This window comes from Peromyscus leucopus, chromosome 7 (genome assembly GCF_004664715.2).
Source record: "Peromyscus leucopus breed LL Stock chromosome 7, UCI_PerLeu_2.1, whole genome shotgun sequence".
Taxonomy (NCBI): Eukaryota; Metazoa; Chordata; class Mammalia; order Rodentia; family Cricetidae; genus Peromyscus; species Peromyscus leucopus.
In genome coordinates this window covers 112370253-112442341 of record NC_051069.1, presented here as the reverse complement: position 1 = coordinate 112442341, position 72089 = coordinate 112370253, and the positions used below count along the sequence as shown (strand labels likewise).

Below are 72089 nucleotides of genomic sequence, written 5' to 3'. Positions count from 1 at the left end.
CCCAGGCTGGCCTCAAACTCACAGAGATCCACCTGCCTCTGCCTCCCAAGTACTTGGATTAAAGGCATGCACCACCACTGCTCAGCTTAACTTTTATACTTTAAAAATTACTAATTATGAGACTAAGCAAAAAAAAAAAAAAAGCTTTGGAAATCCTTTATAATATATATGGTATCTGTGTATGTGTGTTTATTGATGTGGGGGGGGGGATATACATACCCTTGCAAGTGTGTGGGGGGGGTGAGAGAGTGTGTGTGGGGGGGATGTACATCACAGATCAATGTAGAGTGTCTTCTACCAATTCTTTATTTTTTGAGGCACAGGCCTTTAATCCCAGGAAGTAACAGCAGGGCAGAGAAAGGTATATAAGGTGTGAGGAAACAGGAACTAAAGCAGTTCAGCTGAGACCCTTTCAGGTAAGGACTCAAAGGATTTCAGTCAGAGGATTTGTGAAATTGGTGAGGTAATAGATGGTGGCTGTGGTTTGCTCTGCTTCTCTGATCTTTCAGCTTTCACCTCAATATCTGGCTCTGGGTTTTTCATTATAAGAACATTTAACATTCAAACAACACTATTTATAGGAATGCCAAGAGGTGGAGTAAAAACCTCCCCCTAGCTCAGCCAAGTGTAGACCCTTCCAGTCACCTAGTAACCATGCACATGGTCAAGAAGTCCTCTAATGCAGCCCTGCTGGGTAAAGCAAACTCAGATTTCACTAGAAAACCTTTGTGGGCCTCCACAGCTTACAACAAACTATAACTTCCAATTCCAGGAGATCTGATGCTCACTTCTGGCCTCCACAGGTACGTGTGTACATGGTGCACATATATACTCATAAATTAAGAAATGCAGTAAATTTGAGGGGTTTCTTGTTTTGTTCTGTTTTTGTTTTTGTTTTTCAAGACAGGGTTTCTCTGTGTAGCCCTGGCTGTCCTGGTACTCGCTCTGTAACCTAGGCTGACTTCGAACTCAGAGATCCACCTGCCTCTGCCTCCCAAGTTCTGGGATTAAAGGTGTGTGCCACCACCGCCCAGCATGGAATTTTTTTATGTGTATTTATTCTCTGTGTATGTGTGTGGGGTGTGAATGCCACAGCGTTTATGTTATTTGCCCCCCCCACCCCCCGGAGCTGAGGACCATGCCCAGGGTCTTGTGCTTGCTAGGCAAGCACTCTACCATTTAGCTAAATTCCCAACCCCCACCACAGTATTTATGTGGAAGTCAGAGTTGGTTCTCTCCCCTGTGGGAGTTGGTTCTCTCCCCATGATTCCAGGGATCTAACTCAGGTCATCAAACTTGGCAGCTGAATGAAAAAAGGAAAGACATGACTGGCCTGGGTTATCGCTACCAGATGAATGAAATGGGTGCCCTAAAGAAACCAAAATAACTGCTCCATGGGTTTTTTAAAAGGGAAAAATTTATTCCAAACCACCAAGGCTGTCTCTTGGAAAAGTGGGGTGGGGGTGGGGGGGCGGGCAGGGCTGGAGGATTAATGGATGGGATTTACAGGGTTTTAAGGGAACAGGTACCCGGAAGGAGGAGAACCTGTAAACTGAGGTGGAAGACTTTAAAGTTTATAACAGGTACTTGTGAGTAGGGATTGAAGGAACCTAGGAGATAGCACAGACCTTGATAGCTAATAGGTACCACAGTTAATGGAAGAGCCAGGGTCCCATTTGCCAGAGATAAGGAGAATGCTTCCTTTTATCAGATAGGGACTATTTTTCTCAAGTCCCTGAGGGGATGTTGGCTTTGTCTAAATGCCAGACTTTGGATAAAGGGATTTCTTGCAACTAAACAGCAGTAAGCACCTTTATCTGCTGAACCATCTCCCTGGCCCCTTGTGATGTTTAAGGTAAAAGACATATTACATCAGGATTGAGCAAAGCACGTGACAAAGATCCCACAATAACCTTATTGAGGAAAGCCTTAAGGGTCTGGGTGCAGGTGGCTTATTTAGGGATTCCTTCAGGAGGCAGGAATTGAGATAGGTTAAATTACCACACAAGCAACCAAGACTGCCCTGCTGGAACCTGAGACACTTATAGAAACAACTCAGAATACTTCTACTGAAGTGTGACAAATCTGAGATACTAATTCCTTGCTGTGTCTAGCCTGCTCTAAATGAGGATCAGTTCTCCCTCTAGTCAGGTTACCCGCAGGCAGTCTGGAAGCCACATGTTGGGACTGACTATAAGCAAATCTAAGAGATGGGGTGACTCTAAATGGATTTGTTTTTTAGTTTAGGTGTTTGGGAATTAGTAGTAGTGGTTATACAATGTTGTATATATACTAAAATCCACTGAGTCAAACATTTCAAAGGGGTTGATTTGATATGTAAATTATATCTCAAAGTACATCTGGGTAATATGTTAAAGCAACCAGTAGGCATCTCCTACAGTACACCCCATTCAGCCTTTATCATTATGTGCACCATGTTAGACTCTTCTGTCTGAGGATAGTGGCGGGTAGTCTTTTTTTAAACAATAAAATAGACAAAAATACCAACAACTAGAAGGTTAAAAGGACAAGCTATATTCTTTACTGTTAGAAACTGTACTGAAGCCACAAGGAATTTTTTTTTATCTCCCTCCTTTTCTTTATTCTAGATTTCCCCTTCAACTATCCCTTTTGTTGGTCAGCCCTGCTCACCTTGTCCCACCAAGCATTCCTCTGAATACTTCTTGCCCCTAACATAGCACACTAGTCCCAGCTCTGTGTGATAATTGAGTTGTCACCCTCTTTGGTGTGGCCATTCCTCTCCTGCACTGCTTGTTTAGGTGTTTGACTTGAAGAGTCCAAAGCAAGAAAGCAGCAGCTATTACATTAAGTGGAGTCACAGGGACCCAGGAACACTACTTCCATACTGATTTGGAGGTGGGTAGACACAGGTCTCCAGAACAACCAACAAGCCTTGCTAGGCCTCTTTCAAAAGAAGACATGTTCCAGGTGATGAGAGGTGAAGGGAATGTCAGCTACATCTGTGTGACCCTAGAGTTGAGGGGAATTTGAGAAATGAAGGTTCACCCAGATAGGTCGTTCCTTCCCAACTAGAGCGCTGGATCAGACAAGGACTCCCAGGCATGGTATTTGAGAATTTCGTCTTCATTATAACCTTTACAGTCCATGGACCTGATTCTGAGCACATTTTGTTGCATCTAAATATTTCTGGGACATCTGAGGTAATAGAGGCTAATTAGAATCTGCCTTTTTCTTCATTCTAATTTTTTTTGGGGGGAGGGCAGCAGAGTGGGGTTCAAGACTGGTTTCTTTGTGTAGTCCTGACTGTCCTGGAACTTGCTCTGTTGACCAGGCTGAGCTTGAACTCACAAGAGATTCACCTGCCTCTGCCTCCCAAGTGCTGGGATTAAAGGCGTCTGCTATCATTGGCTGGCTTCATTCCAATTTTGTAATTGTGAATGCTGGTGCCCACAAAGTTCTTTTCTAGGGATATTTCTGGATCAGCTTTGCTATTTGGACTTCCTGCAAATCCTTGAGATTTGGGTTTAAGTAGTCTACTTGGAAGGTGATCCCAGGAAGGCTGAAGGCATAGGGTGAGGGGTGGGAAAGAAGAATGTTACCCCACTGGGAAATACCATTCTTGATCACACTGAGGAGTTAGGATACTGGGAATGTATGAGTATGAGAATTGTCCCTGGATTGCTAAACCTCAACACTAATTGGGCCTGGGCTAAACGAAAACAAACATTCCTGTACCTAGGCTAGCCTGTCTTTGTGATTCAGTGTCAAGCCCATTCATTGTACATGACTTCTTGTTGTTGTTGTTGTTGTTTTATTTACAGGGTTTCTCTGTGTGTCCCCGGCTGCCCTGGACCTCACTTTGTAGACCCAGCTGACCTAGAACTCACAGAGCTCTACCTGCCTCTGCCTCCTGAGTGCTGGGACTAAAGGTGTGCACCACCACCACCCTGCTATACCTTTTCAGTACAGATGTTAATGAAATTGAACTGCTTTCAAAGCAAAAGTGCTGTCTAAAGCCACAAAAACAAACAAACAAACAAACAAAAAACCTCATCTAGGTTATAAAAATCAAATATTTCCTATAATTAATTGCTTAATATTGAATTTCTCCATGTGGCCTGGCCACTAAAACAATAGAACTCATGTCTATAGTCTTGGAGAAGCAAGTCATGCATAATTTTATTCCTTCATAGTTACTAACATAAATGTCAATGACTACCATATACTTCAAGGAGAACTGTTTGACCCTTTAATAAGTTTGTAAGCACAAAAGCAGTTCTCTGAATTGCTGTATCTCCCTTTTATGGTTTACCTATGGCCTGTCCTGTTAAGCTGGGTTCTAACAAAGTGGTTTTACCAAATGTGTAAATCTCTGTTTTAGTTTCTAATGTGGCCTTGGAAAACAGACAAGCTTTTTACATGTACATCAAGAATGGGGGCTTAAGGAACGCTTCCAAAAAGTGAAGTATATAGGGTATTCAGCATCTTGGTAACCTCAAGACTTCCTAAATTGCTTTGCATCATATTGCCAATCCTTCAGGTTATCAGCTTTGTTTTAGATACTTGAAGTATATAGGTAACTGATTCTGGATAAATAGATGCTATATGTGCTCTATTTCTTTCTCTGGATATATCACCTAGGATATATCAACTAGGATTTCTGGTTAACTAGAAATGATTGTAGAAGACATTCATGCTTCATTCACAGTCTCAGGAAATGCTTTAAATATTTTAACAAGAATTATATGCCTAATATTCTGTATCAGCTAAGGAAGTTCTTTCCTAGTTTGCTAAATAACATAAACAGATATTAAATTTTTCAAAATTCCTTTTCTGCATGTACTGAGATGGTAATGCATTTTTTCTCTCTTAATGTTGTAAATTACAATACTTAATGTTTTAAAAGTTTTGTTCATTTTTTACTTATTTATTTGGTTTTTCAAGACAGGGTTTCTTTGTGTAACCTTGGCTGCCTTGGAACTAGCTCTGTAGACCAGGCTGGCCTTCAACTCACAGAGATCTACGTACCTCTGCCTCCTGAGTGCTGGGATTAAAGGTATGTGCCATCACCAACTGGCCAAAAGATAGATAGATAGATAGATAGATAGATAGATAGATAGATAGATAGATAGATAGGCTTTTCGAGACAGGGTTTCTTTCTTTTTATTTTCATTTTTCTTTATTAATAAATTTTCTGCTCACTCTACATACCACCCACAGGTCCCACCTCCTCCCTCTTCCCACCCCCAGCCCTCCCTCCCAAGCCACCCCACATCCCCACATCCCCCAAATCAAGGTCTCCCATGGGGAGTCAGCAGGGCCCGGCACACTGAGCCTAGGCAGGTCCAAGCCCCTTCCCACTGCACCAAGGCACTGCACCATAGACACCGGACTCCCAAAAGCCTGCCCATGTACCAGGGATGGATCCTGATCCCCCTGCCTGGGTTCCCCCAAACAGTTTGAGCCAAGAGACAGGGTTTCTCTGTGTAGCTTTGCACCATTCCTGGAACTCACTCTGTAGCCCAGGCAGGCCTCAAACTCACAGAGATCCACCTCCCTCTGCCTCCCGAGTGCTGGGATTAAAGGCGTGCCCCACCACCGCCCGGCATGTTTTATTTATTTTTTAAAGACAAGGTCTTACTATATAGCCCAGGCTGACCTTGAAATCTTGATCTTAATGCCTTCATTTCCCGGGTGCTTTTTGTTTTTTTGTTTCTTGGGTTTTTTTTTTTTTTTTTTTTTTTTTAATGTTAAACTACCCTCAGTTGTTAATAGTAAGTACTTCCCTTAGCCATGGCAATGGGTGGGTGCTGTAGGAGAGTGGCTCTTACAGGCAAATGTTAACTGTTGCTAATCTTAGAATGCCTTCTTATTCTCCAGATCATAAGAGTATGGGAAGCCATCTGAAGCCGTCTCCCACTCACACCCTTCTCCCTTGGGAGGCTTCCAGTGAGCTCAGAATAGATTGACATGTAGAATACAAAAACACTTACTAGGGGGTCTAGTCTTGACTTCCCAATAATAGTTATCTCACAACTCTTGTTGCTGTTATCCTGCCTGTTTTGATGAGCTGTTGTCCTTCTTGGTGTGTGGGAAGAAGACCCAAGAAGCTGGCACCTTTGGCTTACTCTCTTTTTTTATTGATGTAAGTAATAAACTGCCTGAATCTAAAAAACAGCGCATCATGCATCTGTCTTAGTCTGAGCTTGATCTCACTTTGGCTGCGGCTGTGTGCCTAGGAACCTCCCAGGAATCAAGGACGACAACAGCAACTGCCGCGAAAGCGGCTGTGCTGCTGAAGAAATGCCTCCCCAAGTTTATGCTCCCTTCAGGAGGCAAGGAGAGGGAGACTGAACCCAACAGCAGTCATCTGAAATACAAAAATGTTGCTCTCGGGCTCAGTGTGCCTCGTCTTCCAAGAGTCTATAGTCATTCTGTTGCACTGAGGGTCCTGCCGATTCCCTTCCCTTCGCCCTCGGGCTACTCCATAGGTGATGCCACCGAATCTTTTTCTCAGCCTGCCTCCCCTGGGTTATGACTTCAGTTATGACATGTTCTTCTTTTATGTATTGCCGGGTCTTGTCAGCTGACACAGTATTGAACAGTTTTACAATATTCACATCAAAACTAGTCTGGAATTTTCCTTCCTTGGTAAACATCTGTTACTTGAAAGCTGCCAACAATGTTTCTGAGTCCATAAATGATTAACTTTGTTTTAAAAAAGTTTGATCTCTGATCATATTCAGCAAAACCCTTGAAACACTTCAACCAGTGTTTTTAAGTGCAAACTGTGATCTGAAGTAAGCCCATTTTGAAGAAAAGGACAATAGAGAGGAAAGAGTAGGAGTGAGGTAGTGGGAATAATAAAAACTATCTTTATCTCTCAGGATAGCTCCCATCAACCCAGCAGAGGTCTTGCATGACTGAGCTTTCTGCTTTTTGTGCTGGGTCTCTGTACAGCAATGGAGGAGTGTCTTCAAGGTCTACAGTATGGATTCAGTTATCTGTGTTGTCTTGTGGGTAAAGTTCCTTATAGTCAGCAACTATCTGCTATTGTTTTGGTTTTATATCTTTGTTTTCCTTGTGCTGGATGTTCTTACCACATGTTTTTGGACCTCAAAATAACATTTTAGGCTTTAGATGATTATACATTATCCTAAGTTTTTAATTGCTTTATTTTATCAGATCTTTTAAGTAATGTGTATCCATTTTAAGGGAATATCTGATGAGTTCTGGCAAATGTGAATCCCCACATGACAACTACCACAATTGGGAGACAGCATATTTATCCTTCTCAGCCCCTCATCACTCTCCCTGATCCTGGTACCTTAGCAACCACTGATCTGCTTTTTCTCCTGATAGCTTAATGTGCCTTTTTTTTATAATTCATATGATAGAATCATAAGTTAATTGCTAAATGTAGCTTCTTTAACAATATAACAAGTTTATTTAATATTTAAGATCTGTGTGGATTCTGTGTGGATACCCTTTCACTGTTTAGAAGTATCCCAGTGTGTGGTCTATCATAGTTTATTCAACCAAATCTCAAGAGTATTTTTACTAACATTTATAAAACTTCATGCATAAAATCAATTTTACTTTTTGCTTGAGTACCTGTTGTGTGTCATTTGAGAGGCAGCATGAAAAAAATAATATGTGCCTTCATGGAGCTTAAAGAGGATCTAAAAAACAAATAGTAGTAACTAAATTATATGATTATGTGCATTAGTTCCTATGGCTGCTCTAACAAATTGCACAGTTGGTGGCTTAAGATAGCAGAAATGTGTTCTTAATTACAGAAGCCAAAATCCTAAGTCAAGATTTGGTAAGTTAGTTCATGCTGTATGCTGTGAGAGCACCCCATGGGCCTTTGCTGGGTCTTCTGGTGGTTGCTGAGTACCTATCTGTCCAGTGACTTATAAACATATCACTTCAAGCTTTGCCCTACCCTCATATCACCTTCTTTTTCTGTGTTTTCTTTTCTAAGGACACTTGTAATTGAATTTAGTGTCCATACTAATCCAATATGGTCTCATCTTGAGACCCTTAATTACATCTGGAAAAAAAAAACCTTTAGGTTCTAGGTGGACATATGTTTTTGGGGCTACTACAGAAACTCCCACCAAGTGTCAGTGATAACAGAGAAGTAGAATAATTAGAGGCAGAGTGCTGGAGGAGTATAGATGTAACTTCAGTAATGTGGTCAGGACAAGCCAATAAAGGGGCAGTAAACAAAAGCAAGTGAGACTGTAGCACGAATCTTAAAAGGTTTTATTAATAAAGTCAAACCTGAGGCCAGTTATTGGGGTGAATGCTGGAAGATCAGAGAAGCAGAACAAGCCACAGCCACCTCACCTCGCAATTCCTCGGCTGATCCTGTTTCCTCAGACTGGAAGCCTCTGTGTCCTCATCCAAATGGATCTCAGCTGAACTGCTTCTTGAAAGCCTGAAAGCTTAACCAGGCCAAAAAGCTTCTAGTTTCTGGTTTTCATGCCTTATATACCTTTTTGCTTTCTGCCATCACTTCCTGGGATTAAAGGCATGAGTCACTATGCCTGGCTATTTCTAGTGTGGTTTTGAACTCACAAAAATCCAGGTGGATCTCTGCCTCTGGAATGCTAGGATTAAAGGTATGTGTGCCACGAATTTCTGGCCTCTGTATCTAGTGGCTGTTCTGTTCTCTGACCCCAGATAAGTTTATTAGGGTTCACAATATTTTGGGGGAACACAATACCACCACATGAGACGTCAGCTAGTAAAACTATCTGAAGTCAAGAGAACAGCAAGTCATAAGCACTGCCTGGGAATGACCCTCGTACATTAAAAGGCAGTGAAGAATCATGTGGCTGAAGCCTGCTGGTGGGACTGTTGTAAGAATTCAAGGCTGATTGATTGATTGATTGATTGATCGATTTGGAACAGGGCCTAACTGTGTAGCCCTGGCTGTCTGGGAACCTGCTTTGTCAACGAGGTTGACCTTAAACTCACAGAGATCCATTTGCCTCTGCCTCCCAAGTGCTGAGATTAGAATTTTTAAAGAGTGTTATTTGTTATTTATTTTATATGTGTGAGTGTTTTTGCATGCATTTGTGTGTGTGTGTGTGTGTGTGTGTGTGTGTGTGTGTGTGTTTGTGTGTACCACATGTGTGCCTGGTGCTCTCAGGGGGCCAGAAGAGGGTAATGAATCTTCTGGAACTGAAGTTACAGATAGCTGTGAGCTGCCATGTGGTGCTAGGAATAGAACCCAGGTCCTCTGCAAGAGCAAGTGCTCCTAACTACTGAGCTGTCTCTCCAGCCCCATGAATTCAGGATTTTATGCTTAAGAACATGGAAAGCTTTCACAAGGTTGCTAACCTTAGAATACTAAAAACATGACAATAACATTAAAAGAGTCATCCTGTGATTTCTGAGCCATTTGAGAGCAGGGTAATACAGGTAAGAAGTGGCGAAATAGACTAGAAGTGTTCAGGTGGGAAGAGTGTCTGAGACTCAGCAGACTGCAAAGTACACAGACCATAAGCGTATAGCTCAGAGATCCTGCCACAGGATTCCTCTGGAGCCAAGATGAAGAATCACCTACAGAGCCCCCTGGTCTCTCTCCCACATACTTTCTTTCTCCAAAAGCACTCTCCTGACTTCTAGCACTATGGTTCATCTGACCTATTTTTGTTGTTGTTGTTGTTAACTATATAATGGAATCGTATGCTCTGTAGACTCCACTGTGTCCTGCTCCATCTAACTCTGGGGTGAGATTTCAGAGAATTCATCTCTGCTATTGTATATAGCAATCATTTGCTTGTTCTCATTGCTATATGACATTATCTTATGTGAATAGCCTATCATTTAATCATCTGTCTTACTATTGATGCACATTTGGAGGTTACCAGTTTGGGATAGTACAAAGAATTATATAACAAAGTGTGGTGTCATTCCTGGGTCACAGCACGTGTGAATATTCAGCAGTTGTGGATATTGCTCAAAGTCTTTCTGGGTATGTTTTAGAGGTAAAACAGCATATCAGTCCTGATTCACAGAAGATGAACAAGAGACCTCAAGGGTTGACTCCAGGTGTTTGCAGTTGGCCCACTGCTAGGTAAGGCTCTGTATCAGCTAGATTAGAAGCAGGGATTTAGGGGTGTAGGTGAAAAGAAGAGAAAGACAGGAATTTTGTTTTATATAATCCTGAGATGCCAAATGGGGTATTGACAAAGGGGTAGACATTCGAGTCCCAACCTCAACAGCTTGGTCTAGATTAGAAACAAAGCAATAGGAGTATCCATGGAGGGAGTTTTAAGCCATGACAGAGGCAATTCTACCAAGGACGTAAGTATCGATGAGAACACAGGATGCCCTATCACCATGAAGTCTTAGAGAGGAGAGAATCCACAAGGAAACTAAATAGCAGAAGCCTGTAAAGCCACAGAAAAGCCTCGAGTGTCCTTAGAGACAGACTCAGGAAAGCAAATCAGGAAGGAGAGATCTATCTGGGTCAGACAGCTCCATAAGAAGACTGACAAGGCACCATTTCAATTAGACATTGGGGGCAGGGAATTGCTTGAGATCATACTAGTTTTGCTGTTCATTTTTGCCAGTGAGAATTGGCCTGAGTAACTACAGGAAGTATTATTAAGAGAGATAGGGCTGCCACTTGGGACACAATGAAAATGTGATCTAAGCAAGGACGTGAAGGAAGTAAGGGAGCTCACCATGGGGTGTCTGTGAAGAGGACACAGCAGTGTAGAGATGAAGTATTGATGGAACAGCAGATGGCATGCTGTGCCTGGAACCTTGAACAGGGAAAACAGTGGGAAAGTTGGTCGCGAAAGCAATGAAGGGTCAGGTCACATGGTCCCTCAGAAGTCACTGCAAGTACTTTGTCTTTTGTGCTGAAATGGGGAAGTTACTCAGAGGTTTGGGGTGAAAGAGTGACATAGTTTGTCTTAATTTAAGAAGCTTCAATGTCATGATTAACAGTGATATGTCACATGCTTCCCCTTTAATCTCCAGAACACAGTGAGCTCTGTTATCCCTAAGTCATGTCAATATTGTGCTGGAGGACTAAACCAAAACAGAAGGCTAGAAAACAATATGGCCAGTGTCTATAGATGATATGATTAGGAAATAACTTGATTGTGCGTGTTGAAAACAGCACTCTGCAGGATTATGAAAGGAGAATGTGAGGCTACTGGGGCCTACCATACAATATTGTGAAAGTTTTCATCTGTAAGGAAAATACAACAATTTAATTGTATTGGCCTTTATAGCTTCAAGTTCTGTACAGCAACAGTTGACACAACTGAAAGAAGTCACACAGTCATTGTAGATGATATGATACAGTTCTCTTTGTGACTGACAGATCAAACTAACAAAAGAATCAGTAAGAGTGGAACATAGGAACATCGAGTAAAGTAGCACATTGGACCCAGTAAATACAGCATGCATATTCCTCTTCACACTGCATCCCACCTTCTTCTTAAGGATGGCATTGGTATGTTGTAGAAATCAGCCTTATACCGTTCTGTGTCTTAAAGCCCAATGGGTTGTTCTAAAACAGACTAGTTTTAGAAAATTCCCAAATGTTATATCCAAAGTAATGAAAATGTACAGGTTATAGCTACATACAGAATGTCTAGACAGTAAAGAAAGTAAAACATGAAAAAGATGTCATTATAAATTTCAAAAGCATGTCTTTTTCAGAATATGTGGGAAGGTGTAGTAGTTCCTTGCCTTGTTCCTGTGACCAAATTACCTGACAAAACAAAACAAAAAACAACAACAACAAAAACACTTAAGGGAAAGAGGGTTTATTTGGATATAGTCTGTCAGGAAAGGCAGTGACAGGAGTGTGAAGCCTTCTCATTCCATCTTTGGTCAGGAAGCAAGTGGGGCCAGAGTATAAAACCTCAAAGCCTGACCCTGGTGGTCCTCTTCCTCCAGCAAGGCTCCAACTCCTAAGGGTTCAACAACCTTCCAAAACAGAGTACTGAGGACCAACTGTTCATCACATGAGTCTATGGGGAATAGTTCACATTCAAACCACAACAGAATAATAGAATCATGAAGAAAGGTAATAAATTATAAAATCTATATTTTAAAAAGTTAAATTGTCTAATCTCTGGAGGATGGAAGGAAAATTGAAGCAGTGGACAGAACTGTATTCTTGAACCCTGGAGCTTATTTATTTTATTACTTAGGTGGTAACTATGTGGACACTTGCTTTGTTAAGCTGTTCACCTTCATATGACTTTTTAGATGTTATGACATGCCATAACACAAAAGTACTGCATAAATGAAAACAAAACTGTAGACACCAATAAAAAATATGAAACTGGGTAGGTTATATATAAAGAAATGGAAACAAAAATCAGGAGAAAAAATATGGAAGGATGTCATTCCTTGTAATACTGCAGGAAGTAGATTTAGCAAAACTGTTCCTGGGTAGTTCTTAAGCTATTTCCAGGCAACGTGGCATCTTGTCAAGCAGGGGATATTTAGGGTTCCTTGAATGCATAAGAAGAAATTTGTGTGGCATGTATGGCAAAACTATCTTCAACATACCTGAGAGTGATGATGCACACCTATAATCCTAGCACTCCCAGGAGAAGCAGGATATGTAATCTATCTCTCTCTCTCTCTCTCTCTCTCTCTCTCTCTCTCTCCCTTCCTCTCCCTCCCTCCCTCCTTCCCCCCTTACTTGATCTGAATTTACTTTACAGAAGACATTTTAAAAGTAGAAAGTTCAGAAGTTGACAATAAAATGATGGCAATGATGGTTTGGGGGAGAATAGAAAATGGAGGAGGGATTCAGAAGGGAAATGTTCAATGGTGTGCGTGTATGTGTGTGTGTGTGTGTGTGTGTGTGTGTGTGTGTGTGTGTGTGTGTGTTAATAAAATGAATGATGCCAGGTGGTAGCAACATGCCTTTAATCCCAGCACTCAGGAGGAGAGGCAGGTGGATCTCTGTGAGATGGAGGCCAACCTGATCTACAGAGTGAGTTCCAGACAGCCAAAGCTTATACAGAGAAACCCCATCTCGAAAAAACAAAAGTAAATAAAATAGAATGAGTGGTAAGGAAGTACTGGTAGGACTCTTGCTCCCTGAAAAGGGTAGTATATACCAGTTGCCATTGACACCTTTTAGATGCCAGATACTCAGAGATAACCCTGTCAACTTCATTTCCCCCGCTTGAGACAAGCATCTGTAGATTTGGGATGTTGAGGTTATTGGGTTTTTTTTTTTGTTTTTTTGAGACAAAACTTTGCTGTTTAATCCAATTTGAATATGAACTCTTGATTTTCCTACCTCAGCTTCCTGAATGCTGAGATAGCAGGTGTGTGCCATCACACCTGGTTTGCTTTTATTTTTTTCAAAGTCTTACAAATGATTCTATGTGCAGTCAAGTACAAAATCCAGTATGCCCAGCTATGATGCCTATGAACCACCAAAAAAAAAAAAAAAATGGCTACCATCACACAATCACCTTAAGGGTGCAGAAGCAGCACACACACCTTGGCAGTAACCAAAAGCTCTCTAATTGGACTTAAGACCTGCTCAACAAGAGATAATGCATATCTGGTACTGGAAACCTAGCCAACTACCCAAGCCTAGTGAAGTTGTGGATCTTGGAAGATAACCTACAACCACCACTCTACTAAAATAACATAATCCATAACTGTATTATAAATATTTGTCCATATACTCACATATAAGTATAGTCCTCACTCTCATCAAAGAAACTTCTTTTTGCAATAACAGATACCACTACAGAAAACCACAACTAATCAAAATGCTGAATTGTGGAACCCAGTCCCAATGGATTCATCTACAAAACAATTCCTGAAAGTAGGGCTTTAGGGCACATTGCAGAAGTAGAGTTGGAAAGATTGTAAGAGTCAGGTGCTGAAGCTACACCTATAGAGTCTCATCAACATGACTGCCTAAGCATGAACTGAACAAGGACATCAACAGTAAACATGCTACACTGGATGAGGAAGCTCATAAGGCCTCAACCCTATACAACTCCAGGCAACTAAGGAATTCTGAGAGTGGAAGAAATAGTCTTCCCCAGGGAAGAACACACCAATTGGTTATCCTGAAAACATACTGCGAGTAACATTATACAGACTAAGCAGGCTGTATGTAAGAATATATATGTATGTGTATATTTATTTGTGTGTCTGTGTGTGGTGTGGTGTGTGTGTGTGTGTGTGTGTGTGTGTGTGTGTGTGTGTGTGAATGTAACATTTGATAAAAAAAAAAAGAGGCCATGAATTTGAAAGCTCAAGGAGGGGTCTATGGGAGCGTTTGGAGGGAGGAAAGGGAAGAGGAAAATGATGTAAATATATTGTAATCTCAAAAAATAAAAGTTTTTTTAACCCAGTATGTTTTTAAGATCTCAACATGCCTACAAAACTCCTGGAATTCTTTAAAGTGGGCCTGAGAGTCTGTATGCCTCACAAGTTCTCTCCCAGAATGCGCACATTCTATGACCACATTTAGAGGATCCAGAGGTGAAAGAAATCAAATATACTTTGAACCTTGAGCTTGTGAAACAAAGCATATGTATTTCCTGGCAATGTGGGACTCATAGAGCTTCTGCTGTTGTGAGATGAAAGAACAAACACAAAACAGCCCAGCAGGACACAGTGAGATTCCTTAGGGGTCACTAGTGGAGACAGCATGGCCCCAACCACATTTTGACCCTGGAAAATATTTCCACGGTGTTCCAGCTGTTTTCCCCACCAGATTATGCCTTCTAGTTAGTCTTGATTCTTGTTCCCATCAAAAATATTTGAGGTGAAGGAATAAATTCAGCCAAGACTAACAAAATCTCTGAAGGCTTCACCACTGTTCTCTCAGTCCTCTGTTTCCATAACACGTGGCTGGGTCTTGCTTAACCTACCGTGATCAGCTGAGTGGTCATGGTGAGAAGCCAGAGTGTTTTCTAAATAAGCTGATTTCTGCATCTGTTTGAACTGACCTGAAAAATGTATTTGTTCCATTTGGGACTTTCTGAGCAAACAATGTCCACTTTGTGTTGTGTACACCACCTAATTATTTCAGATTCCACAGCATCAGTTCACAGAAAATGATCCAGGTTTTTTGCACTCTTGGCCCAGTTGTCCTTTGGAGGTGGATATATGCACAAAGGACACACTATGCTGAATTTATCTTAGTTGAAGTCTTAGGAAGCCCTGCATTTTTATCATGTGTTAATAAAAACAGACATTTAATGTAGCATTTTCCTTACGTTGTTTTTAGATTGAGGCCTCTTTGTTTTCAAACCTCACACTTGTTTGATTTTTTCTCATCTTTGTCAGTCTCACAGCAGAAACAGGGCAGGAAACAGCCAGAGCCTGTAGCTTCCATCCCAGATCCAGTTCTCTAATTGTCACCTTGTCTTCAGTTCTGGCCATTTCTTGCTGTCCTGAGGGCTGGCTGTCTCTTGCTAAATTTGTTACATAATTTAAACTGCTTGGAAGTGTTCATTGAAGAGTCAGGACTGTCCCCATTTTTAAAAGTGTAAAATGTAGACTGAGAAAGGTTATATACTTTTCAAAAAGTATGCATTTTCCCCAAAATTCTATCAATAACAAATACAACTATTATATAAACGAATTCTATCTATTCTATCACTGTCTGTGCACATGTGTGTGCCATATAAAGATTAAGTTAAGCAATTCTCTATGAATAACCATAGGAAAATCTAGAAAGAACAATATGATCTCACAATAAAACAATCAGATCCTAGGCTGGCCTCAAATTTGGAATGATCCTTGTTCCTTTGCCTTGATGAGTGCTGGGATTACAGGCATTCCATCACACTCAACCTTTCTTTGTTCTTCATATTGGTGATGAATTTTTTAATAATGTTTTCCTTCACCAGACTATGTAAGAATATGAGCAACTCAATTCTAAGGTAAATATGGGAGTAATGTTATACAAACACATATACATGAATTTATGTTTACCTGTATTCATGATTATTCATATATGTGAATTTTTATAACCACTGCATGGATCATCTGTAAGAGGTCTTGGTATGTTTCATTTCTGCCCATAGAAATACTTGTATTAATATGTATCTACCAGAACATAAGAACCACAAGGTAGATAGAAGCATTTTTCTTTCTTATCTTTTTTTTCCCCTGAGACAGGGTTTCTCTGTGAAGCTTTTTTTTTTTTTTTTAGCCTATCCTGGAACTTGCTCTGTAGATCAGGCTGGCCTCAGACTCACAGATATCTGCTTGCTTCTGCCTCCTGAGTGCTGGTATTAAAGGTGTGTGCCACCATTGCCCAGCTAGCAGCATTTTTCATAACAGCACAAAACTGTAAATTAAAAAAAATTGTAAGCCCAGATATATATCAACAGCAAAGTATATAAATAATTTATAATTGTATAAGTACTGGCAAAAGAAAACACCCTAAAACTATAGCTATAATACCAATGTAAGTGAGGCAGAAGTCAGATGCCAAAGAAAAACCACTGTATTTTCCCATAATATGAACCTTGAACATAGATAAAATTAAGCAGTTTTCAGAGATTTGTGCTTAGTGGATATACAAAAAAGTAAGGAAGGATCTGTAGAGAGGTCTGTTGGGAATATTATTTTAAGGTGTGTTAGTTTTGTTTATGTTTGTTTAACTCTGTGAAGCTGTATTACTCTGCCTGTCTAAAACACCTAATGGTCTAATAAAGAGCTGAACCAATAGCGAGGCAGGAGAAAGGACAGGCAGGGCTGGCAGGCAGAGAGAGAGAACTCTGGGAGGAAGAAGAGATGGAGGAGTGAAAGGAGCGAGCAGGAAGAGAAGGAGGAGGACTCCAGGGTCAGCCACCAGCTACACATCAAGCCACAGAGTCAAAGCAAGATTTACAGAAGTAAGAGAATGGGGAACGCCCAGAGGTAAATGGCAGACGGGATGATTTAAGTAAAGCGGACAAGAAACTAAGCCAAGCTAAGGCCAGGCATTCATAAGTAGGAATAAGCCTCCATGTGTGATTTATTTGGGAGCTGGGTGGTGGACCCCCAAAAAGAGCAGAACCAACAACAGAGGTCATTTTCAACTATAGTTTTAGGGTGTTTTTTTTTCTTTTTCTTTTTTTTTTCCTGTACTTATACAATTATAAATTATGTATATACTTTGCTGTTGATACATATCCAGGTTATTTACAGTTTTGTGCTGTTATGAAAAATGCTACTAGCAGGGCAGTGGTATCACACACCTTTAATCCCAGCACTCAGGAGGCAGAGGCAGGCAGATCTCTGTGAGTTTGAGGCCAGCCTGGCCTAGAGAGCAAGTTCCAGGACAGGCTCAAAAAAAAGCTACGCAGAGAAACCTGTCTGGTTTCTGAAAGATAGAAGACAGGACAGGAAGGGGTGCTGGCAACCCCTTCCTGAGATAAATGAAATCATCATTAGGTTAAATCATCTTGCCTAGTAGTAACAGTGTGGGTATACAAAGAGAAGTTGAGGATACATTGTGGTCCTGGTGTGAGAGGAGGCTTAGCTGGGAAAAAGGGCACTCCTCTACCTTTCCCACGTAACAGAAGGAAAAAAGGATACGCTTTGTTTCTGAGTGTATTTGAGAGTAGATTCATTGTAATTCTGACCTAGGCATGACTGTACTCCTTTGTAAAAGGTAAAGCCATAAATAGAGTGATGAACAAAGGCTACAAATGTAGGCTACAGATTTAGATAAAGAATTGGTGGCTTGTCGACCTGAAAAGTTTTAAAAGATGTTAGTAGACCTTGAGACTATAAGCAGAGGAAGGGAAGGAAAGTGGAGGAAAAGGAGATCTGTAAGTAATGCCATGAAAAAAGAGGTGATGGTTAGGGAGTTCCTGAAGCCCAAGAAAGGAGTGAGAACCCATGCTAAAGATAACTAGAAAGGAAAGTGAATTTCAGATTATGAGAGAATTTCCTCTTAGCTATCTATCTAATTATTAGGACCTTTGTTAAATCATCAGTGAGATAAGAGATGTGGGAAGAAAATTTGAGGCACACAGAGATAATGCGACCCAGAGCCACAGGTCAACACCTCAACCAGAGATGATTGATAAAGGAACAAGGCCCTGCTGACATCTTGCACCTGTGCTTGCCACATAGGCGGCCACAGCCTTGTGAAACATTTCCAGAAGCTCCTAACAGCAGCCCAAGAGTCCAGAACTCTTGGGATTTGTCTTGCACAGGGATAAAAAACAGAAGGAATGGGGAAAATGTGGGTAGGAGCAAGATGTGTAAACTGATCAACCATCTGTGAGGTCCAGGCAGAGAGGGAAACTTTGGAAAAATAGGGAGAGCCAGAGCTGGGGCTTGTGAGACAGAGAGTAGAATCTGGAGTCCATGAGACAGGCAGAACAGGGGTCCGGGTCTGAATGAGGTCACAGGAATTTCCCATCCTGGAGTGAGAGTTACCTCAAGGGATGGAGTCACCTTTGGCACATGTGACCTCCCTGCCATAGGATGAGGAGCTGTAGCTCTGGAGAAGTCTGAGATGGCCTTGGTCAGCACCTGTAGCTAGAGTTTTCCTGCCTGGCCCACAGTCAGGACAAATCTCTGTCACCCACCAGGTCCCACAACCGCTCAAACCCAACCAAGTAAACACAAAGACTTATTTTGCTTACAAACTGTATGGCCTGTGGCAGGCTTCTTGCTAACTGTTCTTATATCTTAAATTAATCCATTTCCACAAATCTATACCTTGCCACGTGGCTTGTGGCTTACCGGCATCTTTACATGCTGCTTGTCCTGGCGATGGCTGGCAGTGACTCCTTCTGCCTTCCTGTTCTTTTGTTTCTCCTCTCTGTTAGTCCTGCCTATACTTCCTGCCTAGCCACGGCCAATCAGGTTTTATTTATTGACCAATCAGAGCAACTTGACATACAGACCATCCCCCAGCACAGCCAAGTGCAGACCATCTCAGACACCTGCACTCAGGCCCATGGTCCTAATCATCCTCTATGCAGACCTGCTGGGTAAAGCCACGAGGAACCCGAGAACGGGATCCCACAGGACATACAGAACATCCCACAGCAAGCACCCAGAGAGGGAGCAGAGGAAAGAAGAAAATCATATCCTCTCCTGAGGAGACAGTGCAGCGAGCAACATATGGCTCTGTCCCACACAGCTGCCTACAGTCTAAGCATAGAGAGGGATGCTGCATAGCAGGTATTATCATTGAACTTTAGGACTGCCTAGTGAAAGTTGTACAATTGTGTTCTTTGTCTTTCCAGTCCCCACACAGAAGCCACCAGTGGCTAAATGATTGCCATATGGACAGCAAATTAAAGGTTCTTTCTTTACAAGAATAGGCTTAGCTGCAAGTTTCTGGTATTGAGGAACCTTAACACTTGGCAAATTAAATTCCACATGGAAATGCAACATACACAGGTTACTATAGTGAGGCTACCCTGGGCATAATATCAAAATCCAGGAGACTCTTAAGGTTATGGGTAGTTTCTGAAAAGGTCATAGTACCTAGTGTGAGTCTGACCCTGGGAATACAGAAGGAAGAGAGCCATTCTAAAATGTTTAATACTTATCTAGAAATACATAAGAAAAACAATAGTTTCATATGCATGGTAGTATCATAAAGTTTCATTTTTACTTTTAAAAAAATATTTATTTATTAAATGTGTATGTGTTTGTTCCTGAGTGGCAGGAGCACTCAGAAGTCAGAAGAGGGTATCAGATCCCCTGTTAAAGGAATTACAGATAATTGTGAACCACCTTGTGGGTACTAGGAATTGAACCTGGGTCCTCTTAATTGCATTTAGCCACTGAGCCAGCTCTTGGTGCCCAAGCCCCACACAGCTGCATTTGTTCAGAAATGCGCATTGTATGTATCCCTTCTGGGCTGTGGCTGATATTATGTCCTATTCATCCTTAGAAGGTAAGTTTTTTCACCTGCAGCAAAATGCTGTGTATTTTTATACTTACAAGTTAAACTCTGTTTTCTAGAACCCAGGTATGCAAGGGTCAAATTCCTCAGGACTCAATTTTTAAAAAAAAAATCCTCAAAGCTTTGCAAACAAAACTAAGGAGTTTGGACTTTATCTTGTGGGGAACTGGAAGCTCTAGATGGTGGTTATGTAACAATGGAAATCACCAAGATGAGCAAATGATTGAAAGCTACATGACTTTGAAAGCTACATAGTTGATTGGGTAAGAATATAGAATCCTGGGACTGGAGAAATGGCTCAGTGGTTAAGAGCACTGACTGCTCTTCCAGAGGCCGTGAGTTCAATTCCCAGCACCCATGTGGCAGCTAACAACTGTCTGTAACTACAGGATCTGATACCCTCACACAGACATGCATACAGGCACAATACCAATGCACATAAAATAAAAATAAAATAATTTTTTTAAAAAAAGAATATAGAATCCTAGGGTGCACTTAGTGGCCTACACCCATGCACTCAAGCCATGCCCCCTCTTCTCCTCTTCAGGAAAGTGGATAGCATGGATTTCAGGCCTTTGTGTCCTGACTGATTTCGATGCACTGAAGGTAAAGTCTGAAGAAGGTGTTCTCCTATAAGCCAGCATAGGCTACTCTGAGCACTAAAGCTGTCTGAAAATTCTGCTTCTGGGACACCAAACACCCCAAAGGGGAACACCTCAAAGAGCTGAGCTTGCTCTACTGCTCAATCCTCTATGGGTGCTGAGTGACCAATTGGGGCATGTACAGGAATTTTGAGAACTTGTTTTATTAAATACAACCATTATTGGGGACTAAGTTATTATATAAGTTATCTAAAGAAGAAGTAATACTTAAAAATCATCATTTCCAATTATTTACTATTCTTTACTATCAGCTAAGCTTTTGAGGCTATCTATGTCACTGTACATGCATGGTGAGAACTCAACATAACACTGTACCACTGAATATCTTCTCCCCAACCCCAGTGATATCATGTTGGAAGCTCAAAATGGCCCAAAGTTGTATGTACACCATAGAAATTAACAAACAGATGAGAGATTTTTCTGCAAAAAGTGGATAAACATTTGTCAATCTACCATCAATATCCACACATTGCATTACTCTCTCCATGTGGATTTCCCTCACCACCACACTCTTTGTGATTGTAGCAGCCCATCACTCAATGGATCTTCTCAGATTAGTTATCAAATGGATTTTTAGAGTGGCATGGTGATCTGACTACTTTATTTGCTTTTACTCAGTCTGGGTGATTTTTTTTTTTTTTTTTTTTTTTGTGCTACACACACACACACCATGGAGAGAACAGAGAGATGGGAACAAAGATTCTCACTTTCTCATGTATTGGCCTGGCTTCCCAAGGTAGCTAAGACCAGATACTGGTCTGTTTCCTGGGGTAAGGTATAAAAGAAGGGATTGCCACCATTGAACCAACAAATTCCATGTTAACTCATGTTTCTAGTGGCTCATAACTGCTCTGGGTATCTTTCTGAGGTGCCCAGTTCCTAAATGTCACTATGTAGCCAAGAATCCTATAGAAAAACTAATTTGGGTTTTTTTTCCCCCTTTTTTTTTATTAAGAGATTTTCTATTCATTTTACATACCAACCACAGATTCCCCTGTCCTCCCTCCTCCCCCCCCCCAGCGTTCCCCCATCCCACCTCCTCCAAGGCAAGGTCTCCCATGGGGAGTCAGCAGAGCCTGGTACATTCAATTGAGGCAGGTCCAAGCCCCTCCTCCCTACACCAAGGCTGTGCAAAGTGTCTCACCATAGGCACTAGGCTTCAAAAAGCTGGCTCATGCACTAGGGACAGGTTCCAATCCCACTGCCTGGGGGCCCCCTAAACAGTTCAAGCTAAACAACTGTCTTGCTTATCCAGAGGGCCTAGTCTAGTACCATGGGGGCTCCTCAGCTATTGGTCCACAGTTCATGTATTTCCACTAGTTTGGTTAGTTTGTCTTTGTACTTTTTCCAGTCATAGTCTCCATATCTCTTGATCATAGAATCCCTCCTCTCTCTCATCGACTGGACTCCTGGAGCTCCGCCTGGGACCTGGGCGTGGATCTCTGCATCTGCTTCCATAACTCACTGGATGAGAGTTCTATGATGACAGTTAGGTTATTCAGCCATCTGATCACCAGAGTAGGTCAGCTCAGGCACCCTCTTGACCATTGCCAGTAGTCTAATGGTGGAGTCATCTTTGTGGATTCCTGGGAACCTCCCTAGCACTCTGCTTCTCCCTATTCCCATGGTGCCTTCACTTATCATGGTATCTCTTTCCTTGTTCTCCCACTCTGTTCCTGGTTCAGCTCAAACCTCCTGCTCCCCTAAGCTCTCATTCCCCCATCCCTTGCCCTCCATTACCCCCTCTATTCCCCCGGTTTGCTCATGTAGATCTCATCCATTTCTCCATCATTGGGCGATCTCTGTGTCTTTCCTGGAGTCCTCCTTACTAGCTAGCCTCCCTGGAGCTGTGGGTTGCAGTCTGGTTATCCTTTGATTTACATCTAGTATCCACTTATGAATGAGTACATACCATGTTTGTCTTTCTGAGTCTGGGTTACCTCACTCAGGGTGATATTTTTCTAGTTCCATCCATTTGCCTGCAAACCTCATGATGTCATTGTTTTTCTCTGAAAGTAGTACTCCGTTGTGTATATGTATCACATTTTCTTTATCCATTCTTCAGTTGAGGGGCATCTAGGTTGTTTCCAGGTTCTATTACAAATAATGCTGCTATGAACATAGTTGAGCATGTGTCCTTATGGTATGATTGAGCATTCCTTGGATATACAACCAAGAGTGCTATAGCTGGGTCTTGAGGAAGATTGATTCCCAATTTTCTGAGAAACCGCCACATCTGACAGAGGGCTGATCTCCAGAATATATAAAGAACTCAAGAAAGACTAGACATCAAAATATTTAACAGTCCAATTAAAAAATGGACTACAGAGCTAAACAGAGAATTCTCGACAGAAGAAGCTCAAACAGCCGAAAGACATTTAAGGAATTGCTCAACACCCTTAGTCATCAGGGAAATGCAAATCAAAATGACTCTGAGATACCATCTTACACCTGTCAGAATGGCTAAGATCAAAAACACTGAAGACAGCTTATGTTGGAGAGGATGTGGAACAAGGGGAACACTCCTCCACTGTTGGTGGGAATGCAAACTTGTACAGCCACTTTGGAAATCAGTATGGCCGTTTCTCAGAAAAACTAATTTGTGATACTCAAAGCATAAGTACATAGCTGGAGGTGGCAACAGGTCTCTTGTCCAAACTATTCACCACCATGCCTATAGGTAGACCCTTTACCAGGACTGCTGGGGCTGAGGAGATGGCTTATTTGGTAAAGGGTCTGCCTATAGGCATGGTGGTGAATAGGCATAAGGATCTGAGTTTCGATCTCTGGCACCCACATAAAAAGCCAGGGACAGTGGCACATGACTATTTCTCCAAATACTGAGGAGAGGGGGAATGTGGAGACAGGAGAATTCCTGGAGTGCATTAAACAGCCATCCTAGCAGAATCATTGAGATCCAGGACAGTTTCAATAGGCAGTAACTTATTCACTGCTGAGATTTGCTTTGCTAAGGGATGGAATGCTCAGGGATATCTTCATGACCTTGGAGTTGGTAAGGAAGAGGTTGGGCTTTTTCTTGTTATTATTGTTTTCAGTTTTTTGGGTTTTTTTTGTTTTTGTTTTTGTTTTTGTTTTTGTTTTTGTTTTTTTTGAGACAAGGTCTCTATGTAGTCCTGCCTATCCTGGACTCACTATGTTAAACCAGGCTGGCCTTGAACTGACAGATCCTCCTGTCTCACAAGTGCTAGGATTAAAGGCATGTTCCATAATCCTGGCAAGAAAAGGTTGTTTAAAGTAAGACACGACCTGGCATGATTCTGGCCTGTGCGTCTGTTCTGAGGAGCAGCAGGCAGTTTCCTCTGTCCAACTTCTCTCACACTAAAGTGAGTGCCTCCACCTCATGGAAGACTCAATGGGCATGGACATAAACCGTCTTAGGCCTCAGAACTACCTTTTTGGTTGTGAACTAAAAGCTGACAAGGATTATCACTTTAAGGTGAATAATGATGAGAATGAGCACCAGTTATCACTAAGAACGGTTAGTTTAGGGGCGGGGCAAAAGACAAATTACACATCATTGCAGAAGCAATGAACTATGAAGGCAGTCCAATTAAAGTAACACTGGCAACTTTGAAAATGTCTGTACAACCAACAGTTTCTCTTGGGGGCTTTGAAATTACACCACCTGTGGTCTTAAGGTTGAAGTGTGGGTCAGGGCCTGTGCACATCAGTGGACAGCACCTGGTAGCTGTAGAGGAAGATGCGGAGTCAGGAGATGAAGATGAGGAGGATGTAAACTCTTGTCTGGAAAACAATCTGCTCCTGGAGGAGGTAACAAGGTTCTGCAGAAAAAAGTAAAGCTTGACGAAGATGGTGAGGATGAGGATGGTGATGATGATGATGATGATTTTGATGATAAGGAAGCTGAAGAAAAAGTTCCAGTGAAGAAATCAGTATGAGATACCCCAGCCAAAAATGCACCAAAATCAAACCAAAATGGAAAAGACTTAAAACCATCAACATCATGATCAAAGGGTCGAGAGTCTTTCAAAAAGAAAAAACTCCTAAAACACCAAAAGGACCTAGTTCTGTAGAAGACATTAAGGCAAAAATGCAAGCAAGTATAGAAAAAGGTGATTCTCTTCCCAAAGTGGAAGCCAAGTTCATTAATTATGTGAAGAATTGCTTCCAGATGACTGACCAGGAGGTTATTCAAGATCTCTGGCAGTGGAGGAAATCTCTTTAAGAAAATGTTTTAAACAGTTTGAAATATTTTGTCTTACTTAATTTCTGTAATAGTTGATATATCTGGCTGTCCTTTTTATAATGCGAAGTGAGAATTTTCCCTACTGTGTTTGATAAATGTTGTCCAGGTTCCATTGCCAAGAATGTGTTGTCTAAAATGCCTGTTTAGTTTTCAAGGATGGAACTTTACCCTTTACTCGGTTTTAAGTATGTATGGAATGTTATGATAGGACATAGTAATAGTGGTGGTCAGATGTGGAAATGGTAGGGAGACAAATATACATGTGAAATAAACTCCATATTTTAATAAAGTAAAATAAATAAATAAATAAATAAATAAATAAATAAATAAATAAAAATAAAGTAAGACACGAGGGAAAAATTACCACAAAGACAACTTTTAAAAAATTGATAATTTTTTCAATATTTATATTTTATGTGTATATGTGTCTTTGTGTATATACATGCAGATGCATGTAGGTGCCCTCAAAAACCAAAAGAAGGTATTGGATCCCCTAGAGCTGGAGTTACAGGTGGTAGTGAGCTAACTTTGTGGGTGCTGGAAACTGAATTCCAATCCTCCAGCCTACTTGCTTATTTTTGAGATAGGGTCTTCTATAACAGGCTAACCTTGAACTTGTTATGTAGCTGAGGATGACCTTGAACTTCTGATCCTCCTGCCTCTACCTCCCAAGTGCTGGGATTACATGTATACACCACCATACATACCCAGTTTATGGAGAGCTGGGAATAGAGTCCAGAGTCTCATGCATGTTAGGCAAGCACTCTACAAACTGAGCCACATACATCTCCAGCCCAAATTGGGCTTTCCTGAAGTTGAGAATTCTCTTCATTAGAAGACACTTATGACAGGCCAGAAAGGCAACAGAGTAAGAAATGAAACTGTTGGCATGTAACGCAGACAGGCCCCATAGCCAGAGTAGGGAAATGAATGCAAATCAGTAGAAAAAGACAACCCAGTAAAAACTAACCAAAGGCTTATGCAGACATTTCAGAAACCCAGGGCTCTTTTGATGGCCTGGTGAGTATATGGAAAGTTGCAGACTTGTCAGTTGTCAGAGAAATCAAAAGGCAAATTGAACCATCAGCACACAGTCATAAGTCTAGACAGATCTTTATAAACCGAATGGCAGGGCTCTGACTCCCACAGATTGTTCTCTTAACTTCATCCGTGCTGTGGCACCTGCCCCCAATAAATGCTTTTTTTTTTTTTTTTTTTAAACAGAATGTCGAGTGATAGGATACAAAGCAGCTGAGGCTAATGAGAATGTGAACTGGCATTTCCTAATGCCACCCATAGTCCCAAAGTTCCCTGCAGTGAGCGCACCCATCAGAGGAGGATGGTAGAATGTTCACACTAGTTCTGTTTATTAAAGCCACAAACTGGAACAACACAAATGTCCATCAACAATAGACTGGAATTAGGCGTGGAAGGAAGCAGGAAAGGGGGAAAAATCTATAATCTGAAGCTGCTTAAGTATCCAGAGTTCCTTCTGCTGTATCGTGACTTTGTTTTCTTCTTTACTGTTTTAAGGTTAAAAGTTCCAAGATAGGTAGTTTAAGCTTGTTGGGCGAGAGGGGGCAGGGGTTTGTTTTTGTTTTGTTTTCTATTACATATGAAACAGGGCCAAAGGTGTTAAATGACTTGCCCAAGCAACAGAGCTTAGTCAGTGGTGGAGTAGAGACACAAACAACAGACCCTATTTGGCATCACTGCACCAAACTTTGTGGAGTCAGGTTCAACTACATTTCCTTGTTGGACTGGCAAAGCATGAGAAATCTTAGGTTTCCACCTAACCTGGGGAATGAGACTCTCTAGCTCCCACTGGCCTCACAGTAGTTGTTCAAAACCTGATTCTGCCACAGTTCAGGTGTAGGGAAGAGTCAGTAGATGGAGAAGCGTAGGTATTCCATGTGTGCTAGAATCAAACTCGGCCTCACAAGTGCACTCTGCCACTGAGCCTCCACACGTACCCTCTCTGTGCAAAAGTCATCTCTCCTCTGAAACGCCCTGGGTCTTGTCTACCTGGATCTAGGGCTTATCCTTTACATTGTCCCTGCATCCCCGATTTATGTGAACTAGGTGGTATGAAATGAGACTGCCTCGGTAGGTCAAAAGAAGTCAAGAACAAATCATCCCGCAGTATTTAAATATTCCCGCCAACTGAATGTCTGCTCTGGAGTAGTGCCTGGCATATTGGCATCGATGAATCAGTAAGAAGTTGAGGAAATGTGATCCTTTCCCCGCGCTCTGAAGTCCACACCCGGTGCCAAGCAGGGGCGCCTTCCCTGCCGTGGCTCTGCTGGGTGGGGCTCGCCTATCTCCGCTTACGGGCCTCGCCCCTCTGGCGCGAGTTAATGAGATTAGCAATTAAAAGGCGGGCAAGCAGCGGCCAGAGACCAAGCCCTGACAGACACCCAGCGCGGGCCATGGAGAAAGCACGGCCTCAGTGGGGCAACCCGCTACAGTTCGTGTTCGCCTGCATCTCCTATGCTGTGGGCTTGGGCAACGTGTGGCGCTTCCCCTACCTGTGCCAGATGTACGGCGGAGGTGAGTGCGGACAGGCAAGTCGCGGCAGGTGCCTGGACGCCGGGTGGCGGTGGCGTTCAACCCTGCGCTCCCCAGCTGGGGGTGGCATTCTGTCCCGAGCGCCCCAGCTCAGGAAAGTCTTACGCGCTTCAAGGGCGAGTGGCTCTTATGACAGCTCAGAACGCGGAGGCGCAGGGCCTTTTGCTCTAAGATACTGAGTCCTGAACCAGAGCTGCAGCTCCAGCAGGTGCGGGGCAGCGGCGGGAACTTGCTGTCCCGGCACAAGTGCGTCACCCCTCTACCGAGGTGCAAAAGTGAGCAGTATTGTTTAACAGGAACTTGTCATACATCTTGCAGATCCGAAATTTAAGTCCCTGACCACAAGTTGAAACACAAATCAAAAGGATCGTGAGTTATTTCTTTAATTTTTCTTAATAAAAAAGATTGGTTTGTGGATGTGGAGACTTGGTTTGGGCTTGGAATCATAGAAGGCAGGAAAAACAAATAATTCCATACCCGGATAATTTGTTTCTTGGTTCTGCTGTTGTTTTGTTTTCTCTGACCCAAGGATGGGAGGGGAGAAACTGAGGGTGAGGTGTGGGACAGACAGCAGCACCCTCACCCTGCATTCCCTTAGGGGAGCAAGGAGTGGGGAACTTCTGGACTGAAATCTGTATGGCATGGAGGAAGTAAGTCTCAGCATATATTTTTAAAAAATCCTCTTCAATTCCATTTTCTAAAACCTTGTCTAAAGGAAAACTCAGCATTCTAACTGAGGCAGAAAATGGCATCGTCACCGTCTTTTAATGAGATCAAAATGTTAGAAACTTTTTAAGCCCTTCAATAAATTGTGGAACACTCGCCTAACAGTGTGCTTGATAGCCATAAAGGTAAAGTTTTAATAAGATTTTCTCTTAATATTTTATCATATGTTAAGTGGAGGGAGAGGAAGTCTGATTCAAAACTAACATTTTTAAGCAGTTGTGCTTAAAACGAGAGAAAAGAAAACTAAGAGAAACATTCCAGTGTTTAGAGTGGTTCTCTGGGGGTTCCTGTTTACCTGACGGCATGTGTGTCTACATGGGGGTCTAATCAGCACTGCTTTTCTCACTATCAGAACAGTTGAAGATGTTAAATTAGCGTATTACAAAATTTAACCTGTTTAAGAAAATCTAGCCCTCCCTCCTCCTGTCACTCTAGCCAGATCAAAATCAACTTAACAAAAGGTTAATCTATAGATTAAAAAGAGTGTATTCTTGATTCTATGGCTCCTTTATTTTAATTTGAAGTATTCAAATAATCCATATGTAGAGGACATATGCCATCACATGCTTCTAATGCTTCATAACTGGCGTTGGAAAGAATTATTTTCACATTTTTAGTACACCTTCCTTAATACCTTTATCTGGCTCCATAGTTCCCAGCCACCAGGCCAGGTAAACCACACTGTCACATGACTGCTTGATTTCTTGTTTATAGTCTTTAGGTGGGTACAAGTGATGCTAAATGGCTCTGAAGTTGAATATGTCTGGGGAGACCTTCAAGATACTGGAAGAAGAGAGCAAAAGAAATTCTAGGCCTGGTACAGTGGATGTTTAGCTGGGACTGAGAATCTGTGTGTAGATGAGTGGATTCATGTGGAGCAGCAGGTGAGAGGGGAAAATTATAGGTTAGACAGATAACAAATGTGTCCAGAATAAAAATTAAATTGTTTGTCCCAGCACAGTAGACATTTGACTATCTCTTGCCTGATAGTTCCACTTTATCCTATGCAATTCATCTTCATCCCAATCCCCAAGCTCTTTCCTGCCTCAACTACCCACAAGTTGGGTATCTAACTTCCCACTATGTAGCTCCTCCCCCTAACTTGGCTGTTCTTTACTTGGAGAACTTCCATGTTACCCTCCCTGCTGGTCTTTCTGACTCTCCTTACCTGTAAAATCAAATGAACACTTGGTCACAAACACTGGGGGCTTTAGAATTTTTCTCTCACCCTGCCCATCCAATCCCCCAGTGCAGTGAGGGTGGAGGGAGTACCCCATAAAAATGTACTGAATGAATAAGCAAGACCTGCAATGAAAAGCTATAAATTCGGGCTGAGAAAATGGCTCAGTGGATTAAAGTACATGTAGTGCAATCATGAGGATCAAAGTTTGGATACCCAGGACCCAGGTAAACATCTGGCAGATGTAGGAGTCTGCACTCAGGAAGCAGAATCAAGATCCTTAGAGCAAGCTGGGTAGCTAGACTAGCCCGTTAGAAAACTCTGAGTTCAATTAAGAGACCTTACCTCAGTAAACAAAATGGAGACTGATGAAGGAAGACACCCACCATCAACTTCAGACTTACACTAAATATGTGCACATGTATACACACACAAAGTCAACAATGAAGAAAGAGCAGTTGTGTGGCTGGAGAAAATATGGATTATGCATTTTCCCTGTCTTAATTATTCTCTAGATGATATTTGAACAAGGAAAAAATTAGAGGGCATCTGACTTTATAGAAGGTCAAGTCATTCTCAGAGTTAATGTTCTATTCCTCTTCAAAGCTCTCATTTCCCTCTGGGATAGGAACTAAGTTCTTTTAGCCCCTTAATTTTGATAACCCAAATTGATCAACATATTGCATCTCAAATGGAACCCCTCTCAGAGACCCATAGAGAGGACAGATCTGACTTTTTTGGGGGTTGGGAGGTTTGAGGCAGGGTTTCTCTGTGTAACAGCCCTGGCTGTCCTGGAACTCACCCTGTAGACCAGGCTGGCCTCAAACTGCCCAGCCAGGATTTGACATTTTTAAACAGGGCCTGTTGAGACTGATACTACTACTAGTTCACAGACAATACCTTGGAAGAAGGGTCAGGGTTGTTCAAATGTCCCCATTCTATCAGCTGCTGGGGGCTTGGCTTGCCATACTGGGTCATAAGTCATAGCATTTGCTTTGCATCCTGGTATAAACATTCCCACTATGGATGGCTTCAGAATGCCACACAGTTCCAGGGTGCAAGACTGAAAAGAGGTGAGGATGGCTAGGTGTGTGAGGTGCTCTGGGAAGGTTTGTATATACCACTGGAGTCAGGTGCTATGGTGAACATAGCTCAAATGAGCATCCAGCCTGGGCATGATGCACATCAAAGTGTCCAGGAATAGACAGGGACTTACCCTACAGTGTTTACTTAGAGTGTATACATGCACATTCAGGCTGTGTCTTGTGCTGTTTCTATAGTTCTGGGTAGAACAGAACCTGAGTGTCAGAGGTCAGACATTAAGACTCTAGCCAAAAGCCAGGTGGTGGTGGCGCATGCCTTTAATCCCAGCACTTAGGAGGCAGAGGCAGGAGATCTCTATGAGTTTGAGGCCCACCTGAACTACAGAGTGGGTTCCAGGAAAGGCACAAAGCTACACAGAGAAACCATGTCTCGAAAAACCAAAAAAAAAAAAAAAAAAAAAAAAAGGAAAGAAAAAGACTCTAGCCAAAACGAACTTCCAGTTATTAGGCCCTAAAGTTGTGGTCTAAGCCATAGAAGATCCCTCTGCTGCCCTTCCCTGGTATTTTCAGCATCAGTCCTAGTGACAATGTACTCCACTGGGCTTCTGGCTTATCAGTCAGTCATGCTGTAGAGCATTTTCTACAGATGTTCAAGTCAGTCTTCACAGCACCCCCAGGGTTGAGCCTGTCTGTTACAGAGGGAAAACATGCCCAGAGGAGCAAAGATGGCCTCAGGAGGAATAATAAGGCTTCCACCATCTGTCTGCAAATGGGACTTTTTCTACAGCACTATGTAGCTTCTGTATTTAATGTGATGAAGGCAGGAGCTCCTCTTGTGGTTCTCTCAGTCAGGGCTTCAGATGGACATTGGAGGGGCCTGGCCAAGAGCTTGGGTGTCCTCTGTGTTCTCCTATAAAGGTCCCATGTACCTTTTGTTCCAGCCTTTTCTCCATTTCTGCCCTTCTCTGCGTACACGTCACAATGCCTGATGTCCTCTGTGCATTTCATCCCTTCACCCTCCCCTGGAAACCTCCTGTAGCTAGAGTTTTCCTGCCTTGCCCATAGTCAGGACAAATCTTTGTCACCCGCCAGTCCCACAGCCGCTCAGACCCAACCAAGTAAACACAGAGACTTATATTGCTTACAAACTGTATGGCCTGTGGCAGGCTTCTTGCTAACTGTTCTTATATCTTAAATTAATCCATTTCCACAAATCTATACCTTGCCACGTGGCTTGTGGCTTACCGGCATCTTTACATGCTGCTTGTCCTGGCGATGGCTGGCAGTGACTCCTTCTACCTTCCTGTTCTTTTATTTCTCCTCTCTGTTAGTCCTGCCTATACTTCCTGCCTAGCCACTGGCCAATCAGTGTTTTATTTATTGACCAATCAGAGCAATTTGACATACAGACCATCCCCCAGCACAGCCAAGTGCAGACCATCTCAGACACCTGCACTCAGGCCCATGGTCCTAATCATCCTCTATGCAGACCTGCTGGGTAAAGCCACGAGGAACCCGAGAACGGGCTCCCACAGGACATACAGAACACCCCACAGCAACCTCCTCCTCCCCAAATCAAAAGTATCCCATGCAGCCCTCCTAGGCACGTAGGCTAAGCCATCTCTCCTCTCTGTGGTAATGTGTCTCACCTCATGGTAGAGAAGAAAGTGACAAGACTCAGTGCCATGTGTTAGAGAAGTCTCCATTCACTTGCATGATAGAATTACCAATAATTGTAAAAAAAAAATTACATATGTATGCTTTCCCAGTGCCCCACCCCTAGAAGTCCTGAGGTGGTCTAGGTATGAACCTAGAGAGTTTTAAAACCTCCCTATGGGATTCTTTGCAGTCTGTAATCACTGTCTTATAGTTTGTTCTAAGAAGTAAGGGGCATAAAACAATTAAAAATGAATAATGTAAACCTTCTAGGAACTTAAGTCATTCCATAAATATTTACTGAGTATCAGCTACAAGGCAGGACTTATATTATGGGGGAGCTAGCAGAGATGGATACTACTTTGGGGCAAGAAGGGGCAAATGTATAAACATTCTACGCACAGAGCAGATGGAGCTTTCACAGAAGGCTGTTTACTGAAACAATGGAAGAAGGACTTGATGTATGATGGAGTCTAGAAAGCCTCTAGCAATGGCATCATTAAATGAGTGCACCAGAGAGTTAAGAATACTTAGAATACTCCAAGCAGAGTAAACTGTGCAAAAGGCATAGAGAGCATACATTTGAGGAAAATAGCTAGAAACTCCAGGTGACTGTGATACATGAAGCAGAGATCAAGGCAATGGTTGGAGAGGTGAGAGGAGGTGAAGAGGTAGCCAGTACGTCTTCAAAGGGCCCTGTTCATGGGCTGAAGAAGAACTTCAATTTTTACTCTTGAGGGCAAGGCCAGGTTAAGTGGGAGAGTGGTGTGGTCATGAAGCACAGCAGGATGATGGCCGGAGATAAACTGGGTGGTGGGTGAAGGAAGGATGTTACAAGATAGGTGCAGAGAAAGGACTAGGAGAGAAATCCTTGAAGTTTTAGATCAGGTGGTCAGAGACAATAAGAATGGTTTCAATTTTCCTCACCTGTGCTTCTGCTTTGTTCCTAAAACATGGATCTGAGTCAACCCGCCCCCCCATGGGAACCTATAGAGTAAACTGAAGTGGGAAGGAGGATAAATGAAGAGAATGAAGGAGTCGGATGGAGTCCTGCATTGAGCATAATAGTGGTTCTTTAAGTGGTCCTCATCACAACAGGCTGCAGGGTCATCTAGGATGTTGCTTCTTAAATCAAGAAAGTGCATGCCTCAAGAAGGAAATCAGGTTAATGGATACCTGCTGTGGGTTTTGTAGAGGACAAAGGTATGTAAGTGGAGGGAGACCAAGAGTCAGAAAACATGACATGAGTTGACTTTCTGTAAGTTGCTAACTTTGGGTTTTCTATCTCTTTTTTGAGTCTCAAAGAGGTATAACTCAATGTAAGGGCTTGGCCCTAGGGATACAATGTCACACAGAAAAGAATTTATCTACCAATGAGATCCTTGGGTTCAGCAAACAGGGTACTGCTATGGTAATTATAAAGGTAAGTAATTGCATGCTCCAGAATAACCTATTATTTGAGTAGGAACTCTGGAAAACAGAGAAATATATGAAGAATAAAATACAAAATCAGGGTCTAGAGATGAGGCTTAGTAGTAAGACATTCACCTAGCATGAGTGAGGTCCTAGGTTGAATCCTTAGTACACACACACACACACACACACACACACACACACACACACACACACACAAAATAACTAACAAACAACAAAAAACCCTTGAAATTCCACCACCCAGAGATAATAACTGTTCCTATTATGATAATAGGAAATAAAATGTATTTCCTCCATCAGTATCAAGAATGAAATGTTATCTTTGATATCACCCTGTGGAGTTGAAACTTAACACATATTTTTTGTTTAATAAGTTAGAACTACATTTTACATGTCATTTGATGTTTTGCTCTTAAAATTAACCTAACCTAGTAGGGCCAGCAAAATGGCTCAGTGAGTAAAGGCTCTTGCTTCCAAACCTGATGACTTGAGTTCAAATCCCAGAACTAAATGACAGAGAGAACCAACTCCTGCACATTGTCCTCTGACCTTTGCATTTGACTTCTGTACACATGATTTGACATATGTAAGAAAGCACCTGGCCAGACACGATGACTAATAGCACTCAAGTAACTGAGGCAGAGAGATTTTGGGCTCAAGATCAGTTTATGGTATGTAGTGGGACCCTGCCTCAAAAGAAAGAAAAGAAAGGAAGAGGGAAAGAAAGGAAGAGACAAAAAATGAGGAAAAAAACTTTTGTAATCATTTTCAAAGTCATGTCATATTCTTTAAAAATATAAACTTAAATAGCTCTATAGCATGTCATTTATAGAGGTAACAATACATTTAAACATTTTCCAGTTGTGGAACTTAATCACCTTAAGATTTGACACTTTATTATTGAATTGTCATAACTTTTAGTGAAAGAGTTCAATCCATTTATAATCATTATCAGACTATATTCACTGTTATTATTATCATTATTATTATTGAGACAGGGTTTCTCTTTGTAGCCTTGGCTGTCCTGGAACTCACTCTGTAGACCAGACTGGCCTCAAACTCAGAGACCTGCCTGCCTCTGCCTCCCAAGAGCTGGGATTAAAGGTGTGTGCCACCACCTACTGGCTATTGGCTGTTTTATGCTATCTTGCTGTTTGATTGTTGCATTTTGATCTCTTATAATATAAAATATATTTGCTTTTTTCTCTCAAATGGCTACAAGTTTTATGTTCTGATTTTACCCTACTAATAGTTAATAATTTTGAAAAAAAATGTATTTCCTCCATTAGTATCAAGAATGAAATGTTATCTTTGATATCACCCCATGGAGTTGAAACTTAACACATTGGCATTCCATTTTATGTTGTTATAACTGAATAGCACCAAGTGAGTAATTTAAAGCATAGGCATGTGTTTAGCTCACGAATCTGAAGGCTGAAACAGTCTAAGAGTATGATGCCTGCATAGGCTGCTTTTCTCATTGCTATGACGTGGTACCTGACAACAGTAACTTAAGGAAAGAAGAATTTGGCTCACAGCTTTAGGGTAGCATCCATCCTGGGAAGGAAGTAATGGCAGCAGGAGCTTAAAAGCTGCTGTTTTCCCTGCTGTCACCACTACTCTCACATCTGCTAGCATGTCTATGCATACACACAGGTGTGTGGGTGCATGTTCACATGTTATCTACACACGTGTGTTATGCCAGAGGTCAACATTGTATCTTCTTCAATTGTTCTCCACCTTATTTTTAAAATTTTTAAAACATTTATTTTTATGTTATGTCTATGAGAGTTTTGTCTACATGTATGTCTGTGTACCATGTACAAGCTTGGTGCCCATGAAGGCCAGAAGGGGTGTTGGAGCCCCTGGAACAGGAGTTATGGATAGTTGTTAGCTACCAGGTGAGTGCTGGGAATTGAACCCATGTCATCTGCAAGAGCAGCCAAAGCTCTCAACCACTGAGTCATATCTCCAGCCAGTCCTTGTACTTTATTTTTTGAGACTGAACTCACTGAACCTGGAGTTCTGCTAGGCTGGCTGGTCAGCAAGTCCCAAGGACTTAATGTCTCTGTCTCCTCAGTGCTGGGATGGAAGGCATACTCAATTTTTTCTGTGGATGTTGGGAATCAAAACTCAGGTCTTCATATTTGTAGGACAAGCCTTTTACTGACTGAACAATCTCCCCAACCCCTCTTTGTCCTTTTTATTCAGTCCCGGACCCTAGCCCATTGAACGGTACCACCCATATTTAAGGTAGTTCTTCCCTTTTCAGTTAAATCTTTCTGGAAACATCCTCACTGACACATCCACAGGTGTGTTCCTTCAGTGACTAACTTGACTAAATCTAGTCAAGTTAACAATGAAGACTGCTCACCAGAGCCAGTATTTGCTCTGCATTATGCTGTATTATAACATGACAAAGAATCTCACATGCTGAAACAGAGAAGCTCTGCCTAGAAAAGCTTGCTTTTATTCCAAAGCCACTCCATCTCTATGTTTCATTAATTCATTAATCCATGATCCAATCATCTCTCAAAGGTCCCACCTTCACATATCATTACCATATGAATTAAGGACTTGAGTTTCCAACACATGAAACTTGAGGGACACCTTCAAACCACAGTATACTTCTACTTCTTGCTCCTTTCCTTACACCATTCTATATAGCACATTTTAAAAATATAATCTGGGATTTCATATATGTGACAGTGATTATTTTATTATTAATAATCATGTTTCCCTATTCATAAATTTTTTCTCTTTTATATTATTTTTCCAATGAAATCACCAGTATTATTTTTACACTTCATTTGTTTTGCTTACTTATTTACTGTTGATTACCTATTTTATAACACAACTCCATACTTAAGTTCTTTCTTCTGATCCCACACTGCAGCTCATCAACAATTCTTTCAGGAACAAAAAAATAAAGGACTCAATGTTAAGACTATCTTTCCTTTGTAGCACCATGAATGGGTTGCAATCTCCTTTGCTCAAAATCTATAAATTTTTTTTCTATTGTTTTCAGATGTTTAATTCTGTGATGGAGAATTCTGTAGCTAATTTTATTAATTCTTAGGTACCCTAGGCACTTAAAGTATCATGGAAATATATGTGATGTTCTATATAATGTGTTGTTCACAATCACATGATCAGGAAATTGTCTTACAAATCTCATTACTGCACATGTTCCAACTGTTGTGTCTGTGGTGTTCTCTCCCTCTCAGTTCTAGATAGAGCAAGGGCTTAAGTTTGCTGGCCATGCCTTGTCCACCTCTTGATTCTTTTTCTGTGTTTGTGACTATGCTCTACTTTTTGTTCCCACTGGGCTTTAAATTTAACAATCATATTTTTTCATCTTTAAAAAACCTGTTTTCTTCTGCACTGTTCATCATCATTGCCTGATGATATACAATAAACATAAATCCTCTCTGCTTTCTTCTCTTTCTCACAGCAAGTCTATTTTAGAGAAAGACATTTGTTCTAACACTCAAGGTATTTTTTGTGTTTATCTACAGCGTCTTATCATAAGTTCAAAGAATACTTCTCATTGCCCATCCTTATGGATATACTTTCTCCTGTCTTATCTAATTCACACACTGAAGGGTTTGTGCATGTGTGTGTGTGTGTTTATCTACAGTGTCTTATAAGTTCAAAGAATACTTCTCATTACCCATCCTTATGGATAGACATTCCCCTGTCTTATCTAGTGTACACACAAGTGAAGTCAAAGGAAGTTAAAATAGTTCTATGTGAATTCTTAGGCTGTTGTTTTAAATCTATTTATTTTGTTTGTGTAGTGGTCAGAGGACAACTTTTGAGAGTCAGTTCTCCCCTTCTACCGTGTGTGTCCCAGGAATCAAACTCAGGTCATCAGCCTTGGTGGAAAGCACCTTCACCTGCTAAGCCATCTTACTGGGCCCCATGTGAATTTTTAGGTGCTCTGTTATTAGCAACATGAGTGACTTTCAAGACATTTCCATCACTATCCTCCAGTAATATCTTTATTACCTACCCTCCTATAGAACCACTACTGTAGAACCATTATCACCAACAGTCTGTGGAGGACATGCTCCTTGTCAGACCCTTTGTTAAGAATTAAAGGGTTGGGTGGCAGTGGCACATACTTTTAATCCCAGCACTCAGGAGGCAGAGCCAGGCAGATCTCTGTGAGTTTGAGGCCAGCCTGGTCTACAGAGTGAGATCCAAGACAGGCACCAAAACTACACAGAGAAACCCTGTCTTGAAAAACAAACAAACAAAAAGAATTAAAGGGCAGTGGTGAGCCAGATAGAGTCTTCTTCTGTCCTCAGTGGGTGACTTAAAAGAAGTCTGGGAGTAGCATAGCTGTAAATAGTACAGGGACAATTGTAAATGGAAGTCCTGTCCCAACTACCCAGTCCCAAATAAACGCACAGAGGCTTATATGAATTATAAATGCTCAGTCAATAGCTGAGGCCTATTACTATCTAGCTCTTACATTTTGAGTTAACCCATATTCCATATTTACGGTCTGCCACATGGTGGTACCTTTATTAGCATGGCACATTCATTTCCTACTCCCTCTGGCTGGCGACTCCTGACACCACCCTTCTCCTTCCCATCATTCTTAGTTTGGTTGTCCTGCCTATACTTTCTGCCTGGATACTGGTCAATCAGCGTTTTATTAAACCAATTCGAGTGATAAATCTTTACAATGTGCAAGAGGATTATTCCACAACAGACAATTGCCTCAAAATCAGGAACTATGAGACCAAAGATGAAGACCCTACCTCAGTATTTGAAGAAGTTATTGGAAAAAAATGGTATGCGTAAAAGGTCCAGTAAGACCTGAAAGATACTAACCTGTAGTCACCAAGTACTCCCTGGGCTCCAGCTTTGTCCAGTACCATGCAGAGCTGAGTAAGGACAAAAGCTTCCTCAGTGGTAAGGAGACATACCAGGAGAAAATGGTGGCTTCTTTATTTTCACATAGTTCATTACTCAAAAAGTAAGTCATACAGAGTATAGGGCAGAGAGGGAAGCCTGTAAGGAAGCCAAATATGTGCAGAAAATGGAAAGGGGAAGACAAAAGTGAAGGTGATAAGGCCTCCTAGCCAGGGAACAGTGGCCACAGAGGGAAAGTGTCAATTTTAGCTCAAGTATAAGGAGCAAGAAAAGAGGGTTTAACCAGGAAGAGACAGAGAGGTAAAGTAGACCGAGTACCACAAAACCAGGGAGACACTTATAAACTGGGAGCCAGAAGACCAGCATGGAGATGGAATGGTGCATGACACAATGCTGGTAGAGATATATTGGCAGATTTCAGGGAATTAAGGAATAAGAACCATGTCACTTCCTCCCAGTCATCCAAGCTTACACAGACATACAGGCGGCATGGATGCTAACAAAAAATGCTCATATATGCTGTAGTTATCTGTTGTGCATGACAAACCACTTGAAAGTGATAGAGTATGTTACAGGCAGAGGAATTATAAACACAACTAATGCACTAATCGTTGTTTTAGGTAAGAATTATTAGTTCATGTAAAACGACCACACAAAAGAATGAGAATCAAATTCTCCAAGTCTAATGCAGTGGCCAAACATGCCTATAATGCAGCATTTGGGAGACAAAGGCAGAAAGATTGCCAGCCTAAGCCATACAATGAGACCATGTTCTAAAACAAAAACAAAAAGTATCCCCTCCAAATTACTTTATTGTTTCAAAGGGAAGAGTTAAGTTTCAGCAGAGAAATCTTAAGCCACTTAAGCCACATGAGCAAAGTCAGCATTACCAAGAAGGGGCAAATGGGCATCCTGTACCTCTGAAGGAGGACATCAGGTCACTTTAATGTTTCTGCCAGAACCTCAAATGAGAGACATTCCATAAAATAAACTCTCTGGTAAACTTCTAAAGTGTCAAAAAAAAAAAAAAAAAAAAAAAAAAAAAAAAAAAAAACTGAGGAAACTTTAAGACCAGATCTGAGAATCTGACTGTAAGCTGGATCCTACTCTGGGAAACTGGTAAAATTTCAATAAATCTGTATAGCAAATATTCTGGTTTTGTTAACTGCATTGGGAGTCTGTCAGAGAATTTTGCTTTTAGAAACTTGGTCCCCACTCAATAATGTTTAGAGGTAGCATATTTCAAAAGTGATTAGATCATTAGGGTTTTGGCATTGAGGATAGATTTTTATAATCAGAGAAGTGAAGTTTGCTATAAAAATTTAGTTCACATCTCACTCTTGCCCTCTGCTGCACTTGTCTTCAGTAAGAAAGGACTCAAAGCCAGCACTGTGCTCTGCATGGTGCCTCCTCCAGAACCAAGAGCCAGTGCATTTCCATTCTTTATAACAGACCTGATCTCATGTACTAAGATGCAACGTAAGTGTACTAAGATGTGTTACTTATGGAACATCTTTCAGTTTTGAGATTCCTCTATAAATGCCTCATATAATGCTTTCTCAGGAACGTGTTTTATATGCATTTTTTCCAAGTCTGCAGTTGTTCTTTTTGTTCTGCTAAGTGTTGTTCAAGGGGGAAAATGTAGTGTAGTTCAGTTTATCAACATTTTCTTCTATAGATGGTGCTTTTACTTTTGAATCTAAAACATCTTTGCCTAACCTGAAGTTATAAAGATTTTCCCTGTTGCTTCTTTAAGTTTTAAGCTCTAGGTAGTAAATACAGGCCTATGATCTATTTTCATAGTTTTATATAAAATTTGTAACATGGATTACATTTAGTTTATCTGTACATGCATTTTCAGTTGTTTTAGTGTCTTTGTCAAAAGGGTGGCAGAGCTCATTTGCCTGAACTGTGTAGTTGGGGGTTGGCAGAATGATGCAAATGACTGCTGAGCAGTGCTAAAAATATCCCCATTCCCACTTGGCACCAGGCCTCGGATTTCACCTGACCCCAAACAGCAGTCAAGTAAGTAGGTCCTGTCACAGAGACAAGCTGACCATGGGACTCACTAGGTCTGCTGTGGTTACTGTTTGACACTTTGGGTTTTAAAAAAATGAGATTATTTTATAACCTCTGAGGCTTGGACTACTATTCCATAAAGCTTATGGAAACATAGCCTTTACTAGAAATAGATAAATAGATTTATGTATAGACAAATAGAGGGACAGAAGGAAGAAAAGAAGGGTGGATAGATGGATGAATAAATGAATCAAAGGATGGTCAGATAGATGGGTGGGCTGATGTATGGTGAGAGAAATTGTAGAAGGGAGGGTGTGTGGAAGGTAGAAGGAACAAAGGCAGAAAAGACCTTTCCATTTTGAGTGGAAAGGTCTGAGAGGAGATGGATGGGGAAAAGGACTGGATGGGGAAAGGTAAGGTGATAAAAGCTTAGTTGCACAGAGGTAGGGCAAGGTAAATCCCATCTCTGCACATTGACCTGATGTTCTGCTCTGGCATCCCACAGGGAGTTTCCTGGTCCCCTATGTCATCATGCTCGTTGTAGAGGGGATGCCACTCTTGTACTTGGAGCTGGCTGTGGGACAACGCATGCGTCAGGGCAGCATCGGTGCCTGGAGAACCATCAGCCCCTACCTCAGTGGTGTCGGTATGTGGGATCCTTTTCAGTTCCTCTGACAGAGACTCACGCGTTTCTGGGCATCACAGGGGTGAGGGTTGCTGTCCATAAGCAAGGCCTGTGACTGGGTTAACTGACAGCTTAGGGAGGGCTACCATGGAACTTGGGCAGAGAGGGCCCTGAATTCTGACCCCCATGTGCAGCCCCCCAAGGAAACTCCACCTCAGGGCATCTGCACTCTGGACCTCAGCTTGAGATTCTGTGAATGACTGGACACAGCTGCCTGGCACAACAGCATTCATTCAGTCCCAACCACCTACCATCTAGGGATGTACACAACTGCCTCCTGCTTACTACATGCCTGATGCTGAGCATGACCTATGTGTGAGCTCATTTCATCCTCACCACGCCACTTAGGGGCTTTGGGACACCACAGTGATACCTGTATGCAGATGCGTGCATACCAGATGTGGTCCACTGCACCCTTCCAGAGTGACCTTCAGTCACTGTCCCCTGGCACCTCCAGGGTGTGGTTCTCCTACTTTGTAAAAGTCCAGGGTCCAGGGCCATCAGTGGCCATAGATATTCTGTGCACCTTCATGCCCCAGAAAGGGGAGCAGACAGGAATGCTGAGTAATGGTTCATGAATGAAGAAGGGTCAATTTGATGTGACCCAGCACAGCTTTAGAAGAAGTGTGTCGGGGCATTAGGAGTCATCTTCAAACTGCCTCCTCACTGTGAAGAGCTATGAAGGACATCACAGAGTCTGCTGAGGCAGTAACGTATGCTGCACATTGGAAAGACAGGGAAGGCTGCCTGGCCCCTTGGCCACTGACACCCACTTACTGGCCTGAATTCCCAGTGGGGTGGAGGGAGCTGCTGCTATGTAATGATACTTATACTGGTATAGTCTACAATGCCCATGGTCAACAACTTATAGCTCTCCTGGTTACATGTGGGATGACAAGAGTTTGGCAGTACTCCTGAGGGCCAGTGTGAGTCCACTTTAGAGCAACCTGATTGCAAACTCTCTCTTTTTCACAGTGCTACTGTGGGACCCTCATAGGTCAGACCAGGCTGGAGGTAGGGGTTATCTGTCTGCTTCACCTCTCACACTCCTGCCACATGGATGGGGTTGGCTCCAGTGACTCATCCTCCAAAAGGAGCAAGCATCATGTCAGGCATGTGGTTGGCACTTCTCCATAGCTCTCCTGGGTAGTTTTGGGCAAGCTCTGAGCTTCAGTTTACTCTTCAAAAGAAGGACAATACTGTTGTGAGAACTAATGGCACATAGAATACTGAGCCCAGGACTTGACATTTAGATGTCAAAAAACTGTCATTAGTCTCCCATCTCAGATGATCAGCAGTTAGGGGTAATAACCCTTAGGAAGAGGTTGTAGTTGTATCAGGTCTGTAGAAAACCTGAAGAAAAAGTGTTTCTGTTTTGGGATGTCACCATAGTTCTGTCATTCCAGTGCCACTGGTTAAATCACATACATCTGATCTTTAGCATGGCCCTCTGCTTGCTCACAGGTGTTGCTAGTGTGGTGGTCTCCTTCTTCCTTGCCATGTACTACAATGTCATCAATGCCTGGGGCTTCTGGTATTTCTTCCACTCCTTCCAGGTGAGCCGACCTCTATCCAGAGCAAAAGCAAAAAAGGTAGAAGATGCAGAGCCATTCACCAAGTGGGAAGTTAGTGGAGGATGAGAACACCAGCCTATAGGAACCCTCTAAATGAGGGGAGAGGGTGAGGTATGCCACACATTTCAAACCAAGCAGAGACATCAGAATCCTTTACTCGTCACAATGTGAGCTATGCTATGCAACTCTATGTGTGTGCACATTTCTGAGGAGCAGGTCCACAGCACTCAATGGAATATCTACAGAAAGTGTCCTGAAAATATCACAAACCATTTTATGACAAACTCAGGAGAAAATCTGTGGCAAGGACTTATGGGGATGACTTCACCATTCCAGCAAGTCTGAAATGGTTATTTCTCCTCCTGTCCTGTTTCTACCTCCTCCCCTTGCCATCTGTCCTTCCATCTTCCTGATTCTAGGCTGACCCTGAAGATCCCAAAAGTTCACCTAAAAGGAGCAATGATACTCTTTAACACTGTAGGGGCTATTTTCAATGACAAACATTTTAAACAATGCATTATCCAAATTCTTGTTACTGATATTCTAGAAGGGTCTAGGCATTGTGGAAAATAAATAGAAGATCCACTATTCCACACTGAGAAATGGTCTCATGTGGACCATCTCTCCACCACTCATGTTCTGTTTCCCCCATCTTCAGCCTTTCACTCTCAGAGACTCTAATCCCACTGCCTCCATCTCAACCGCTTTCCAGATGGAAAGAGCAAAGGATCTAGGAAGTACTGCTTTAATATCTATGCATTTCATACTTCACAGGTTGTTGGACTTCCCCTTACCCTGCACTAAATCCCCTTCCAAGGTCACAGGATAATGACACAGCAGATCTTCACTTACACTTCTATGGGCCAGGCATGTCCCTGGAACATATAAATCTACATTCACATCGTCATACACACCACATGAGGGCTTTTGCCCAATCCCACAAGCGACAAGCTACTCTACAGGACTCTACTTCATGGGGTGCTGGGTGGGGGTCCTTCTTTAGCCAAGCAAATGTAGGGACCCTATCTTTACCTTCTGATGCAGATGAAGAGAGAAAAGAACTGAAAATTTCTCAGTTGTTCTATTGAACCTGTTCTTACATGCCCTAGAGCTACTTCATGCAGCATGTACATTGACAGGAACATTTAAAAAAAAAAAAAACCCTGAGGTCCACCTCATCTCAAGCAAAAGATCCCAGAGATCCTGGGTACAGCCAAGGTATCCTCAGGTTTGCAGCCAAATATGTGAAACAGAGTGAGTTAGAGTGGCCTCAGCAGAGAGATCAGAGAATGGACTAGGTGAGGCAACTGAGTTTATGAGGGTTTCTGTTTCTTGGCTGGAACCTACTGCTGGTTTTCACCAGGCACCAATGTCTCCCTCCTGTGGCCTCTCCATCCAAATAGACTCACCATTCCAAGATTCTAATTCAAGTACCTTCACTGCTTGATTTTTTTTTACTTGTTTTTAAATTTTGTCTTATTTATTTTATGTGTATGGTGTTTTGTCTGCATGTCTGTGTACCACACGCATACCTGGTGCCTGCAGAGGCCTGGAGAGGGTGTCAAATCCCCCAGGACTAGGGTTACAGATGGTTGTGAGCCATCATATGGGTGCTGGGACTCTAACCTGGATTCTCTGGAAAAACAACCAGGACTCTTAATTAGTGAGCTATTTCTCTAGCCCTACAACTGGTTTTGAATAGGGACAAAAGGTAGCTACAAGGATCTGGAAAGTCTAGGCCAGGAAGCCTCTGCTCCACTGTACCCTGTTGCTTAAAGCAAGCCACGCTAGCCTATATGTACAGGACAAGGTATAAATAAAGCCTCCTGTCAAAGCCACTTCCTATCATCCTACCCAGACCTTGGCCTTCCCCTTACCTTTCTGTTGATTCTTACTTCATTCCAAAGGATCCCCTGCCGTGGTCTATTTGCCCACTGAATGGTAACCGCACAGGCTATGATGAGGAGTGTGAAAAGGCTTCATCAACACAGTACTTCTGGTACAGGAAAACACTCAACATTTCACCATCCATCCAGGAGAATGGAGGAGTGCAGTGGGAGCCAGCACTGTGCCTCACCCTGGCCTGGCTGATGGTATATCTGTGCATCCTGAGAGGCACCGAATCAACTGGCAAGGTGGACTGGGGAATGTGATGGTGATGCATCTGGGTGGGTGGATGAGTAGCACCTCAGCCCTGACCTTGATCAGTGCCAGGGGCTGTCTCTTGCAGTCCAGAAGTAGAGGCTTCTTGGATCAGAAGGCATGGATGGTATTATTGGCATGTTCCTCTACTAGCTGACAGTGAAGGTTGACAGAAGGGTTGAAGTTGTAACACTGAATCTGAAATGAGATCCCCCAGCCAGCTCCCAAACTCAGCTATACCAGGGCATTTCATGGAGATCTTTAAACATCTGACAATTCAGTCCTTCCCCCTCAAATGCCAGAGCTGTTATTCTGGAGAGGGACCTCAGCATGGACAGATGAGCCAGCTTCCAGTGACTTTATTGTGTGACTGGACTTGGGGGTCCCATTTCAAAGTGCTTTTAGGGACTCAGTGAGACCCAGAACTGTTGGATTCTTCCTTGGTTTGTTTTTTGATGTTGTTGTTGTTTTGTTTTGTTTTGTTCTACAGTTTTGGGTTTTAGTTTTTGTTTTGGCTTTTACTTTGAAAGTTTCTCCTTATGTAAATCAGGCTAGCCTGAAACTCACTATACAGCCCAACCTGGCCTCAAACTCATAGTGATCCTCCTGATTCAGCCTTCTGAGTGTTAGGATTGCAGACCACAGATGTGCCACAATACCTGGATTAGGCCTTTTATCTGCCTAAGTCCTTTCTTCCTGTTGGATCCTCAGGTTTCCATTCCTCCTAGGGCTGAAAGAGCCGCTGTGTTTCCATCACCTGCACCTGTTTCAAGCTGGAGCGAATGTTCCATACTCAACTACTCTGCAAAGTTGACCACATGCCCACAGTGTCTTATTCTCGTAACAGCCCCTCAGAGTAGATACATGATGACACTCCCAAAAGGCTTAGATAGGTAAAGTGATCTTCCCAAGATCACAGGTAGGGACAGCAGAGTCAGGACAGAGCCCAGATTTACTCCAAGGACTTCCCATCCTATTGGTGACATGCCCCATGAATGTTTTCTTCATGTCTTTTGTGACTTAGTCACTTCCCATTTTTCTTCTGAGAATCTCACTCTCCTGATCACCTGAGCTGCCTTCTCCAGCACTGACATTTTTTTCCCATGAGGTATCAAGCTTAGAACAACCTATGTCATCAAGCTATTGCATGACAACCCCAGTGTTATGCTTTGTATGACATTTTACATTGGTTTCTAAATCCCCATAGTGGCCAGCACCTTAGCCCCAGAGCACTTTGCCTCACAGTTGAGCAGAAGAATCAGGGTGCTTTCTAAAGTGAACTCAGACCTTGCAGCATCTGCTCTGTCCCAACCTAGACCAAGCATGATCCAAAAGATCTAAAGGTGATGTCTGTACTCTTGAATATTAAAGCAGTCCTTTCCTCTCCAGGCCTCTTACAATTGTGAAATTAAGAAGAGCCTGGACATGATATCATATCAATCCTCACCATCTATTTTCTCTGTGGATGCTATGACCCCCTCCCTGACAGAAATGTCCCAGCAGTTCCATGTATAGGGAAAGATGCTGCCTTTTCCTTTTCTGTTGAAACCTCTCTTATTCTCCTCTGAATTTTTACTTGTTGATCAGAAGTTATTACTTATGATAGATTAAGCTACACCACGTGTCCAGCCATCCTTCCCACAGGGAAAGGAAGGAGTCATTTTTGTGGAGACTCCAGAAAGCCTGTAAGAAACATGGTCTACTGGGTGGGGGGAGGAAATTCAGAGCTTTCCATGAGTGTCCTCTAAGTGCCCAGTGTTACGGACCTGGATCAGCCCTTCCCCATATCCCTGAATTTCTTTCACGTCACTGACTGAAGGACCCTATCCATCTGTATCTCTATCTGGTCTGATATATTAGATACTTGGGTATGTTTATTAGTTCACTAAATGTATAAGCACATAGCCCACATTCTTCTCAGTCTCCCACAGACAGTCTTAGAAATTCATGAAATATGGTGCCATGCCAACGATGAAATGGAAGACTGAGCATAATTCAAACATATCAAGACATGGCTCTCTAGCTGTGTTTCTTAGAGGTGGATCCAACCTAAAAGAAGAATGATAAAACAAAAACAACCTTGCCAAAAAAAAATTTTTGCTTTTATCCATGAACCTATGCATACATAGGAAGTGATTTACCCAAAATTTCTTACCCAGGCTAAGCAGACATGCACCTGAAAGTCCTTATACTTTGAGGGTTTTCAAAAGTCAGGATGACCCCAAGTCTGGGATGCCCCTGCCAAAGCAACCAAGAACACATCCTTAAATTATGATGCATATCAATAGGGAAAGAAGATTGGCTTAACCAAATAGTGACTTTTCATGAAGAATGTACAAAATCTCACCAGCAATATCTATTGCATTTATTGTAGGAACTTCGTTTCATACATTGCTTTCTACCCACAGGCATGCCTAGTCAGGCTTCTCTCAGATCCCATCCTGGAAAGCAGGTTCTTCCCACAGTCATTGAATTAATTTCCCTTTTAGAGACAATATAGATTTTGTAAGTGATTGGTCTTCCTGCTTTTCTTGGAACCCCAGAAAGCTCAGAGCCAAATTTGGCTCAAATACTGAACAGAGAGACTCACATGTTTTGTGGGCTCCTCCAGCCCTTTTTAGAGACAGAGGGGCTGGAGGAGTGTGGAAAGCAGAAAATTCATGGTAGCAACAGATATGGGTAGCAATGTCCCATACTGCCTTTCTCCAAACCACACTCAGACCCTGTGTCCTACTCAGGATCAGTGCCACCTGCAGCTGTCAGCAGCTGCGGATGTATCCTTGTGGGGATGGTTGTCTGCCCTTCCATCCCTACCTCTCCAGCAGTCTTATTCTGTTCCTGGATGCCCACAGGTGGTCTACTTCACCGCATCAATGCCTTACTGTGTACTTATTATCTACCTGGTCCGTGGCCTTACACTCCATGGAGCCACCAATGGCCTGATGTACATGTTCACACCCAAGGTATGGGCTGCAAGGGAAGGGGACTGTCCCTTTCTGGGGTGCCTGGGAGGAAAGAGAAGGGGTAAGATCTGTAATCAGCAGGGCTGATATGAGCCCAAGACTGGGCCAAAGACAATGGGTATCCTGGGGGCCCAAATTCCTCCTCAGACAGGTCATCCCAAGCCTTGTACATTCTGGAAGTTAAATCCTCTGCCCATCCCCTCCTGCTGCCCTCACTGCCCTGATGACTAATGCCTGTGCCTTCTTTCTGGTCTTCCTGCTCCAGTTCTAACCCAAAGCCCTGTCCAGACACTCCACTGAGCTAGGGACCATGGGCACCACTCCAGTCATCTCCCTTATCTATCCCCATATTTCCCTAGACCCTTTCCCTCTAGGTTGCCATGATCCTCTCTTTAACTTTTCCTTTCCAGTCACCCTAGCCAGTGTTCTTCAGTGGGGATGCCATTTTGAGTAAGGCACATTCTTTGCTTAACAAACCTTGTGGCTGGACTCAGATGACTGTAGCACCTTTCAAAATATACACCCTTGTTGCAAAACCTCAAGTATCAGTATTAGGGTCACCTCAGACTTGACTCCACATCCAGATCACATCATCTAAATTTCTGTGCATTAAGACCAATGCAGTGCCTGGCTGGTGATTCAGAGGTTTCATGGGCTTTGGACTATTAGACTAGACAATATTCAATTGCACTCTCCATGGGTAGGGTGCCATAGAGGGTATGAGAGGAAGAGTGCTGAGTAGTTTACCTGCCAAGGAATACACTGGAGACAGTCTGGGACAGGGACCTGGACTCCAGCCCCAAGCCACCCTGACTTCCTGCATATTAGAAGTAATTTCTTCTCCATCTCTGTGCCTCCATCTTCTGGGAGGGAGAGTTTGGGATTAGAGCCCAGGATTTCTCAGCCCTGTCCCTACTGGCCTTTTAGATGGAACAGCTAGCCAACCCCAAGGCCTGGATCAATGCAGCCACGCAGATCTTCTTCTCACTGGGCTTGGGGTTTGGCAGTCTGATTGCTTTTGCCAGCTACAATGAACCCTCCAACAACTGCCAGAAGCATGCCATCATTGTGTCCATCATCAACAGCTCCACCTCCATATTTGCCAGCATTGTGACCTTCTCCATCTATGGCTTCAAGGCCACCTTCAACTATGAAAACTGCTTAAACAAGTGAGTCTAAGTTGTCCCTCAGAACCTTGGGCCTCAAGTGGGAAGGCAAGGCTCCAAAGCTCTGAGCTGGAAGGGTGACTGGGAAGGACTGGGTTCCCAGAAGTCAAGGGGTAGAGTAAAAACTCCAGTGTTGCAGTCTACATCTTCTCTCAACTACATAATTTCTGCCTTTTACCAGCACTAGAAACTGACGGTCCAAAAAGTTAGGGCCTGCCTTGCAGGGAATAGGTAGTTTAAGGTGGCCATTGCACTTAGTAGAAAGGGGCTTTCAGCAAAAACTGCCAGTGTCTTTGGTCCCATTCCCCATCTCAAGTGTAACCAGGACATCTCTAGCCAAGTCTCAGAGACTACAGTTTACTGTCTTTGGCTTCCCTCAAAGATGCTAAGATGTCCAGTAGGGCGGTCACTTACACAAGTAGCTATCTCTAAACTAGGACTGAAACTAATAGAAGTCAGTATACATTCAAATAATTTAATTTGCACAGTGATATAAAATTACGTTTAAGAATTCTAAGCCAAATGTAGTGGTGCATGCCTTTAATCTCACCATTCTGGAGGCAGAGGCAAGTGGATCTCTAAGTTTGAGAGTAGCCTGGTCTACACAACGAATTCCAGGACAGCCAAGGATGCATAGTGAGACCCTGTCTAAAAATAGGTAAATATATTTAAGTGATTCTAAATTTATCTATAAATTTAGTTCCTCAATGGCATTAGCCACATTCAAATGCTGTTACCACCAATGGGTATTAATCTGGTTATAAAGTACTGAATACTTCCAGCATCCCACCCAGTCTCATCAGAGGCCACTTATCTTTTGTGAGGTAGTCTCTGTCCTCATCTCTGCTCAGATCTGAGGCTTCTGCACAGGCATCCAGAGTTGCTCTTCCTATCAACTTCCCTCACTGGGCAGGGGGGAAAAGGCTGCCCTATACCCACATTCCTCCCAGGTTTTAGAGCCAGTGGTCTTTTTAGTCATGAAGGTCAAGATGACGGTCTGCTCTGCAGGGTGATTCTGCTGCTGACCAATTCTTTTGACCTTGAAGATGGCTTTCTGACAGCCAGTAACCTGGAGGAGATGAAGGACTACCTGGCATCTACCTACCCAAGCAAGTACAGTGAAGTGTTCCCGCACATTAGAAACTGCAGCTTGGAATCAGAGCTGAACACGGTAAGAGGCCTGGAAAGGGTGGGGACTGCCTCTCTCCACACAGTTCATAATGACCTGCAAGAACCTTCACACAGTCCATGAAGACAGGAAACTGGATTGTTTTCCCTGCAACAGTGGTACGAGAGACTGGACTCCTGCTCTTCCAGCTGCTACTAGGAATCCTTTTCGTTGGAAAGCTCCCCTAGCGTCTGAGTTTTCCCTCCTTTTCCTCATCTCTTTTGAAGTTTTAAAAACTTGGGAAAGGCAGAATATAAGTTAGCATACGGTCTTAGTTAGGGTTACTATTGCTAAGATGAAACATCATCACCAAAGCAACTTGGGCAGGAAAGAGTTTATCTAGCTTACACTTTTATATTGCTATTCATCACTGAAGTCAGGACAGGAATTCAAACGGTAAAAACCTGGAGGCAGGAGCTGATGCAGAGACCAAGGAGGTGTGCTGTTTATGGCTTGTTCAACCTGCTTTTATATAGAGCCTAGCACCAACAACCCAGGGATGGCACCACCCACAATGGGCTGGATCCTCCCCCAGAGAGCATTAATCAAGAAAATGCCCTACAGCCAGATCTTATGGAAGCATTTCTTGGCTGAGGTTCCCTCATTTCAGATAACTCTAGCTTGTGTCAAGTTGCCATAAAACTATCCAGCACACAAACACCAATATTTCCATTTCTCAAATGAACACTGCAAACCTTTTGTCATTTAATATGTGGATTTTTTAATATAGAACAAAGAAACTTTTTAAGGACACAATTAAAGGTCTGAAATTAATATCAAGTTTTCCCTCCTCATTGTAGACAAAATCCTTACATTTTTTGCCCATGATACATTGTTTTTAAAATATATTTATCAACATAGTATTCATCTATACTTATGATGGGCCTTATGATTTGATATAAGTATGAAACACGCAGCAACCAAATCAATGCTGTTAACATTTCTGTCCTTTTGACTCTCCTAGTTATTTTTAAGTATCAAGGATTTTTATAGATTAGAGTCTACAGTGCTGGGCACAGCAGCAATAATTTCTGCTTCTAATTCTTGTGTTTTGGTGACTCTTGTCTAACCTCTGTCTTCACTCTCTGCCACTTTCCCTATCTCCTTTGAAATTCATTTATCAATTTCTACAAATGAATGCAAAAATGCAGTATTTGTCTATGTCTGATTTGTTTTGTTTAACATGATGCCTACACTTCTCTCTACTGACACACGACAAGATTTCATTCTTTTTATGGTTAAATAGTATTCCTTTGTGGATATACACCTCGCATTCTCTATATTCATTCTTCCATGGTTGTTTTCATATCCTGGATTTCTTATTGCAGTAAAGATGAGAGTGCTGCTGTATCCTTGGCACAATGACTTTTTCCATTTCCTTTGCAATAATATCTAATTGTGATTTTTATTTGAATTTTCTTGAAGATTAATAATGCTGACTTTTTGTTAATATATTTGCTGACTATTTGTGTCTGTTTAAAAATGTTTTAGATGTATTTACTTTATTTTACATGTATGAGTATTTTGCTTGCATGTATGCATGTATACTGCATGTGTGTCAGGTACTCACAGAGGTAAGAAGAGGGCTGTTGCCAGTGGTTATGAATTGCCATGTGGGTGCCGGAAACTGAACCCAGGTCCTCTGCAAGAGTAGCAGGCACTCTTAACCACTGAGCAATCTCTGCAGCCTCCTTGTGTCTTTTTAAAGAAATGTCTATATATGCCATTTATTTGTCCATTTTTAAATTGGGCTCTTTGCTATTAAGTTGTTTGAGCTCTAAGTAAATAGAATTAAGAAAATGAGAGATATTTACAATAAAATTGTGAAATGCTTATGAAAGAAGTTCAGGATGGCACCAGAAAAGGAAAGATATTCTATGCTCATGGAATAGAAGATGTTTTAGTTAATTTTCTGTTGCTATGAAGAGACACTATGACCAAAGCAACTTATCAAATAGAGCATTTAATCGAAGGCTTGCTTACAATTTCAAGAGTGAGTCCATGATCAACATGGCAACAAGTGGGCAGTCAGGGTGCTGGAGCAGTGCCTGAGAGCTTATATCTGATCCACAGGCTGCCATGACTGCTTCTGTTTTCTGTATAAACTATCCTATTACCTGAAGACACAATTTTTGCACATTTCTTTTCAATATTTGTATTTTAGTCCTTTTTATTGTTGTTTCACTATTATTGTTTTTATTGGAGTCTCAAGCACAATTGTTTTCCTGTAATTTGAGCATGATGAAATTCAAAGTGTTAAGTGAACACACTGACCAGTTCTTAGATTTGCTATAAAGACTTTTGTTGACTACTTCTAGAGAAGATGTTCCATGACATTGGCTTATCAGTAAGGGTGTGGAATAGTTGGTTGGTTTGGTTATTTTGTTTTCTGGGTGCATCATTCTAAGTCAGCCCAGGGAGAGACACAAGACTTTCTTCCCGTTGTTTGTTGTTTTAGTTAGAGTTATAATTGCTTGATGAAATACCATGACCCAAAGCAAGTAGGGAGGAAAGGGTTTATTTGGCTTACACTTCCATATTGCTGTTCATCACTGAAGGAAGTCAGGAATTCAAACAAGGTAGAATCGTAGAGGCAGAAGTTGATGCAGAGGCCATGGAGTTGATGCAGAGGCCATGGAGGGGTGCTGCTTACTGGCTTGTTCCCCATGATATATTCGGCCTGCTTTCTTGTAGAACTCAGGACCACGAGGCCAGGGATGGTATCACCTACAATGGGCTGCATCCCCTTCTCTCCTGTCACTAGTTGAGAAAATGCCCCGTAGCTTATGGAGGCATTTTCTCAACTGAGGTCTCCTCCTTTCAGATAACTCTAGCTTGTATCAAGTTGACATACAACTAGTCAGCACCGTCGTTCAGCCCAGCTCCCTGCCTACAGGGTCTATGTCCTGACCCTCTCCATCCCTGCATAGCTCAGACACCAAGACCCTAACACCCAGGCTTCAAGATCTAGATCTCACTTGGACATCTGTGACACCCATTCTAAGCTTTGACATTCAGTTCCCTTCTTTCGGTTCTGGCACTTAGTTTTTCCTCATTTATTTTTGAGATTGGCTCTATGTCCAAGAATGTTACAATAACCAATTTTTTAGACTGACTTTCCCCTGTTCCTTCCATTCTCTGATTCTTATTTTCTTTCCTTTCTACCCTATTCTCTACTGTTTGAAATTTGGACTTTTATGTCTTCTTCCTGAAATTTCTCATTAATGTTTAACTTAACACAGCTTAATCTTGCAGAATATCTTTGCTTCCCTTTCAAACAATGTAAGAATTTTAGAACACTTTCTCTTATTTTCCTGTTTTTGCTTTTTTTTTAAACAGAGGAATGATATTAAAATCCTGATCTTCCCACTTCTGCCTCCTGAGTGTTGGGATCACAGGTGTAGGACAGATCTGGTTCCACTCTTCTGTTTTGAATATGATTGTCATGCAGTTCAGGCCTTTTAAACGCATAACTTACCAAATACTGCATACTTAGTATGCACAAAGCCATGAGTTCAGTCCTTAGAGCCCCCCCCCCCCACACACACACACACACGCACAGGATTTTATTTGTTCAGTGCTCTTTCTTGCATTCCAACTGTCTTTGGGAGAGAAGAGTTAACTTTAAAATACCTTCCTGTAGGGCTGAAGAGATAGTTTGGCAGTTAGAAAAGCTTGGTGTTCTGGCAGATTTCAATCTAGTTCCCAGCACTCACATTGTCAAGTAGTTCAAAGTCACCTCCAGAGAATCCAGTGTTTTCTTCTGGCCTTGTGGGCACACAAACACACATGTACATGCACACGTATGCAAAACTAAATAAATCTTTTCAAAAAATATTGTCTTATAAGGAAAGTTCATTTGGTTTCTTTTTGGGGGGAGGGGGTGCAGAGTGTGTGGCTCAAGACAGGATTTCTCTGTGTATCAGCACTGACTGTCCTGGAACTTGCTTTGTAGACCAGGCTGGCCTCTACCTCTGGAGTGCTGGGATAGAAGGTGTGTGCCACCATGCCTGGCAGAGCAAGTATTAAGAACAATAAACTTTGTTAGATTTTGCTTCTATATAAACACCTATATTTGTCCCACTTCTTTCCTCCTTTCTTTCTTTCTTTCTTTCTTTCTTTCTTTCTTTCTTTCTTTCTTTCTTCCTTTCTTCCTTCCTTCCTTCCTTCCTTCCTTTCTTTCTTTCTTCCTTTCTTTCTTCCTTCTTTCCTTCCTTCCTTCCTTCCTTTCTTATTGTTGTTTGTTTTTTGTTTGTTTGTTTGTTTTTCGAGACAGGTTTCTCTGTGTAGCCCTGGCTCTCCTGGAACTCACTCTGTAGACCAGGCTGTCCTCAAACTCAGATATCTGCCTTTGCCTCCCAAGTGCTGGGATTAAAGGCATGTGCCACACCTACCCAGCAATATATTATCATAGTCTTTTTAAAAATTATTTTATGTGTATTTTGTCTACATGTATGGGCATGCATCATGTGCATGCCCAGTGCCCATAGAAGTCAGAAAAGGGTATCAGATCTCTGAAACAAGAGTTACAAACATGTGTAAGCCACTGTTGGTACTGGGAATTGAACCCAGGTCCTTTGGAAGAGCAGCCAGTGAGTGCACTTAACCACTGAGCCACTTCTACATCCCCTGGCCCCATTTCTTAAAGAACTTGTCCCCAGAGTAGAGTTTTGTAGGCTAACAGTGATTTTCTCTCAATATTTTAATAATATTTGCCTTATAATTCTGGTTTCAGTTGTTGCTGCTGAATTTTTCTTTCATTATTTTATTTTAAATTAATTACTAGTATGTGTGTTTATGTATGGATGGATGCTGAAACATTTGTGTGAAGTTCAGAGGACAACTCTGTGAAGTCAGTTCTCTCCTTCTACCATTACATGGGTCCAGAAGTTGAATGTAAGTTCAGGCCTGCACTGCAAGTATCTTTCCTGGCTGAACTGTCTTGTCTGCCCATCTTTTATTTTTGTAAGTAAATAGTCCTTTCTCTAACTTCACTAAATATGTCCCTTTGTCTTTGGTAGCTTTGGTGAATTAAGTATGGATGTATTTTTATTGTCTAATCCAGGCCTGAGCCTAAATAATATTAACCTGCTGGATTTATGAATACATGATTTCTTTTCAGTTTTGGCAAGTTCATATATATTATTTCTTAACTGTTGCTTCTGTTTCTGTCTTTTCTCCTTGAAGATCTGCATTTAGATCTATGTTACTCTTTTCCTTCCTATCCCATAACTTTGTGTTTACATATTACAATCTCTAAATCATCATTTTATTTGTATGACTGGTTGGCTAGTTTTCTTTCTACTTCTTTCTATGTTATTAAAAGAGAATCTGTGGTGGTTTAATGAGAATGTTTCCCATAAGCTCATATGTTTGAATACTTGGTCCTCAGTTGGTAGAACTGTTTGGGAAGGATTAAGAGGTGTTGCCTTGTTGGAGAAGGGTGTCACTAGGGGTGGGCTTTGAGGTTTCAAAAGTCCGGGCCATTCCCCGTTAGCTCTCTCTGCTTTCTACTCGAGGATAGGGATGTAAGGTCTTAGCTGCTGCTCCAGTACCATGCCTGCCTGCCTGCTGCTGTGCTTCCCCCATGATGGTCATAGACTCCAACCCTCTGCAACCAGGAGCCCCAAATTAAGCACTTTGTTTTTTATAAGTTACCTTGGTCATAGTGTTTTTGTCATGACAACAGAAAAGTAAGACAAGAGTTGGTACTAAGGAGTGGGCTATTGCTAGGACAAGCCTGACCATGCTGTTTTCTGAAGGAATATGGAAGACTTTGGGACATTGGATTAGGAAAGTTGTTGAATACTATAAGTGGGGCTGAATGGACCATCCTAATAGGAGCTTGGAGGACAGCAGTGCTGAGAACAATGTGGATTCTGGCTTTAGAGTCCTGAAGGATACAGGAGTAAAAGAGTTGTGGAATCTTCCTCTGCAGTTAAGAAAAGTCTCTGAGGCCAGGTGTATGGCAGGAAAATCCCTGTATGGAAGCCCAGAGAAGCCATACATGTAGTTATAAAAATGAAATCTGGATTGTTTTAGAGACCCCAAGATGTTGAAGATGCCAGAGTCACAGGAGATGCCTGCCAAGAAGAGTGGAACCAAACCAAGAGAGAAAGACATGGAAGGGAAGAGCTATCTAAGCCCATTGACAGCAGATATAGAGCAATAAGATTTGAAGTTTACCCTGCTGGATTTCTGTCTTGCCTTGGTCCAGTATTTTCTCACTATATTCTCATTCCTCCCTTTTGGTAGGGAGGTAATGTATATTCTGTGCCATTGTGTATTGAAAGTATGCAATTTGCTTTTTGATTTTACAAGAAGTTTTAATTAAGAAGTTGCCTTGAGTCTCTGAAGAGACTTTGATTTTGGACTTTAAAACAATGTTCAGACTATGAAAGACTATGGAAACTTTTAGAGTTGAACTAAAGTCATTTCACATTACGATATGGCCAAAAGCCTATGACAGTCAAGGAGTAGAATGTGGTCGTTTGAATGAGAATGGCCCCCATAAGCTCATATGTTTGAATAATTGGTTCCCAGTTGGTGGAGCTGTTTGGGAAGGATTAAGAGGTGTGGCCTCATTGGAGGAGGTATGTCACTGGTGATGGGCTTTGAGGTTTCAAAAGCCTAGGCCAATCCCAGTTATCCCCTCTGCCTCATAGTTGCATAAAGGGATGTAAGCTCTCATGCTCTAATACCATGCCTGTCTGCCTGATGCCATGCTCCCCCCCCCATGATGGTCATGGTCTCCAACCCTCTGCAACCAGGAGCCCCAAATTAAACACCTTTTATGTTGCCTTGGTCATGGCATTTTGTCACAACAACAGAAAAGTAAGACAGAATCTAATAGCAAGTCACTTTTTTTTTTCTTTTTCCATCACAGGCAATTTATTTTGTTCTATTCATTCACAGTTAATACAGAAAATACTTGGAAACATTTCCATATAATGTTTGGCACAGAAATCATCAAATAGAAGTATACAATGTTGACAGGAGGCAGTACATTTATAATTTATAACCCCAAATGTATTTATAAATTAGAAATGGAAAGATCTACAAATGAAATTATGAAGGTTCACCAAAGTCATTTAATCTGTCAGTTTCTCATTCATTTTTATGTCTTAATAATATTCTATTATATGAATAAGCCACATTTTATTTCTCTCCAGTATTTGATAGCTATTTGAGTTGTTTTAACTTTCTTACTAATAGCAACACACTGCTGTAAACCTTCATGTACATGTTTCATAGGTGCACATTTTCAGTAGTTTGAGGATATATTCCTAAGGGTAGAATTGTTGAGTAACAGAGTAACAGTGTTTTGCATTTTGACCAACCACCAAACTGTTTTGCCAAAGTGGCACACCATTTTACATTCTCACCAAATCCTTGTTTTTAAGGCTCTGATTTTTATACAAAAGCACTCAATCATTCTGTCAGACCAAACCAGGAAAAGTAAGCTATAGTTCAGAGCTGTTCTATTCCATTTACTATGCAAAGCCATTCTTGGCGTTTGCAACTCTCAGCCCTTTTGAGTATTCTTGCAGTGTTCACCTTTTCCTCCACCACTTTTTTTTTCTTCTTTTTTTCTGGTTTATTTCTATCTATTACAAATGTATAAAAAATCCTCCATCAACGCTGCTGATAGCAGCAGAACCTTGAGAAATATACCTTTGGTTTGCCTTGGAAAAGGAACACATATTGCACTGTAAAGTTTATAAAATTGGCGCAAAACATTGTGATAATGTTACAATACCAGTTTTAAGAGTTCAGTGACTAATGGGGAGCCGATGGGATACATGCAGAACTGTGAAAGCGATCTCACTTAGCCAGCTGTACACTTAGACTGTAAGTCTACATTCAGATTATTTCTGAACTAAGACTATCATCTCAGTTTATCTGTTGAGGTCAACCAGGAAACCCTAGAATATACCTTGATTTTTGCAAAAAAACAAAATAGGGGGAGGGGTTTCTTCAGCATTTCAGTCCATGAGTAACAGTATCCTAACAGGCTAAGTGTTCTCTCACTGTCAACATAGAATGAACTGCTGCTGGAGGTCAACTTGAGCTTTAATTTGCATTAGCACTTACATGCATAGTAGTCCAAGTTGTTGACCTCATGACTTTTAAAAGTAACTCTAAAAAAGTAAAATGGCCCTTCTTGGAAGACTAAAGAAAGACATCCAGCCACAGTTGTAAAAAGTCTCATCAAAACAATATACCCTTTTATGAATTACGCCTCAATTAAAAAAAAAAAAAAAAGTAGCCCCAAATAAGAAGCAGCTCTGAAAAAGAAAATATAACTTAAGATATTTGAAAAAAACAAGGTGAATACAGGTTCAAAAGTAATTAAGATATATTTTCTTGAGGCTATCTAGAATTAGGCTTTAAAGAATTCTACCATTTCAAGTTTACCACTAGTTACTAGATACCTATTTACAAACAAGATGTTCACCTTTTTTGTTCCTTTATCAAGAGAAAAATCTACCTTCAGACTATGAGGGTGGTGATGGGGAGGGACTAGAAAACAAGATTCAAACAATCCCATGCAAATATCACATTTTTCAAATGCAAGAACTCCAAACTGCACTAGAAGTTCCAATCACTAAGACACTTTCCATTGAAATGATTTAAGTACAACTACATGGCACCAAGGTTTAGGCCTAATATAGGCCTGACAACCAAGTCCTTGTTTTCTGGAAGAAAGGCCTCAAAAGTCCCACTCAATTCCACATAACAATACTTCAAAGATCAATTAGGTTTTCCTTTCCTTAATATTTTTGTTTTTGACTTCTAATCTTAAAGACTAGATTAAAACTTAGCTCATTTCCCAGAAGGCATTGCTTCCCTTTGCTCTATGAAAGAGTCCACCAAGACCTCTTCCTCAAAACCATCTAGCCCCCAGCCTGTGCTTGTGATGCATCTTTCTCAACATCCTGAAAAGGTAATGTAGGTAAAATATGCTCATAAACATTAAAACTAGTTGTTAGAAAGATGTAACTAGCTTTATAATTTAAGTTTTAAAGCATAAATACTGGCAGCTTAATCTGCACTGACAATGATTATCGAAGCCTAGAATTCAACATTTACAAATTCTCATTCACACACACAAAACACACTATTATCACACAACTTGTGTCTTGAGAGAATCTTCTGCTTTTTAAATCTTTGGCCTCCCAGTCAATCCCAAGTTCTACCAACTTTTCCAAGTTCTGGTAGTTACCTGGACCACTGAGGCATTGCCACAAGACTTCTTCTCTTTTGAAACATCCTTTTTCTCTAGATATTAGGATAGCTACACCAGCTTGTTTCTTCTGTGGTGTATGTTGGTGTGGGATTATCTATTGCTTGATTTTTCATGGATGTGTTTAGCTTCTTTGGGTTGAATTTTCCCTTCTAGTGCTTTCTGTAGGGCTGGGTTTGTAGACAGGTATTGATTAAATCTGGTTTTATCCTGGAATATTTTGTTTACTCCGCCTATGGTGATTAAGAGCTTTGCTGGGTATAATAGTCTGGGTTGGCATCCGTGGTCTCTTAGTGTCTGCATGAGATTTGTCCATGATCTTCTAGCTTTCATAGTCTCTACTGAGTAGTCTGGTGTTATTCTGATGGGTTTACCTTTATATGTTACTTGGTCTTTTTCCTTTGCGGCTCTTAATATTTTTTCTTTGTTCTGTGTGTTTAGTGTTTTGATTATTATGTGGCGAGGGGACTTTTTTTTTTGGATCCAGCCTATTCGGTGTTCTGTAAGCTTCTTGTATCTTCATATGTATTTCTTTCTTTAGGTTAGGAAAGTTTTCTTCTATGATTTTGTTGAACATATTTTCTGTGCCTTTGAGTTGGTATTCTTCTCCTTCTTCTATCCCTATTATTCTTAGGTTTGGTCTTTTCATGGTGTCCCAAATTTCCTGTACGTTTTGTGTTACGACTTTTTTGTCTTTAGTGTTTTCTTTGACTGACGAATCTATTTTCTCTATCGTGTCTTCAGTGTCAGAGATTCTCTGTTCCATCTCTTGCAATCGGTTGGTTATGCTTGTTTCTGTAGTTCCTGTTTGTTTTGTCAGGATTTCTATTTCCAGCATTCCCTCAGCATGTGTTTTCTTTATTGTCTCAAATTTATTTTTCAGATCTTGGAATGTTTCTTTCATCTGTTTAATTGCTTTTTCTTGGCTTGATTTGATTTCTTCCCATTTTTTGTTCGTTTTTTCTTCCATTTCTTTAAGGGAGTTTTTTATTTCCTCTTTAATGGAGTTTTTCATTTCCTCTTTAAGGGAAGTTTTTATTTCCTCTCTAAGAGTTTTTCATTTCCTCTTTAAGGAAAGTTTTTATTTCCTCTTTAAGGTAGTTTTCATTTCCTCTTTATGGAAAGTTTTTATTTCCTCATTGAGGGAATGTTTTATTTCTTATTTAAGGGCCTCTATCATCTTCTTAAAGTCATTTTTAGGGTTGATCTCTTCTGTTTTTTCTGTCATGGTATGTTTAGGTCTTGCAGGTGTAGAATCACTAGGTTCTGATGTTACCATATAGGTCTTTATGTTTTTGCCTGTATTTTTGCACTGACGTCTACTCATCTTTTCCTCTGTGCGGTGCAGGTGGTGTCTGTGTCTGAGAGTGCCTCTCTTGTTCTAATTTTTAGTCTTGGTTTAGTAGGGGTTCTTGGTTAAATTGGTGCTATTGGGCTGTTTCTTCAGGGACAGCTGATTTCAGTCGGTGAATTATATACTTATGATTCTGGTGATCTGGTTTGGTGGCTGGGTACCGCCTTCTGTGTTCCCAGGTCACGTTTGGTTCATTTGTCAACTCCTCAGCTGATCTTGTTTCTTCAGACTTCAAACTGTAGGCATCTGAATCCTCTCCCAGATGGGTTTCAGCTGAGCAGGGTAGTCTCACCAACACCTCCAAGTTGTTGGGTTTCACAGGATCAGCAGTTGGGCCCTGGGTTGTCCCCAGAAGGAGTGTCCAGACTCGCCCTGGTTCCGACCCAGGGAGATAGCCTCCTCCCCAGGTGTTGGGGCCAGGGGCGTCCCCACTCCAAGTTGCGTTGCGTCTGCCCCTCTCCGTCCCCGGGCCTGTCCACCCCTGTGGCCCGCTGCCACAGGCCCACCTGCGTCCACTTGTCTCCGCCGCTGGGGCTGTGTGTCCCTGTCAGCTGCCGCTGGGTCTGTCTGCTTCTGCGGGCGGCCAACGGGCCTGTATGTCTCTGCCGGCTGCCACCGCGGCCTACCTACCCCTGCCCGTCACTCCTGCGGGGGCCCATCCACCTCTGCGGGCCGCCACCGGGCCTGTATGTCTCTGCCGGTTGCCGCTGGGCCTGTATGTCCCTGTAGGCGCTGCCACTGGGCCCTTCCACCTCCGTGAGTGGCCGACCTGCGTCCGCCTGTGTCTGCCACGTGGCCTATCTACTTCTGTGGGCCGCCGCCGGGCCTGAGTGTCTCTGTCGGCCACCGCCGCCGGTCCTGTCCACCTCTGTCTGCTTATCTCCACCGCAGGTCCTGTCCACCTCCGTGGGCCACCGCTTGGGCCTAAATGTCCCTGTCGGCCACTGCCGCCGGACCCGTCTACCTCCGCGGGCCGCTGCCACAGGCCTACCTGCGTCTGCTTGTCTCCGCCATCTTGAATCCTTCGTTGCAAGTCACTTTTATAGCTCTTAATTGGCTTGATTCTGTAGTTGGAAAGCATACTGGGCAAAAAGAAGTTCAGAACGTTCTACACTCACATGTACAGGCTGTATATATAGTAAAAAAAGAAAAGAATATATAAAAAATGGAAATGAGGGGGCTGGAGAGATGGCTCAGCAATTTAGAGCACTAGCTGCTCTTCCAGAGGACCTGAATTCAATTCCATGTGGGTGCTGCCCACATGGCAGTTCACAATTGTTTGTAACTCCAGTTCCAGAGGATATGACACACACATGTGGACATACATGTAGGCAAAACACCAACATACATAAAATAAAATGTAAAAAAAGAAAATGGAAGTGAAGTATACAGACTGCTTAGTTCGGTAAAACTTTTATTTGTCTTATTTGATCCTTTTTTAAGCAGTTGGCTGTCTGGTTTGCAGAAGCTGAGCTGAAATGATTGTCTGAGATTCAGCACTTGTTATAAAGATTGAAGTCTGTTACACATCAAATTAGGTTACAATTCACTATGTACAAAGACACCATTAGTCCAATTTAAGTGCATCTTTAGGTCAAACTACATTCAATTGAATAGAATTTACCCTGAGACATACCTGTCTGTCCACTAATTCTCTCTTCATCAATATCTAATCTAATATTCATATTACAGTGACCTTTTAAACCAATAGTTATGTTTATTATTGAAAACACTATTTTTTCAAAGTTATTTATTCCAATTGTTTATGATATGGTGCTTTCAGTGGTAGCCATGGGCAGGGAAGTGAGATCAGACCACCCCAGTAGGGAGTATTTCAACACTGACATTGTTTAGAATTGATGGCTCCTGATAATAATAACAGTGAAATCATTGCTTTGTAATATTTAATATTCATTTAGAATTTTCCACAAGTGTCATCATATCCTTATCTGTTCCTAAGGCTGATTGTTCCCATTGTGTTATGCCATTGAGCTTACTTATATTTTTGTATTAGTCAATACAAAATATTTTTTGCTGTAACCAAATATGTAACAAGAAGAAACTAACAGGGTGTGGGGGTGCTTATTTTGCTTCCCAGAGTGAGAGAATGCAATCTATCATGGTGGAGAATGATTGTAAAGTTCATGACAATAGGATCATGAGGCTGAGACTCTTAACTATTGATGGACCAAGAAGCAAAAAACAGACAGGAAGTTGGGGCAGGCTATAAAATCTCAAGACACTTACCCAATGACCTACTTTCTCCAATGAGAGTTCAACTCCTAAAGTTATACACACCTCCAAAGGTACAACAGCTGACGACATACTGTTCAAACACATGAACCTATGGAGGACATTTCACATTCAAACTATGGCATTCTACCTCTTGTTCCCTTTGACTCAGATGTGTAACTGGTGTCTTTTAATTACTCTCAGGCTGTCCAGGGCACAGGCCTGGCCTTCATTGTCTATACTGAGGCCATTAAAAACATGGAAGTGTCCCAGCTGTGGTCAGTGCTCTACTTCTTCATGCTGCTGATGCTGGGTATAGGAAGCATGCTTGGAAACACAGCGGCCATCCTTACCCCTCTGACTGACAGCAAGGTCATCTCCAGCTACCTGCCCAAGGAGGCCATTTCAGGTCAGGACACCAGGCAGTGGAGGCAGGGCATGGGTGGGTGGAGAAATGCAAGGCAATCAGTGAAGGGGCTTCCTCGGGAGCCATGTGCTTCTAAGGAAACTCCAGGAGGGCTGTAGGAGTCTAGCTGTGTTCCTGATACAGTGTGATACTCAGCCCTAGGAGCCAGCTAAGAACTCACCACAGCTTCACTTGGGTAGACTGGCCTAGGAGCTGTATGCACATGTAATGTGAACTGCAGAGACCCAATTTCAGAAAAGATAACAAGTACTGGGAGGCTCCGAGGAAAGGAGAAAAGGTGACAACTCCCCAGCCTGCACATAAAGGTCTCCAGTCCTTTGAGAGCCTACATCTGTCTCTGTTTTAATCGAAGGATAATGGTTATCAACTGTCCATTTCCTAAGGTGAGCATATGATCTGTTCCCACACCAGAAGGAGCTCCTTCCACATACTCTCCAGGCAATAAACACCCAATAGATCACCCTGTTCTGACTTCTAATGCTACTAGTTTTTGTCTTTGTTCCTGAAAGTCATTGAAAAGGATAATCTGGGCTTGACATTCAAAACCTCTGCCTCTGATGCTTCAATGTCCAGGGTAGGTGAAAAAGTGTTACATCTGATCACATGTTCTGGCCATCCAGTGGGATATGTCCTCTTCCCCTTTCCTCAGAGCCTCCTAGCACTTGGTATCTTTTCTGAAATTGGGTCTTTGTGCTCCAGATTACATGGGCATATAGTTCCTTTCTCCTTTAAGTGAGCATCTCAGGGCATTCAGTGACTGATGCTGTGTGGTGTGGCAATAGAAAGGGCACAGCTACTATAAATTCAAACACATCATGGAAAGACCTAAGGAGTCAGAAGAAAACTTGGAGAGATTGGTGGTTAAAGACAAGAGCTCAAATATTGACTCTGCCATGTTGTGCTATAGGCAGTTACTTGACGTAACTAATCCTTGGCATCCTGTTATAAAAGGGATTCCTGGCTGCTACCTTGGAGGCTTAATCTGATACATGACCAGAGTCTGGCATTAGATAGGACTTACACAAACTGTATTTTCTTCCCAAGCCAATCCTTATCTGGGCCCATACACCATATTTAAGCCTTATCCTTGGCCTACTTCCCATAATCTCTGTGGCTAAGTTGTTGGGATCTTCAGCATCCCCAGACTCTCTGCCATCATGATGTCACCCAAAGAGCAACACCTGACTGTTGTCTTTTTCCTACTCTGTAATCCCCTGCAGAACAGCTCCTATAGCTCATGTGGGTTTGAACCCACCCTCCAAAGCACATCTAGGGATCTATGGCTCTTGTTGACATTGAATGTGGGATGAAAGCCAGGGAGACTCAAAGAGATGAGCAGTGATCTTGTGTTCCAGGTCTGGTGTGTCTCATCAGCTGTGCCATTGGCATGGTGTTCACCATGGAGGCTGGGAACTATTGGTTTGACATATTCAACGACTATGCAGCCACACTGTCCTGCTGCTCATTGTGCTGGTGGAGACCATAGCTGTATGCTATGTATATGGGCTAAAGAGGTAAGGAAACCCCAGGCCCTGCCTTCTACGTGGGGCAGATAAGCTGCAGGGCCACACTCATAAGAAAACCATCTTTCCTCTGTGGGAATTCCTGTTTTAGATACCAGAATTGTCAGTTTGTTCTTTGCCCTCAGATCTCGACTATCTCTTGCTTCCTCAGTTTGCCTGCATCCAACAGTTTCTTTCCATTTCATGTTTTCTGTTTTGTATTGTGGCATGTTTCCCTGTTGGCCCTGCTATACTCATGGCTTTCTGGGCAGGGACTCAGTCTCCATGACTAGATTATGTAATCTTCCACCAACATCAGAACTTTTCAAGAAAGCTGACCAGAATCCAGTTTGAAAACTCAGCCTATGAATGTGGTCAGATTTCTACCTTGGTATCCTAGCCAACACTGGGATGTTTTTGGCCTCCCAAGTGATGGGATGTATATCTGGGACCAATATTACTGAACAAGACAGGTTTCAAGCCTGGGAATTATCTTATCATTTGGGGATCTTGTAAAAACCAGACTACTGCCTATAAGAGGTTCTGGTTGAGGAGATCTGGGTTGAAGTCCAAGAACTCAGACATTCCTTGGTGTTCTTGAGACTACATGCTGAGACCTACTAGTGTAGGATTTGATTTTCCAGTTTTCTGTCAAGCAGCAGCAGGAGCAACAAGGAACCCTTGAGAACCTAAGGCCCTCCAGTCACTCAGTCTTGCTGAGTGAGGTTGTGGAAGGGGATTCAGAGGATACTACAGGTGCTGTTTGAATGTGATCTGGGTCAAAGAGCTATGCTGTGTCATCCCTCCCTCTTCCTTGGATTCTTTCTGATGATCTAAACTGGTTTGGGCTTAGGTAAAACCAGCCATAACACTCTAACTGGCAGGCTGTCTATTAAGAAGCATTCCCCACTGTCTCTTGAAGAGCCAGGGTTCCATGACATACTGAAGCATCTCTAGTGACCAACTGTTCAGTAGATAAGTTAGGTAATCAGATTGGTGGCTTTCCCCCAAGGACTCAGAGTCTTGAAAATGCTTGGGAACCTAAAAGAGGGATTATACTTTGTAGCATTCCCAAACCGACTTGGGATTTTTATCCTTTCCTCTTATCCACTCCCTCAGCTTATATCCTTAAAGAATGGGTAACCAATTTCTGAATTACCCAATGTGAAGAGGTATAAATGGTCACCTAAAAAATTTCCAGTTTTCAGGAGAAAGGGACCTGGCCATGAAGTGGGTGTTTCAGAGTAGAAGAAAGTTAAAGAGAGGCCTGAACCTCAGCTCTCTGGAGTAACTGAAGAGGAGACAAAGTTATATCCCGAAAGTGGTGGCAAGTGATGGGAAGGAAAGAGAAACAAAGGGAGTCTTGCAGTTCTGCTGGTGATCCAGACCATGGCCAGGAGGAACTTTTTGCTCATTCAGGAGACGTCGCCATCTAGTGGCCTCCAGTAACAGGCTCCTCATTCTGCTGCAGCCGGCTCCCCTACCTTTCTCTATTCCAAAGTGAACCGGGGAGGAACAAGAAGCATACAGCCCTTTCTGACGTTTGTCCTGGTGTTCTCATTGCACATTCACAGTGGAGAGCTAGAATTCAGCTCAGTCATAAGTAGAAAGTAGCAAGCAGAGTTCTGCACAACCATACATGGACTCAGTAGAACAGACATGTGTGAGGAGGCAGGTGGCTGAGACTGCAATTGCTGACAATAGCATCTGACCTGGCCCCAGCCCAGGGAGCAGATTTCAAGGTCCTGGTCTGAGGTTACCTGGCCACCCAGGCTCTGAGAGCCCTCATCAAATTCCATCAGAGCCCTGGCCTCCAGCCTCTCCTGAAAGATAGAGAGGTTGCTTAGTTCCCTAAGTGCTGAAATGCTTTCAAACTTACACATGAGTATTGTAACCTATAGGACTGACCCATCAAATCCTTGGTAAAGGAATGCTGCAGTACTGTTATGTGTAGGCAAGAGAGCCAAGAAAGAAAAAAAAGAGAAAGCTAGAATATGGCCAAGATAAGAGAGTACAGAGGGTGGTCTTTGGGTTTCAGCCTAGAAGCTTTGCTCTTGCTCCACTCTACCTGCTCTTCCATGCCAAGGCCAAGCCCTTCCAAGCACAAAGTGACTACTCTGAGACCATCTCTAGGAGGCAGTAGAGAATACTTGGAACCATCATTAATGGACAGAGTGGGCACGCAGAAAGACAATGTCACCCTAGCCTTGTGGACTGAGAGGACTGGCATTCCCCTTCCCCATGCACCCTGGTTCCACCTTCTCTGGGAACTAGCCTCTGGTCCACATCTAGGGACCTCTGGAGGCCAACACCAGGGAGGTATCCCATGACCCATTCTTTATTGGTCATCCTCCCTCAGGCAACTTCAGCCCATTTCTCTTCACCTCAATACCTCACCCAGGAAAGGATCAGATGGGTTCAGGGGAACATACAAACATCATTAATAACCAGAACAGCATCTTCCCAAGGGCAGAGGGTATGCAAACTGGAGCCCCTCCCTCCAGAGCATGAATAAACCTAGGCTCTCTCCTTGTGGTCCAAACAGATTTGAAAGTGACCTCCAGGCCATGACTGGCCGCACCCTCAACTGGTACTGGAAGGCCATGTGGGCATTTGTGAGTCCACTGCTCATCATCAGCCTCTTTGCCTTTTACCTGAGTGACTATATCCTCACGGGAACGCTACAGTACCAAGCCTGGGATGCCACTCAGGTACCTGATGTTTCTGTGGGGATGGGAAATAAGGGCAGAGCCTATGAGGTCACTTCAGAACACAGGAAATCATTGCTGTAGTGTGGGAAGGTTACAGGTGATAGCATGGAAACTTCTTCAAGATGTTTCACAGATGCTCAGTCTAGTACAGCAGAACTGGGCTGTGAGTTTTTAACCATGATGCATGGAGAGAGTAAGCGTCACCTACGGCATCCCAGTGGATCTTTCCCCAGAAGTACTGGTCCCTCTAGTGTGCCACACTAGATATGTTTATACAGAGCATTTCTACCACCACAGAAAGTTCTAGTCTGTGCTAAAGGTTACATTACATTTAGGGCCTCAGAATAAGGTACTAGAAGGATTGTTTCTATGGCATTCTTCTTGGAGAGCATCACATACAATCTCTCATATACATTTGAAAAAGTCAAAATTATCTTTCTTTACAGAATATAGAGAAAATGGGCATGGTTTCTCTGAAGGCTTGCTGTGAATTGCAGGGTAAATGGAGTACCACAGTCCTCTTCTCACTGTTCAGCATCTTCCCCTTCATAGAAGCCTTAGGTAAACAGTTCTCTTGGACTTGATAGGAGGGACCTTCCCCTGATTCTCAGTCTCTTCTCCCAGGGGCAGCTGGTGACCAAGGATTACCCCCCACATGCATTAGCTGTCATCGGTTTGCTGGTGGCTTCATCTACCATGTGCATCCCCCTGGTGGCCCTGGGGACTTTCATCAGGAATCGCCTCAAGATGGGAGGCTCGGCCCCAGTGGCCTAAGAATGGACCTCCCAGAGACCGAAATCAGCTACTCTCTGTTACTGTCACAGTTACTGCCTGCTGGTGGGAACTCCATGGCTGGAGTGCTGGTTTGGGGGCCTCCTGAGTCTGTAAGGAGGATTAGGGAGCTTAGAGAAAGAAGACTGCCTTGGGGAGGGACCACATCCTTTAGGGGGCCCTCCATCTTTGCCATCTAAAAGTCAGACCTTGTAGCCTCCTTGTCATCAGGAGTTAAGGCCAGTACTGGAGATCATTGTTTCCTTGATTCTAGAAAGTCCTAGAATTTAAGGTAAACGGTCATTAGAAACTTGACTGTAACTCTTAGGAGTCAAACAAGCACTTCAGTTTTTTGCTTAAAAGAAAACAATATTCTAGAGAGCAATTACTTTTCAACCAGTGTCAGAGGTTTTTGGAGCACCAAAGGTGACACAGTAGAATTCTTTTCTTTAAATATAAGTAAATATATAATTTTTGTGTTCCCTGGCTACTCTCTAAATACTACCAGGATTTAGTGGCCACTAAGGGAGAGTTTTGCTGGGACTCCAAAGGAGGTCACCTTTCTCAGAATCTAAGGTTGCTCACAGTGGGCCAGGACTAACCTCTCTACAACTCTAGACCGTACAAGGAATCTGAACAGATACATCAATCCCTAGGATTTCAGTGTCAGATGTATCCATAAGGGTACAAGTAATTTTAACTTTCCTACAAACGTCACTTACAACCACCTTCATTCACCTCTACATAATAATGTTTTCTAAAATGTATATAAATCACACAGAGTAGTGTGTAGCTGAAAACACTCCATATTTATGGTTGTTATTCATCCATCATGTGAATTTGTCTTTTTTTTTCTTTTTTATCATAATAAAATGGATCAAGGTTATCTAGACTGAGAGTCCTTACTGTACTAACAATCTTTGCTCTGCTGAGCTCATAGAATTGGAGGATTTCTTTGGGTCTATCTGTGCAGACACCTTTGAAGACACTTAGACATCACTTGGAACATCAACAAGAGATGTCTTTTATTTCTCTCTCTTTTTTCCAATGGCAAGAATAGGCACTAGAAAGGTCTTTGGTGTATATGTATTGTGGGTGGTGAAGAGAAAATTTTCTGCCTAAATGCTCGCTACATTTACAGAGGACCAAAATTTGGTTCCCAGCATCCATGTTGGGAAGCCTACAACCTCTGATAATTCCAGTTCTGGGGGATCCAACATCCTTTTCTGTCCTTGTCTTCACCAGCATTAGCATATACAGACACACACAAAACACATACACATAAATTAAAATAATACATATGTAAATTGAAAATGGTAGATAATGATGATGTCTTTCCAACAGTGAGTCTTTTAGTATAGGTCTGTAACTTACAAAAAAAAATCTTTTACTATCTTAGCTGCCATCTTATCAACATTTCCATCTTTTCTTTAGACATGGTTTCAAATGATCACTGTCATTAAAATGTAAGAAGGAGCATATTTACCTAAACATTTACTCCTGATTTCTCATCAGATGGTTTTTAGGCTTGAAGACTGGGTGCATCCCATGATAATACAGCAAAGTCTGTTCCTGAATTCTTAAGTCTCTGTCCCCTCCTCTCAACCTTCAGGCACAGTCACTGCCTTTTTGCACTTGTCTTGCCTTCTTAGGGTCAGTCACAGTCAAGGTTTCATGTACTCTCAAAGGTAAAAAGAGGAAGGTTTTCCCATATCATTATTCTATTACTTTTTCAGTAATTCCATTCCAAACACCTGGGAGCATTGAAAATGTCCAGTGTCCATGCTACTGGATCCAAGGGGCATCCATCAGAAAATCTTGGGAGTGAGACCCAGTTGCTCAGGTGAATCCAATGTGCAATCAAATCTGAGAACCGGAGCAGAGCCTATTTGAGAAGGAAGGAATGTATGTGGTGTGTTTAGAAATAGTTATATCAGAGGTGAGTCTTTATCCTCAAACCTGAACACCCCAGCCCCTAGGCTTTGGGCCCAGGGGCACAGCCCTGCCCCCCTACACCACTACCCATTGCACTCCCAGTTTCAGGCCAGTCGGGCAGGCATACTTCCTGCAGACAGGTCAGACTACCACCATCCCCACCAGACCTTGTAACCCAAACCCCACCTCCTCCAAATCCCACCCACCCTCTGAGACTGAAACTGTTCCCTGAGACAGAGACCTCTAGCACCCCATTGGACTAAGAGGTGAGTCTTTATCCTCAAACCTGAATACTCTAGCCCCTAGGTTTTGGGCCCAGGGGCACAACCCTGTGCCCCTACACCACTACCCATTGCAGTCCCAGTTTCAGGCCAGTTGGGCAGGCAGACCTACTGCAGATAGGTCAGACTACCACCATCCCCCACCAGACTTTGTAGCCCACAAGTCCCACCCCTCCCAACGCACCAAAATTACAACTACTCCCTGAGACAGAGCTCACAAGGGCCAATTGGAATAAGAGCTTCTCCCTGAGACAAACAGTCCATCAGCACCGACTAAACCAAGAGCTCCCACTGACCCAAGAGTATTGATTAGACACAGAGAGCCTCCCTCAGACACAGACACCACTTTGCACCAAGTGGAGAAAGAGATGGGTAGATGTCAGTGCAAAAATACAGTCAACAACAACAAAAAACCCACTCTGGCTCCATCAGAACCTGAACATCCCAACACAAAAGAAAAAGAAGAGTCGACCTTAAAAATGACCTTAAGAAGATGATAGAGATCTTTAAAGAGGAAATGAAAAATTTCCTTAAAGAATTAGAGGAAAAGTCAAACAAAAAATGGGAAGCAATCAGTAAATCCCTTGAAAGCCAAGAGAAAGCAATTAAACAAATGAGGGAAACAGCTCAAGATTTGAAATCTGAAATCAAGACAATAAAGAAGACACAAACTAAGGTGATGCTGGAAGTGGAAAATCTGAGTAAACCAACAGGAACTACAGATGCAAGCACAACCAACAGAATGCAAGAGATGGAAGAGCAGATCTCTGGTGTTGAAGATACAGTAGAGGAAATAGATTCATCAGTCAAAGAAAACAATAAAGCCAACAAAGTCATGACCCAAAATGTCCAGGAAATTTGAGACACCATGAAAAGACCAAACCTAAGAATAATAGGGATAGAAGAAGGGGAAGAATACCAACTCAAAGGCACAGAAAATGTATTCAACAAAATCATAGAAGAAAACTTTCCCAAGCTAAAGAAGGAAATGCCTATAAAGATACAAGAAGCTTACAGAACACCAAATAGGCTGGATCCAAAAAACAAAACAAAACAAAACCCCTCCCCTTGTCACATAATAATCAAACCACCAAACATACAGAATAAAGAAAAAAATATTAAGAGCTGCAAAGGAAAAAGGCCAAGTTACATATAAAGGCAGACCCATAAGAATAACACCTGACTTCTCAATGGAGACTCTAAAAGCCAGAAGTTCCTGGATAGATGTTATGCAGACACTAAGAGACCACGGATGCCAACCCAGACTATTATACCCAACAAAACTCTCAATCAACATAGACGCAGTAAACAAAATATTCCACAATAAAACCAGATTTAAATAATACCTCTCCACAAACCCAGCCCTACAGAAAGCACTTGATGGAAAAATCCAACTTAAAGAAGTTAGATACACCCATGAAACACAGGCAAGAGATAGTCCCACACCAACAAATACCAAAGAAGGGAAACACACAACACTACCACCAAAAAATAACAGGAATTAACAATAACTGGTCATTAATATCCATTAATATCAATGGTCTCAATTCACCTATAAAAAGACACAGGCTAACAGAGACATTCAGGCCCGGCGGCAGTCCACAGAAGTAGACGGGCCACGGGGCGGAGACGGGTGGACGCAG

At 42.3% G+C, this 72089-nt stretch overlaps 1 protein-coding gene and 1 pseudogene across 1 annotated transcript; both read left to right on the top strand.

The window, feature by feature from the left end:
* Positions 1-23752: 23752 nt before the first annotated feature.
* Positions 23753-25030, top strand: LOC114685944 (annotated as a pseudogene).
* Positions 25031-25417: 387 nt separating this feature from the next.
* On the top strand, positions 25418-69120 carry LOC114685943 (sodium- and chloride-dependent transporter XTRP3A-like). Its single transcript, XM_028860576.2, is given in 12 exon segments — positions 25418-27325; positions 40794-40934; positions 42438-42529; positions 44455-44682; positions 47542-47652; positions 48580-48821; positions 49827-49989; positions 63024-63228; positions 64602-64697; positions 64700-64760; positions 67294-67459; positions 68084-69120. Coding segments are annotated over 12 exon segments (1848 nt in total). The 5' UTR covers positions 25418-27132; the 3' UTR covers positions 68234-69120.
* Positions 69121-72089: the final 2969 nt, after the last annotated feature.